The sequence below is a fragment of the Epinephelus moara genome, chromosome 11 (assembly GCF_006386435.1).
Source record: "Epinephelus moara isolate mb chromosome 11, YSFRI_EMoa_1.0, whole genome shotgun sequence".
Lineage (NCBI taxonomy): Eukaryota > Metazoa > Chordata > Actinopteri > Perciformes > Serranidae > Epinephelus > Epinephelus moara.
In genome coordinates this window covers 30,830,102-30,902,190 of record NC_065516.1, presented here as the reverse complement: position 1 = coordinate 30,902,190, position 72,089 = coordinate 30,830,102, and the positions used below count along the sequence as shown (strand labels likewise).

General features: G+C 42.5%; 2 protein-coding genes across 4 annotated transcripts in view; both read left to right on the top strand.

Moving 5' to 3' along the window:
- The window catches only part of odad2 (outer dynein arm docking complex subunit 2), a 56,512-nt gene extending 41,670 nt beyond the window's left edge, over positions 1 to 14,842 (top strand). The window contains exons 18-21 of the mRNA XM_050057009.1: positions 1,879 to 1,993; positions 6,736 to 6,924; positions 7,185 to 7,406; positions 14,604 to 14,842. Of these exons, the coding sequence (XP_049912966.1) occupies positions 1,879 to 1,993; positions 6,736 to 6,924; positions 7,185 to 7,406; positions 14,604 to 14,720 (643 nt within the window). The 3' untranslated portion in view covers positions 14,721 to 14,842. The remainder of the gene's footprint in view (positions 1 to 1,878; positions 1,994 to 6,735; positions 6,925 to 7,184; positions 7,407 to 14,603) is intronic.
- Positions 14,843 to 31,928: 17,086 nt separating this feature from the next.
- Positions 31,929 to 61,824, top strand: mkxa (mohawk homeobox a). Of its 3 annotated transcripts, none has more exons than XM_050057018.1 (7): positions 31,929 to 32,038; positions 33,374 to 33,646; positions 36,098 to 36,257; positions 38,927 to 39,080; positions 44,738 to 45,100; positions 61,447 to 61,480; positions 61,607 to 61,824. In XM_050057018.1, exons 2-7 carry the CDS (start codon positions 33,471 to 33,473, stop codon positions 61,812 to 61,814), a joined length of 1,095 nt encoding a protein of 364 aa, XP_049912975.1. In that variant the 5' UTR covers positions 31,929 to 32,038; positions 33,374 to 33,470; the 3' UTR covers positions 61,815 to 61,824. The 3 variants fall into 3 exon arrangements, with proteins under 3 accessions (XP_049912975.1, XP_049912973.1, XP_049912974.1); XM_050057016.1 differs by having other exon boundaries at positions 38,927 to 39,152; XM_050057017.1 differs by lacking the exon at positions 31,929 to 32,038 and having other exon boundaries at positions 33,129 to 33,646; positions 38,927 to 39,152.
- The last annotated feature ends 10,265 nt before the right edge of the window (positions 61,825 to 72,089 follow it).

Genomic DNA, 72,089 nt, shown 5'->3' with positions numbered 1-72,089 from the left:
AACATTGTGGAGCTTCCATCTGTGTCTCGTTGCTTTTACGAGGCTGTTATGGACTACAAGACCCTTCTTAATTAGCACTGGACACAAACACAACTCTGAGTTTACATTGTTAGCTGTTAATGCTACCATGTGAGCCTGTTACAATTGTTTGGAGGAAAAAACCAAGGGTTCAATAAAAGTGAAGCATGGCAAAATAAAGCCACTAACTGTGGTAAACTTCACACAAGAGGAGAAGTGTTTGACTCAACATGTTCCCCATGTTTTCTCACGTTATGTATATTTAGGCCAGACCTTGTCGTTTTTCAGCCGGCGGACTTCGCTGTAAACAGAGAGTTCTTATTTCAGCGGCCGCTTGTATGTTGTGTATGTTTTGTGGCCATGGCTTATTTTGAGACATGTGTGTACAGTAGTTTGCAGAGCAATTAACATAACTCACATTTGATTGTTTCCTGCTCTGACCCAACACTGTTTTTCAGATCCCTGTGATTAGACGGTGTTTGGCTTGCTAACAAATATGATGATGAATATGTATGCATGATACCACACAGTTAGCTACAACAGTCCTGTCAGTTAACATGACTTCATCCCACCAACAGAAACTTTGTCTCTAATACCACCTCCTGTTGATCAGCGCAATCATTCTCTCATCATCATTTTCATGCAGGTCATCCATAACTACTGAGAGCCCAAAACAAACACCGATCACTTTCAAGTTTTCCATGAAATACTCGTGTGTTTGTTTTCATTCTCAACCAGTAGGCAGTGTGCGGTTAATGACATAGCACTTCCTCCAGTGAATCCTGTGTAGCTACAAGAGTGAACACACGTTGTTTAATGCCTCCAGGGTTTGTGGTCTCCTCCTCTAATACATCACTGTCAGCTGCGACTTCATTGCTAATCTGTTTCATACCTGCTTCATGGGAAGACAGAGCTGTTTTGGCGGATGATATGACGCTTCACTTTTGTTTTTGGTCCGGATTTAGGAGGCCCTGCAGACTGGGATCTGATGTTATGATCCCTGTAGACTGATTTATGTGCAAACGGAAGACAGATGGCGCAGGGGACGTCCCTGATGAGTGTTCGCTCGTTGCCAGTCACGGAGATACTGTGATTAGGGAGTGTTTAAGTAATTATGACAGCATTCAATGTCGGCCTTGTTGGTGGAAGCACACATGGGGAACACGTTACATGTTATTTATACCAGACAACGGGTGCACTGTGGCGTAATTCTTTGGGTTCCCAGAGCCTGACTGCAGTTTTGACTACAGTCATGTGTACGACATGAAATACAGTTCATGCCTAAGTAAACTTCACTCAGACCCTATGAAATATAGAGCGACCTGTCTCTGGCTCTGTTTGATTTGGAAAGAGGTCCTCTTTTTGGCTCTGGTTGAAAAACAAGCCACCAACATAAAGTGTAAGTTTGTCTCACTTTCTATTTATAAATCCATGTATGAAGCACTATACACAGACGTATGTGCATAAACCTCTGGCCCACGCCACACTGAGCTCTTCGAACGGAGAGTGACTTGAGTGAGCAGACAGTTTCAGGTCTGAGGAGGAACTGAGAGGACCGAAGACAAAGTTCTGATGAAGAGCCAGTGCTGAAATCAATCGATGCTTTGATCCCACTTGGCTGTACTTGTGTTGAACTTGCTGCCGGCCAGGCTGATACAGCCAGAGCTCTGAGAAACAAACAAAATCAAATAAGTTACACTGTTAAATCTTTCAAGCAGAAAATGATGTTTAATGCAAGATCTCAGTGAAATCACAATGTAATACTGTCTTTGCTCTTTCTTATTCTTTCCATGTTCATTCCTTTCTCCTTTTTCCCTTCATCTCTACTTCTCACACTACTCTCTGTCTCTCTCCCTACAGAATCATTGACCAGCTTGATGGAGTCCGCCTGGTGTGGTCCTTATTAAAGAACCCCAGTGCAGATGTTCAGTCCAGTGCTGCCTGGGCCCTTTGTCCATGCATTAAGAATGCAAAGGTACGGCACACTGAAGTTCATTCGTCTTCTGCGCGTGTCCTGTGTGTGCAAGCGAAGCACACCAAAGGCACACAGATTGCCTCTAAATCAAAGAGGTCTGCAGAGTTCGTGTCGTTTCAGAATTAAGGGTTATCCCGCTCACAAAACAGAAGCCTGCTTATATCACCATGCTTGTCTGTAAAGCTCTCCCTCCAACCTGCTGCTGCTGGGAGGTTAGCAGGGGCAGAGCTGTGTCAGAGGGGGCTTACATGAACCTCGGGCTAATGTGAAGCAGAGAGGCCTCCTTGGCACACTGGGATTGGTGAATTGGGAAGCAGGCAGAGAGAAAGACTGTGTAATATCCTGTGGCATGGCTTCTGATTTCCCTGCTGAAAATCTTCCCTCAACATGCTACTAGTTACAGAGACAGACAATCCACACGTAGAACATAGGGTACCTGACAGTTTCTGTGAACCCACTCATCTAATGAAAGCACTGCACAAATGCCTTGGAACTCGCAACATGGCCATGAATACTAAGTATACAATTTTAGATAGAAATATGCATCTAATAAATTTTAAAGGTCCATAAACATGGCACGTTTTATTTAAAGTTCACCACCTGTCACATTTTAAAGTATGTGAAAATAATCTATCATTAATATTTTGTTTGACATGGTTCTGCTGCATTAATAGTAAAAAACAAAACAAATCAAAACAAAACAGAAAAGAAACTCTGGATCTGGCCTCAGCCCCGCCCACCAACACTGCTTGCCGTAGGTTTTGCTTCAGCTTCTCGCTTTTTCCAGAGATGGCATGGCGCTACAACAGAGTATGAAGATGGGTCTGGCTGTGCAAGACTAGCTAGGTTGACTGCTGAAAGAACAGTACGCATCAAGATGGCTAGCATTAGAGGAAACATTGGCGAGATCCAGCCACACGCGTTTGAGCCTTAGTCAAACCCAGAGTCTGATGATGAGTCTGTTGTAGTTAGCATCTTTTATATGTTAATGCTGTTTGTTAGCTTGTAGGCTATCTGGCAGTGGCTGATACAGCATTAGTGGTTGCTAGACATACAGTAATATCTGCTGTGATGAGGCTTTTGGTAGATACTGGAAGGAAGCTCCAGGGTCCGGTTTACATCCAAAAACTGCACACTCTTCCATGTCTGCTGTCAAAAATGTCACTACACAAAGGCAAACTCTGTTCTCTCTCAAGTTCACACACTGATGTTGTGTCAAAGTCTGATCCCCTGCTGATGTGTATTTCCTGTATTAGTCAGCGATTGGCTTTTGTTTTAGCGACATACTTAAAAGAGCACTCCAGTGAAGTTGGCATCCAGAAGTTAGCATCTCCCTTGTTCCCTCGTCAAAAAGCCCATGGGATTCTTCCATTGGATTTTGGATTACTGCAGAAAATAAGCTCTGTGACAAACAAACATTTATGATACTTAAAAGTTTTATTCATCAAGATAATCTTCACAAATGAACACGACTTTTATGGTTTTTGAAGCCTAAATGCACCCACCAGAAGTAAAAAGCTAACATTAAGCTAACGCTACCACCACAACAAAGCCATGCATGATGTCCTGGCATGATGATGTTCTCTAGTCTCATTCAGCCACTTGTTAGCAACTGCATTTTTTAAGACACATAAAAGCCTCAAAATTCATGAATGGGTATTTACTGACGTATTTTATGTTGTAGAACAAAACATGAAAGTCTCTTAAGCCTGTGTTACCTACAGACCTTATTTCAGGTGCCTAACCGAATACCCACTGACTTCAAGATGAGGGAACAGGGAGGGAAAAAGTGCTAACTTAATTACGGGTTTTAGGAATTAATCCTGAGGCACTTTATCTAGCTTGACCGGTGTACGTTTGAATTTTTAAAGTGCACAGACTTTGCTCCCTTCAGTAGTGGAAGGTGAAAACACCTCTCAAGGGATAATCTTTGTGCAGATACAAGTCTATATTGTCAGTGTCAGACATTTAAGGGGACATAAACATCAGAAAAACACATCTTTTAGTGGAGGGGGACATAAAGAAAATATTTTACACATCTAAGTCCACCTGTAGGTGTTGGTCAGTACGACTACATATGTGAAAAATAATGTGTTACGTCTCCTGTGGCTCCAGAGGGAGCTGTGTGAAGTCTCATAAATCTCCTCATGTCACTTGAGTCAGTGTTGGCCAGGCCCGAAGCCTAGTTTGAAAATGACAAACAATCTATGGGTGTGGAGTGAGATTACCAGACCTCTGTAGCCTGCTCCTCATCTCTGTTGGAGGCTAGTGGCTCGAGTCTGCATTGGCCACAAGTAGCACAACACAGCTGAATCACAGACCGAGCTGTTTGTGGTCGAGTTTTGACAAAGAAGACGAATGCGTGGAATAAGAAAAAAGATATCTCTGGTTTTGCTGCATCGATTTTGATACATTTTTCAAACAGTCCATCTTGATTCAGACAAAGTTATGCAATACTGAATTAGTGGAGTACTGTTTTAAACGTTCGGAGCCCCTTTGTGCCATCGTCACAGTCCTTTAGCTGCGTCCTAAACAACAGCGTTGTCAGTCAACTCTAATTTCAGTTACACATCAGCAGGTCTTTGATCCTCTGAGCACTTGTATCACTTCCAACTACAAACGTAATGTTGTTCTATTAGATTATCGCTGTGATTAAGGTAAACAGCTTGTCAGTGGGACAATCTGGTTAAGTTTAAACAGATATATTGGGCCCAGACAGGTGTCTTGGGGGTGAAGCCCTTTTCTTTTTTCTGGTTGGAATTTCTCTGGCCCAGAAGTGTAGCGAAAATGATGCATGGCAACCATATGGAGGGAGAGAGGGGGGCCTGTGGACCCACTATTGAGCGCTAACAAAGTTTGACAATGTTTGTCTGGACGTCAGTGTGCCAATTTTGAGGGAAATTCATGAACATGCTTTTTGGGTGATTTTCTTGGGACAGGGGCAATGACAAGAGCTAAATAGTGCTCTCGGCCCATCGGGCTGAGGAACCTGATACAGCTGCTTCGGTGCAGTCGTTATTTAGATAAAAACCCCATGTGGTTTGTGTTAGCAGTTCCATAGTGGATTTATGAGAGAGCCGTGGTATAAATGCATCTGCTGGATGCTCTATACAGTACTGCTGCCCCTCCACAGACACAGACAGACGCTGTGCTCTTAAACTCACTTAGTACCGTACAAGTACTATAAAGACTTAGCAGTGAATCATTCAATTATCTTTTTTCTCCAATCAAGGAAGTAGAACCCTCCCAGTCACACGTAATGGGGTGTATCATTAATTCGCCTGGACGCAGACGCACATTTAGATGCTTGATTTATTTTTCCCTTACATTATAGCCATGTATGTTATAGAAGCCTGATTGCTCCAGAGACGGGGTCAGGGCACGCTTCTGCCAGTCTGAGCTTGGCTTGCTCCCCTCAGCTCGAGATCACGCACAGCAGATAATGTGTTTTCTATTTCATTTCATCCAGGGTAAGAGGAGGGGAGAGAGAGAGAGGATAGCAAGAGAGGCCTTTCCGTGTTCAGCCTCATAATGTTGCGGTTTTCAGATCTGGGGGCCCGTCCAGGCCATGAAAGAGATTCGGGCTAGTCTATCGCAGCTGGTGGCTTGAGAGAGCTTCCTCTGTCGCAGGGACTCCCGGCCAGCCGTCATCAGTATTCCTGAGGAAGGGCTTCCTGTGTGTCGGGGGGTCAGCTCCTGGCCCCGGCACCCCTCCCTCCCTACCCTGCACTGCACACATGGCTCATCCTCTGGCACGGCATCACAGGACCCATACACCGCATTCTGGCCTGATCTCAGCTGTGAGCTCTCTGTTAAAGAGGAGAACACAACAGAGCATCCAGCTCTCCCAAAGTAGCTGTTCACTAAAACTGTAAATCAGCTTCTGCTTTTGTCACTGCCGAATTTGATGAAATCCCTTAATTTATGGAATGAGGAACAACCATACAGTGCCCATAATAAATCCTCTCTGGACATGTAGATTGATGTCGAAACAGACTCAAATTAAGCGTGCTTTGTGATCTGCATCTAGTCGTCCATAATTGTATGCTTATGGGAAAATTTCTGTTCTATTTTCAAAGCACTGAACATTACAGACGCGGCCACCTTGATGTATTCTCCCGCGGCTGGCGATATGGTGCGTTGTGATTTTAAACAGCAGCCTGATGTGCCAAGCCATACTGAAGCAAGCGTCTCTGCCAGCCCTTCCGCTGTGGTTCTCTCAGCACTCCCTACCAGCCTGTTGGTTTGGTAGGCATTGCCCCATAAGTGGCTGGGAGTCCTGTGGTACCAGCTGGTGCCATGAACTGAAACCATGAAGCCTTGAGTCTACGCTGTGTGTCAGTCTGAGGCAGACGTCTTAAATGTCGCCTCTAAGCTCTAAATTCTATGTGTCATCTTCATTATGACAAGTGAGGGTGAGAGGAGGAGAGGCTGACAAAGATGTCAAACTTATTGCTTGTTCGCCCAGAACCACAACAGGGTGTTGTTAGTGTTGAAGGCATCTGTTTTACACAGATAAAGATAGCTGTACTGGTTAGTTTGCACTGATGGGACTTTGATTGTTGCCTGATGAGAATACTTTGTTTGTACTTATTTAGTGCCCTTTGTTTTGTCTGCTTCGCTCACATGCCACTGTCTGCCTCTCCTCTTTCCTTTCCTCCTCATTACCCTACCTCCCTCTTCATCATCCTCCTTGTTCATTTTGACAGAGCACCAGCTAATAACAGACTCTTTGACTATAGGATGCAGGGGAAATGGTGCGCTCCCTTGTCGGTGGATTGGAACTGATTGTTAATTTGCTGAAGTCAACAAACAACGAGGTGCTGGCAAGCATTTGCGCCGCCATCGCCAAAATAGCCAAAGACAAGGAGAACCTGGCAGTGCTTACTGATCACGGGGTAGTCCCACTGCTGGCCAAGTTGACTAACACAGTAAGTACACCTCACTGCTGGAGACAAACAAGGTTTTACTATTCAACAGCACTCCAGTTACTGTCAATATACAAATAACTGTCTTTACAATGGATTTTAGTTGGCCTTTTCTTACTCCGTGCAGCATAAACCCAGCTAATGAGAAGAACATTTTAGATTTTGCCAAGAGTCTCTTGCAGAGCTGCAGCAGAGCTTGTTATTCTCTGCATTGTACAGACAGGCCTCTGGGGATCAATAGCATCCTGTTCTCCTCTCCACAGACTGATGACAGGCTCCGTCGCCACCTGGCTGAGGCCATTGGCCACTGCTGCATGTGGGGCAGCAACAGGGCATCCTTCGGTGATGCTGGAGCCGTGGCCCCCTTGGTGCGTTACCTCAAGTCAAAAGACAAGGCGGTCCACCAGAGCACAGCCATGGCCCTGTACCAGCTGTCCAAGGACCCCAACAATTGCATCACCATGCATGAGAAAGGGGTGGTCAAGGTCAGTTGTCGTGTTGTTGAAGCCGGATTTATAACTCCTTACTGCTGCTTTTTTGTAGTTAATTTACAAAGTAGTCATTTCTCTAGTTTATTTGGTGCTTTTGAGACTAAATCTGGCATAATTACATTGAGGAAAATGTGCTCTGGCCTCCCATCACCCTTGTTTTAGCGATGTGTGAAAAACACTGAGTAATAAACTTTGAAAAGCTGTGACTATTTTCAGAGCCTTTGACCGATGGAGCAGAAACAAAGTGGGTTTTATTCGGCGGCGGAAACATGACTCCACTTTCTAGCCGTCATGGGAATTCAGAAAAGCAAACAGCTCAGTGTGTGCGCAGTGCCATTTCTCCGGTAGACCCTAGATGCCATTACAGCACAAGTCAAAGGGCTGTAGCTGGGGGTAACTGTTGCTAAGGGCTGTTCCTGGACATCAGGGTAGAATGCAGCAGCGATATGGTTCAGGCCAAAGAGTGGGGTCAGAGCTGTTCAAGGCTAAAAAAGAACAATGTTTTTCCCCCCCCCCGACTCTGTAAAGCTACATCCGCCAGCTTTCTTCATCATTGCAGTTGTGTAGCACTGTTCCAAAAAGAAACAAGCATTGTTTTGTCTAACGTTTGAGCCTGTCGGGCTGTTTCCATGCTCAGCTCCAGAGACTGTTTATGTTTGTCTCTGACAGCGATGTAGAGATTTTATGTTGAGATTACACTGTAATTGATGTCTTGTCACAGATGATCATGTACCCATATTTCAGCATTTCGGGAAAACATTGCTATCTTATTCTCTAACTCAATCACAGACAGACTTTCACATGAGAAATCTTTTTGTGGCCACAGTGAGTTTAAATCCTTTTTCCCCCCCTAAATAACAACTGCGATATAAATTATGAAGTGGTTCTGCCATTGCAGCCAGATATTTTTTTCCCATGTTCATTAAATGGTGTACTTTAGCTTGATCTGCTGTTACAGCGCATGTGGTTCAACACGAGCCATAATTGGTAGCTGGACTGAACATTGGGTGTTCCGAAAGAGTTATGTCCAATTTGCAAAAGTCGTTAAGCTGAATGCTTTTTGTAGTTTGAGCCACGACAAAAACTGGACATGCCCTCTTTCTTTGCTCTGTGTGTGTGTGACTATATTTGACATTGCAGTGTGTGTGTATGGGCATGAGCATGTGTGCAAATGCAAGACATACCACCCTTTTTAATCTGTCTCTGTGTTTGCCCTTATTAATGTACCAGTTAAGAGTTGCAACACTACTCCATAATGTATTTTTGGACTTTTAAAGAGCTTAATTACCAAAGGCCACGTAACTGCACCAGCGTTGCATTTGTTCTTAATCTCAGAAGTGGAAACACAACACAGGCAGCCTCATTGTTCAGTCTGGTGAGGTCTCAGCCAGTCTGGGAGGGAGGCTGATACTTACCTGCCTGACCCCTGAGGAAACATTACAGTGTGAGAGCTTGTCAATCTCCTCGATTCAGCGTGCACCGTACTGCTGCGCTTCATGATATACAGGCAGCTGGTAGAGAGAACGTGTTAAAACAATATCCCCAATAGTTCGGGATAGGTTGGAGAAGGTTTATCGAGGATTGATACAGCGCCCTGTGTCTAATTTACGGCCCCGTGTAAAACTCTGGACGGCCTCTCGTATTATTGCAACCGTATTTCAAAGAGCTTTTCTGTGCCACTGAGAAGCTCTCAAAACATGCGCGTGTAGTATATGATTTCGAACAAGCGCAGGTCTCTCTCACTCCAAAGTTGGTTTAGAAAGTAACTTTCCTCTCTAGCACACTTAATGGTGTATGGCCCAGTCCCTTAACATTCACAGGGGAAATCAAGCATTGAAAAGAAAGTACTTTACACTGGAAAACACATTAGTGACCGGTCTTAGTCTTTTTATTCTACCATCCAAAGCCTTCAAATTTGGTCCAGAGTCAATTAAATTATTTAGTGTAAATGCTATGTGTATTAAACCTCTTTAAATAAAACATTTTCATTTGTTTTGGACTCAACCTGCCGTCATTCACAAGTTCTTTTGTTGCCTAAAAAACATATTTTCCTGCCGGCGTCTCAGATCGGACCTTGTTTGAGAAAAGGACTTCAGGTGCTCGCTCTCACAGGAAACACATACCAGGGAAAAGAAAGTTTCAGCCTGAGAGATGAATCACCCTCGCCGTTTGATTTGACATCCACTCTTGGTATCTCGCAGTTTTATACGGATGTGCTTCATTTTGTGTCATGTACAAAATCAACATGCCTGCTCCCCGCGCTTTACATCGCTTCCAAAAGGACTGGGGATTGTTTGCTGAAACCATAAATCCTTGTAGACAGCTTCAGCCAGCTATTTGTATTATAGAGGCTCTTTCATAAGAAAAGCTTTGTGAAGTAAATTGATGAAAATTACAAAATGCGGATGGTAATTATTGGTAATTTTCAACTGAAGGCATTCCAGAGCATAGTTCGCCAGGTCCTGGTATGTATTTTAGGCTTTTACTAATGTAAATGAGAAAAACGTTTGCACTTTTGTTGCCATGAGCACACTCCTGCCCCGGCACGGTTAGTGTTTGTTTTGCTTCTCTGCCTGTCTTACACGGTCAGACTTCTGGAGGGAAAGTGCACGGTAAGGCTGTGGGGAGGCCAAAATTACACCAAATGTGAGGGAAGGAATGAGAACCAAGCCGAGCATCACAGGTTTACTTCTACAGTTTCCTGTTGGTTTGTGTGAAACATGACTTCAGGTTGTGGGTGTGGTGAGCAGATGATACAGGCGCTGTGTGCTGCCTGCTCTGTTATGACTACCATGTTTTTGACATCCATGGTGTGTAATGTTTTAGAGCCTTTGACTTAATTCCCTCTCCCTCACGCCTGCAGCAGAAATGCCAAGCAGTGTTCTTCAGGTTGCAAAGGCTTAAAGTTCAGACTGAAACTTTCCCCTTAAAGTCACTGATTTGAAAGCAGCCCTCCCTCCTTTTCCTCTTCCTCTTTAGAGACACAGAAAAAGCAGCTTAACAGTCTCTGGCTCACTGGAGGCTGCAGGGAATGTTGTTTACCTTGACTTCCCTCACTAACTTCCCCTCAGCCCAGCTGAACACTGCTGTCTGTTTGTGCTGTTTGCCTCCACGGTGGAGTCTAAAACATGGGAATGCTGGGATAGAGGGGGGGTTGATGGAGCCATAATGGCTGTCAGACCTGGCGCAGGGGAATTTAAAGCAGAACTCCTGCGGGCAGACGCGGTCCAACAGAGCGCACTTAACACCGTGACACCTCCATGTGCGATAAGGTGTGTGTGTGAACACGCTCCCCCACTCCTCAGCCAGTGGGGAGCGTGTTCCCCAGCTCCCTTCTTGGAGGTCAGGACTCAGTGGAGCTCTCTGAAGTGCAAAAACCTCAAAAACTCTCGATTCAGTTTTCAAACGAGGGGCAAGTGTTCTTGTTACCGCAGTCAGGCAATATCTAACAAGTGGCGTATTATATTCCTGGAGATCCCAGCTGGGAGGGAAAGAGCAAGCTAGAGCAAAAGGCAGCAAAGAGAGCCACGCTTATCTTAGCCTAGCTGTGCGCTTCGGGAGACCTTATTTGGCGACGTCTGAATAACATGCTATGAGGTTGGCAAAAGCGCTGCCTCTGGCACTTCTCAGGCATCCTCTCTTTTCACAAAAGTGACTTGTTTAGTGAGCTGCATGTTTTCTGGAGCCTGTGGATGTAAGTTTGCTTTCAGAGGTGTTTTGGATGCTATTTAAAAATCATATAAAACCTGCGGGCAAATGTTTTACACATACTCCTCGACACTGGTGCATTGAGAGGAGCTGACATCTTGGACTGCTGTGGGCCTTTTTTTCTCCACAAAATTATGTGATTATAATCAGGAGGAAGGATATTATTTTCTCAGTTTTGCGCTGTAGGTTCACAGCCCTTCGTGCTCATACACACAAGCTGGCTCACCTCATCTTTCATCTGTTTTCTTTTCACTGTTTATCTTTGTGCTGAAAATCCTGGGAATGTCTTCTCCCTGCTTCTTTGGCTGTTTGCTGACTTTAAGTTTGCATGTAACATGGAGAGAGGTCAGGGTCAGCTCTGCTCTGACATGCATTATGAAGACGATGAGAGCAAAACAGTCTCAAGGTTGCCCTCAGCACTGATCAGCTGGACAGAGATTAGGCAAAGTCTGCACACAAAATATTATTCAGGGTTCAACGTGAATGTTGAATGTCACTTGCCCGGTCAGGCATGTGGGTCAAAAAATCTACTTGCACAAAGTCAATATTTATGCACTCCTATACAAAGTGTTTCATTTATTGGCAGTTATCAACAACTAAAGTTAATTGTCATGAAAAATGAGCCAGTTTTATCTGCCTTGCTCTCAAACTTGCAGCAAACTGCTAAATATATTGTCAGGTTATCGCCCACACCCTCTCAGACACGCAACTAAACTCCTGTTTCCAGGATAATTGAAATGCTTGCTTGCACTTCAGCTCACAAGCTTTGTCTTTACCCACTACCGTTTTCTCATGAGTGCCCAATCAGTACTGTGCACATGTGCAACTCTCAACAGAGACGAGAAAAAACTATGTGTTTAATTCAGTTTTACTTGCCAGATTTACAAGCCCGACGTGGCGTTTTACTTGCCCTGGACAATCAGGCAATCCTTATTGTTGAACGTCTTTACTGAAGATGATTTTTCAAGCTGTGAGTGACATTTCATTTGTGTGTATCCGACAAAGGAATCCCATCACTTCCTATGTTGACATGTGGAGCCAGTGCTGAACAGGATAGAGGAGTTTTGAGTAAGAGGGAGAGAAACTGAGAAAGTGGAGTTAAGCCAGAAGCTTTTAGAATCATTCTGCTGCCTTTAACTAAATGTGAATCAGTGGCTGGATGAAGGTTTTAAAGGGGCTTAGCTCTTGGATCATTTCCTTTGACAGTGACAGTCTAGATATTGTCCTCTGTGTTGCGCAGGGATGTGACATTGCCACGCTGAAACCACGGAGACAATCCCGATGTTCTTCAAACACCACTTGTAAGCCTGCTGCAGCGTGATCTTTGTTAAAGAAATCTTTTTCAAAATCCCTTTTCATGCAGTGGCGAACAAGGCCTTGATATATGGGGCTTAAAAGTGCCTCAGACGTCTCAGCAGTTAGCGTATTTATCAAAGCGTCATTATGTTTAGGAGCAGGGAGTCCTTAAGTGCTTAGTTGAGGGATGTAATGTTGCCGTTGGTTCATTATGGATGTAAACAAGACGATCCGAAATAATTGCAAGTGTGGCTTAGAAAACCTCAGTGGCACACCATTGTGATTTTACCAAGGAGCACACATTGAACAAATTTAGATTCGTCCGTTGCACCAGAGTATTTATGCTTACATTTACTTTTATTTTGACTCAACCCCACAGCCGCCCACAAACATAATGTAGTGATTTTGTTGAAGATAAAACAGGAAAAAAAAAGCTCACCCCTCCAAAACACATGCCACTCAGTGGTATTTCATGTATCCAGCGTTTTCCTTTTTGCTTATTTCTGCATAATAAGAGACGAGAAATCTTTTAAACGTTCAGTTTTATGTAACCAAAAAATAAACTTCCAAAGCTAGAGATTTCTGGAGGGCGCAAAACCTTGTTCTGCAATAAGATCTAACGAGATCCATTACACAAGCCACTAATAGTCGGATATAATCTGACCTTTGGAGCGGCGGAAAGGCTGTCAAGTGGTGCGGTTCATGCTCAGGTTTTTAATGTCGAGCCTGCCCCTGCACGACTTTCATCTGAACAAACTTACAGAAGCATGTGTGCTCGCAGCTGTAACCCCTTTGCTGAGGCATGGTTTGGAAGGGTAAAGTGGGACACACACACACACACACACACACCCTGAATACACACACACAGAGGGACACGTGCAGCTTTATCCCCACACAGTCACCATATATCTTTGCAGGCCATGCTGGAGGTAGTGTGCTGTAGGGATGTAAACACTAGTTTCACAATACGATATTCTATCGATTTTATTGGACAATGATACAATATTTATCAATATCACAAAGTCTGCCACAGTATGATTTTGATTCCATTCAAATCAGAGGCCTGTGATCGATATGAGATGATATCATCTGCCCATTTAACATCGATTACAGAAGAACCTTCCACCCTTTTCTTTTTTGCTTTTGGCCATAAAAGATAAAAACAACACATAAATAATTGTAACCGGTTAAGTGTGGTAAAGTCTACTTTAAATTCACCGCACCAAGACACATAAAACAGCACATGGGGTAAGTAAGCCTTCAGGGCTTTCTGTCATAAAGTCCTTTCTGGAAGAAGTTTTTCATTTCAACCCAAACTCTGATCCTTTTCCCAAAACTTCAGGACTGTGTGGCTCAAAACCCTGAAGGCAAAGTTCTCCCAACAGCCATAAAACATGGACTAACAACAAGATCTTTTGACAGAAGTATCAAATTCAGCTAAATAATTACTGTCAAAGATCATAGACAAGTTAATTATTTCTTGATAGTCACCCATTATTAGTTTAATAAGCACTTATACATTGCATAAATTATCCTAGCAGCTAGCAGACTTTTCCTCCACTCATAGCTCAACAAATTCTATGTATAGTTAAGACTTTTTCTTACTCACTGTTGGTTTAAGTCACTGCATCTCCTGACAGAACAGCACGGTTGAATTTAAGCCTGCATGCGCCCTTTTTTCATTTGTCATGCCTAAAATTGTTGCTACAGAGCAGCTAATATTGCTGTAGCCACAAGTTAGCAGAGTGCGATGACCGGCCAGGCAGGTACGTAATGTTTCCTGAGTACTTTATCTCAATACTGTTTTGTTGACACGTGGCATGTGTTTGTCTGTTGACCCGTATTTTCTCAGAAATCCAAAATATTTCCACACTGTTGATTTATTCTGGAGTAAATAACATGTTCATCGTCTTTGTCTTGGCGGCTTGACATTATCTGCCTCTTGCTGTTTGACAGTGATGCAGAATTTCAAAATAAAGGCGTATCCTAAAGATGATGATATGGATCAGTGTTTTCAATTTGCATTGATGATATTAGATTGTTGATCATTGAATCAATATGTCAGTCAAGATTGATGGATCTTTAACTGTTGCTGACATGACAGTATGCAACCTGTTTGAGCACCTGTGGATGTTGAGTGTAAGTTCCTGCTGCCGACTGTAACCTCTGACCTTTGTACTCCCACAGCCCCTCATCCACATCATGGGCTCTGATGATGAGATGCTCCAGGAAGCTGCTGCTGGCTGTGTGCGCAACATCCGACTACTGGCCCTGGCTAACAGGAAGGCCCTGTTATTTTATTGATAGTCAATGATCACAGCATGCAAAAATCTACCTGAGCATCTGTGTTATTGGACACTGGCTTTAAGGTTTGTTTCAATATGTGTTTGAAAACAGCTTCAAATAATATGTATGAGAAAAGTGTTACAAATTTAAACACCACAAGTGTTTTTAATATGTTGTATCAAATGATCTGAGAAAAGGTTTTAAATAAAATGCTTTATCTTGACTGATGAGTGTATTTATTTGCGTTCCTGCTTCCGTTCTTGCGGCGAACTTTTATCCCAAGCTCCGGATTTCCATCAGCTACCTCATCACGAGTTCATACAAACATTTTAGGAAGCCCTCTTCTCACTCTCTGACTGCGATGATAAAAAATAAACGCTCCCTCTTTGCGTTTGATCCCACGCCAAATACCCCATACGTCGTTCAGCGTGAAACACTCCGCGTCCTCTGCAGTAACATTCCTTAAGTAATCCGCACGAGACCACAATATCTAAACAAGACCCACATCTGCCTGGGTTGCTCAACCTCCTCTTATACAGTCTGTACACAGTGAGACGTTTAGACAAACAGAATAAGTTGCTGTTGGAGGAACACGGGGAGTCTGCACAAATGTTCTGTGTAAATACCACATGAGAAAATAAATACATAAATTCAAGCTGTTATCATAAGTGGAAAAGAAATATCTGTAACAATTAGGAGCACAATAGTGTGTCCTGTCTCCAGCACAGATATTATGTAGAAGAGTGAACTTAAATCAAGATTTTCCACATTACTCACAGTTTATTTCAGATTTTGTAGGGGTATTTATTATAAAAATAAAATATATTTTACAAACAAGCTCATTATTTTTGTCTGTGAAAACAAAAAGTGTGGATATTTTGCCAGTTGGGATCATCTCTGTACCGGAGCACTTACATGGCATTTAGTCAGCACCAACTATAAAACAATCTAATGATGGATTTTTGGGAAAATGCAACAAATTGCTCCGCTTTTTCCCCAAAGCAATTTTGTTTTGTTTTTTGCTGTATATCTTTTTTAAAAGGCTTTGTCCCTTATTATGACCCTGTCTTTTTCCATGCCGTACATATTTAGATGATGCAATAGTAATTTGATGTGTGTGTGTCTGTGTTTGTGCACCTCATAGCAGCTGATCCGAGCTCATCTGATTCTTTTGTCTTCTGTTCTTGTTTATTATAAACAGGCCATGTCAGGCTTGACAGCGTCTTGCACAGCAGGTTTCAGTAAAATACTGTTGGCCCCTCGCATGTCTGTCAGCCTCTCTTTCTCTCTGATCCCACTGTCCTGGTCCCAGTTAGCTTAGATGCTCAGCACTCAACCACAGAGGCTGCCACAAAATCTCATGGGACTTTCATCATTAATATCAGCCACGTGCTAAAATAGAAAATTAGCAAAACATTGAAAATATGTGGTTGAAAATCTTCGTCACTCTTTGAAGTTTAAACACTACCAGCTGTTAGCGGGGGTCAGTGGCAGAGCGCGGATAGAGGGGAGTAGAAGAGTGAACTTATTACTCTGAAGAAGCAACTTCCTCCAAAAAAAGCTGAACTCGGAACTGAAGGAAGCCACTGCCTCCAAACCATTCACAGCAAATAAAGTCACAGTGATTAATGGCTCTTTAATTCCCTGCAGCAAGCTTTATAACGTCTGCGACATGCCCAATGTCAAAACTGATAGTGTGTAAAGGAAAAGCATGAAGTCACTTCAACAAACAAAGAGGGGAACATTGTTTTGGTCTTGAAGTTTTCCTTTTCTCATGCAGTCTGATTTCTCTTCATCTGAGCTCTCTTCCCTTTTAGGGCTTATTTTTATAATTTAAAGGAATAGTTCAACATTTTGGATAATAGCTTATCTGCTTTTTTTGTCCCAAAAGTGACATGAGAAGATTGATAACAATCTGACATCTTTGTGTTAAGTACAGAGCTGGAGTGGATAAACAGGAGTTAGGCTAGCTTTGCATGAAGACTGAACACATGGGAAAAACAGCTAGCCTTGCTCTCTAATGCCTCGCTAGCAAGACATCTGAAGCTAGCATTTTTTGTTGTTTTAGGAGGAATAAGGATTGGCAACACAATCCCCAGAATAAATGTTGGCATTGTACACGTCTGCAAAACACAGATGCGTTACAATTGAACATCATGATGTAGCAGATACATTAAAACTTAATGTTTCTTTATGTTTCAACAATGCTGTTGTTAACATGGTCAGGTTAGACACAAAACTTGGTTATTGGTTTGGGCTTAAAATACCTGCTTTTGTAGCACAGTCCCACCTCATATACTGCCACTTTAGAAATGTTGATATGATAGGTAAGAAATGTAACATATTCGTGTCTTGCAGCAATGTTCAATGCCAACATTTTCTTCTGGCGACTGGGCCGGTATTGGAATAGTTTCTTGACAAAAAGCTGTTTCTCCATCCCCCAGTACTTCTGTGCACCTGGCTGTTGTTTGTTGAGACTTCATTTCAGAATGTAATTTGCCCTAAAACCACAACAGTCTTGATTACATTTATTTTTGTACATGGACTAAACAAAGAAGATACAACTTGCCAAGCAAGGTTCAACACATTACCACTCTGACGTCATCACATATCGATGTTTGGTCATGGACTTTACACGTTATGCTTGTTACATGCATTCTTGTCTTTCAAGATACACTTACGTTTTCACAGGAAATGTAACGTTTGCATACAGTCTCCTTCAAAATGAGTGCACTACATTGGTACAACACCCTGAATTGATGCTTTTTTTCCTTCAACAACAAAAGCATGTGGTTGGGTTTAGGGAAAAATAATTTTATGGGACGCGAACACCACTCTCTGAGGTGAAAGCTGGTGTTTGTTAGATGTATCCATTGCCCCTCTTACCTGCCCTTCTCAGATTTTTGCTGCCTTAACTTTAGTCCTTGTCCCTCCACGTTTCCCCCGCTGCATGTGGGTGCTGTTAAACTAAATGCTGTTAAACTATAACAGCAACGGCTGCATATCATGCCGACGTTAAAGGACGGCTTTTTTCGTTGATGTCTGACGCCGCAAGTCACTGTACAACATTTGTACGTTTCATATGTCTCATATCAAGGTTTCTAAATTGACGTAGTTCTGATTACATGTGTAGGAGCTGACTTTGTCATCTGGGAGTGGAGGGGACGGTGAAGGGTGTGACACTTAGGTAGGATGGCTGCCGATATGCAGACCACTGCTCAAGACCAACAAACGACAAAACCAGTTGCTTTAGTGAGACATTGGCGGCATTTCCAGTAGCGATTGCACCCACAAAGCAAGTGTTTAAAGCCCAAACACATAGTTTTAGCATAGGTTTTAACATATCCGCTAAATAATAACGTATGAATGTTACATATTTGTGTTTTACAGAACCATACAATACTGACATTTATTCTGGTGATTGTGCTGACAAGAAACCTTTCTTGCTTATTGGCTGCCATGTCTTCAGAAATGGTGAGGCCTAATTCGCAATATTTACGGCACTTGTAAAAGACACAGTGCTTTAATATCCGCTCTGAACCTGATGCTGAACCTTGCAGAGCACAGGGGAGACGCCGAGGGGAAGTAGCAAGTTGGTTTCAGGAGCCTGGCCCTCAGACCAGTTGGTCATAAAGCCACAGTTGAGTGTATTAGCCGAGCCACAAACCCTCTGAGAACAGAAACTGCCACTTTCTTTGGCTGGCTGTCTGACACAGGGACATTATTCACGAGAAATTAGAGGTTATGCCTCCACGCCTCGGCAGAGGCAGCAATTACGTCCGACTCTGGCCTTTTCTGGTCACCATTCAAGATCCGATGCTTCTCATCAGTTCACGGATGGAAATAGTGGAGGGATATCCCTGATGTTGTTGCTCCTGTTTTGAGGGAAAGTGTGGGCCCTGGCATCTGCCACACCCCTGTATCTCAATTTGTATGTCTCACCATTGGCCTAACCTTCACCCTGTCCAGACTCCAGCAGAGGTTTCCCATAGGTCAGGGTGATGGATGCAACCACATGCGACGACTTTATTACACATTACACAAGACTTATGTGGGGAAATATCCTTTCGACAGTCTTGAAAATTGTCTGTCCGCATTTTGGGTGGACGAGTAATAAATATATATCGCTTATTTTTACAGTCATGCAGTCCTCCAGAGAGTGAGCTTTGTATTGTGATACTAGCTCAATTGTTTTAAAATGGAACAGCTCTTTTGAAGTTTTTAAAAGATCCCACATCTCCTCGGGTGTTCTGCAGCAATATTTCATAAAAGAAACTAATGAACAGTAAAAGTTCTTTCCAAATATTAGAAGTGGCTTTCCGTCCCCTTCAGTGTCTAAGGACCGTTTTTTAATATAAAATCACAAACTGTTGCACAGCAGCAGCGTGGTTTGCCTGCGATGCTGCCATTAAAAACATGCACATACACAACGGCCTCTCAGAGCTCCATCCAAACAGAGAGCAGCGCTCTCTGGTAGCCGAGGACGAGGGGGTGAACACGGCTTCTGTTCTCAATCTGTAAATTAGCTTTTATATCATTACAGCATGCTCACACCACCAGGTCTGTTGGAGCGAGCCTCGCGTGTCCTGCTCACACGCAGCCTGCTGCCTCTCTGCATCTGTTTCCTTCCTTCAGTCGCTCACAAGATCTCCTGATTTCACACTCCTCAGAAGGTGAAAGTGCTGTCGTGTGACTCCTTTGGTTTCTAAGTGATTTTTGGAGACTTTTTAAAAAGGGCTTTCACTGCACTAATGAAACCTGACATTCCCTTTCATAAAGTGTAAATAACAAGCCCGTATGACAATAAACAAACAGAGAAATGTGTGAGCAAATACCACAGTTCCTGCGTCAGATTTCAAGGCTGAGAGAGTAATGTCTCCAAAAAGGTCACAAAAATACTAGTATCGGTCATGACAGCTGCGGCTTTTGGTCATTACAAACATTAGGCTTGTGATTAACGAACATTCTCTGTGTTCAATTCTGAGCATCATGCTCAAAAAGATTTTTTGCACGCACAAATATTATGTTTTGAACAGAAACTGTTATGCAAACAATAATTTAATTTGAGCAAACAAAAATCCCATCTGTTCTAATTTCTGTGTTAAATCTTGCTGCTCATAAGAACATAATAATAACTTCTCTCAGTCACTGTGATCAAATGTCCAAAGGTTGGAGAGTGCTCAATAGGGAATTAGAGAAAGAACACATGAGTACAACTGAGTGAGAGTAGAGTTTATTATTGTGTGTTTTTGTGAGTAATAGCAAACATACACTTAATTTATTGAGCACACAATAGATTTTCGTCTGCTTAAATTATATAATTCTTTGAGTGATATAAATTTCTCTACTAAATTTTGCAGTGAAATTAGTTCACTCCAGTAAAAGTGATCATTTCAGTGTTTGCCAGGAAATAAAATCGCATGATTAACTTTGATTAACACATGAAAACATTCTTAACAATGCTGCTGACAGATGGCTAAGCCTTAGACCAGAGGTGTCAAACATACGGCCCGCGACAGGGTCCAATCTGGCCCACTCAATGAATTTGCTAAGTGTAAAAACTGCAGAGAAATCATTAATTCCACTTTTTCAATTGAATACACTGCAATTCCTGTTTGTCCAAATGAACCAGTTCCTGTTTATTCACAGAGGTAAATGGGAAGCCAGTGGGCTTGGTGTGCTCACAGCATCTTTCAGTGCTCAAGGAAGTTTACATTCAGCAAAACTCAAACTCATCCTGGCAAAAAATGCAACAACTTACAAGGTCAGCTAAGAACAGAGATCAGTTAATTACTGGCAGGTTTACAGAAACATAAGTCTGGTTTCAGTTTTTGCCCAGGGATCAAGGTTGCAGCTGTGAAAGCTAGCTACCTTACTGCTAACGAAATAGCATTGGCATGAAATCCACAATCGGAGAATGAGGTTGCTGAAAAACAGACATATTGATGAAATTGCGCTTATTTTTTATTCAGCCTTCATCTCAGGCTGTTCATCATTTGTTTTTAAACTAGATTGTTCATTGATTGTGAACCTTTTCAGGATGTAAGCTGCTTGTAATGTTACTTCTTTACACTGAAGAGAGGGACAAAGCTGAGGGCTTTTTTTATTTACAGGTTTTCATGCAATGGTTTTACTGGTCCCGTCCACTTGAGATCATATTGCGCTGCATGTGACTCCATGAACTAAAATGAGTTTGACACCCCTGCCATAGACCAAAATAGAAGAAGCTATCATACCTTATTAGCTGTATTGCACCGTCTAGTTTTACTTAATGTCTGTCAGAGCATAAACTTTACTCAGAAGAGGTGTAATTTTAGACAGTAATGAGTCAAATATGGAGCTGAAAGTTACCAGGCCCAGAGAACTTGTTTCCCTCCCTTCATTGAATGAAATGGTGTACAATCCTGGGAACAAAAAGCTTGGGCACTTATGTGACTCAGCATAAACCAGGCTGTAGGGATGAGTGAGTACACCATTATCTGTATCTGTGTCTGTATCTCTTTAACCAACTAAATTATCTGTGTCTGTGTATCTGTACTCAAAATGGATAGAGTTTAGACCAGGAGTGGGTGGAGTTTATATTGAAAGTGGGCGGGGCCTAATTGTAAGTTGATATTTTAAGCCTGTTGAGTTGATCAGAAGTTGCTATATTTATTATTGTTTAGAAAACTATTTACATACAACAATCTCAGTATTGAGCTTTAGGTCATTTTTGATCAAAAGAGTCATGGGTACCCAAATGTCCCCACATCAGGAGTACAGATATACACATTCTAAGCATGTAGTATTCGTTAGGGCTGCAATGATTAGTCGACTAATCGATGACTAATCGACTATTAAAAATAATCGGTGACTATTTTAGTAGTCGACTAATCATTTTGAGTCATTTTTCATAGAAAAGTACTATAAAAGTACCCAAAATACTCTTATTGTTGCTTCTTACGTTCAGATATTGGCAGCTTTACACACTCTCCCATGATGGTGAACTAAAACCCTTTGGCGCAAGTACGAAACAAGACATTAGATGACATAGTTTTTGGGTTTGGGAGAGACAGACAGACACTTTTCAACATTTTAACACAATTTTCGATAAAATGATTAGTCGACTGATCGAAGAAATAATCGACAGATTAGTCGACAATGAAAATAATCGTTAGTTGCAGCCCTAGTATTCGTAGGAAAATGAAGTTAACATAGAAGTGCCAAAAACTGCAGTTCCTCTAATGGCCACTTGAGGCTGGCTCCAAGAGCGAGTCAATACACATAGAGCTCTGTGTTAAATTGCCCAATTTTACACTAGAAATAAAGATGTTTACAGCCTGGTACAAAACAGTTTTTGTCTTTATAACTTCCCTGTTCAATACAGCTTGTATGGGGGTGAATCCTTATGTAACTCACCCACTTGGTATGGCTTATCAACCAACGGGTGACGTTACGGTGGCTATGTCCATTATTTTCCTACAGTCTATGGCTTTGACAATGCCTTAAAAGGAAAATTCGTCACCTTTTTTGTGACTGTCCAATCAGTGTTGATGGTAAATGTAGTCAATTGAAGCAATAAATTCCTGCTTCGAGTCCTCCTGCTCTCTGAGCCGTGCCAGTGGTGCCTACATGTACCAGGATGGATTGAGCGCTATCTCAGATCCCTGCCATAATATCCTCTTGCACTGTTAATGCAGTCGCAGCCTTGGCCTCTCTCTGCTGCATTTCTTAGGCTGTATCCTCCGGCTCGTACATGGCTGACTATCAATGTCAGCCAAAACACTGTAAAATGTATTCTTGTCCATAACTGCACTCTTTTTTTTATTGATGCCATTTTCGCTGTTGGAAACTTGGCTAGTTTTTAATACAAGCGAAGAGACCAAGGAAGTTCTGTTTTTTTAGTAGCATCCAGAGCATGCCCCATGGCAAGCTGAAATAGCCTATAGTTCTTCCTTGCCTCCAACTATATCAGTGTCACATAAAATGTTGGTGCTGGATGCAGGAAGAACAACAGATCTTACACTCAGTTGATAGAGCATGCAGAGGAATTTACTGCTTCACTCAACTACCATCAACACTGATTAGACGTCCACATTGAAGGTGGCAAATTTTCCCTTGTGAGCCTTCAGCTGTAGCACATCAACAGTGCAGCTTTTTGTCTTATTGAAACATTTTTCTCCCGTGATTCCAAGAGGCAGAGCAGATTGGAGGAGACTCTGTGCAGGACTTCTGTTAGATTAGTCATCCTGGCTCTTCCTGAACTGTTACGCCACTCAACATGTTAGCATTTCTAATGAAACAGTCTTTACTCACCGGATCTAATGTCTGTCTGTTGTAGTCAGTGTAAGGTAGAGGGAGGGGGGGGTGTAGGGTTTAGGATATGCCTGTCAACCACATTAACAGATCATAGCTTTTTTTCTGTACCTGACCTTGAAATTGAGGAAATTGTGAAATCTTAGACACCACTGCTGATTTGATGAAACTTGGACGGTATGACTGTAGCTTTAATAAAATCACACTGATTGGGCCTCAAAAGGTAACTGCATCTTTTTTAAGGAACAACATGTTTGCAGTTATTCTCTGTGTGCTGATTTACTGTCTTTCTCACTCTTCACCTTCCTTCATAATGTGACGTGATGATGTTCAGAGTACTTTTCAGCTTTGTGTTCACAGAAGTTTTTGCATGACCTACAGCCTTTCTGGACCTTTCCCTCTCGCAGTTACATCAAACTGGAGAGGAGAGGATACTGATAGCCAACAGGCAGTTATATTCATCTGCAGACGAAGGATAATGTCTAGTAAAGATGCTCAAAAATGCCAAGTTCCTCACACAGCAGACAGTGATGAGTTGGCACACGCTCCCAGCTGCACAGCTGTGAACCATAAGCACGGCCAGGTTTCCCCTGCTGGATCGCGAACCAACCTGAGAGCTCCGTATGGCACCCCACCAAAAATTATATTATCCCAGAGTTTTCATCACAATCTTTTCATCAAGCTATCACAACTCTGGACCTGAGGGGAAGACATGCAACTGAGGGGAATAGCACCAAATCAACAAATCATCAGCAAGGCATTATAGAACATCCTATTTAAATCTGTAACTGATTGCGCGCTTTGAGACATGAGCACAAAGTACAGAACTGTGGTAGACGCCGCCGGCTTGAGTTTCTTCACAGAATTAAGAGTAATATTTTCAAAAGTGGTCAATTAGGCAAATATTCAAAATGCGTTTTTCCGCTTTGGTGTGGTGTTGCATCCTTTTCATGTGGCATTCTCTTCTGTTTGACCCCTCTACTCCAATTTTTTAGTCTTTGCTTTGACTCTGACATTAATAAATGTCCTTTCCCTCTGCGCGATGCATAAATAACACCCTGTTCCAGTCTAGCTCACCGCTGTCTGTCAGTTTGCCCAAGCACTCCCAAATACTTCAGGGCTTTGCAACTGTCTGCTCACATAGAAAAATACCTGGACGCTCAACAACCAAAGATAGCACGACCAGAATTATAGAGGCGATGACACTCGAATAACTGAAACGTTTCACTGAAGTTCTCACATTGGCATAATAAATGACAACGTCAGATATGCCTCTTTGTTATTCTAACATGAGTGAGTGCTTCTGGCGAGGCTCTAGGCACACAAAACGCACGCTTTGTCTGACTTAATTCGACTTGGATCGCCAGTGCAAGAAAATCAGAGGGTCCGGTTCACAATGAAAGCATGTTCTCTGACAGATGTATCCATCACCTCGATGTACACTGGATACTGAGCTGGCATCTCCTCCCTGAGAAGCAGAATGCGTCTGTGTCATAGCCATTTGTGTATTCTTGGAAAGCCATATTTAGAGAGACAACAGAGGACGGGAGGGTTAAAAGAGTATTGGGTGTTCCAAGTTGCAATTATTCCCCACTGTAATTTCAAGGAGCAATTCCAGTGACTTCTAATGGCACTTGGTTTTGACTCTTGATTATTTTCAGTAGACATGGACAGACAGCACACGTTTCAACTCGCTGATTAGTGTCCCAAATGTTTAAAACCCCTCTGAAAACAGTAATTGGGTCATTTTAAACAACCTGCAAATTTTCTCCTCAGTCACATTTTCCACCAAAGCTGGCAAACTATTGAACAAATATGTCTGTGGCTTTACAAGTAGTCCGTGTGCTACAGTATGTAATTCCAACTTGGTTTACACGGCGAAATTAAGTCCAAGTCTGGAGTGAAAACATCATCTTAAATGAGGGGCAGATTATGGGTGCAGAGGCTGGGGTTTTAAAAAATAATTTGGATTGTAATGGCGTAAGGTGTTGACATTGAGCTCACACTGATTTCAAGTAATGGCCACCTTTCATAGCCAGATCCTTTAATACACATTGAATGATGAAGTACCCCGAGGCAAAAACAGGGTGTTCACTGCTGGATCCATGATGTGAGACGAATGTCTGTTTTTAAATTTTACCCTCACAGCCTCAAAAAGGGCACACAAGTCTTCGATTTGGGGCTGCAGCTACAATGTTGATTTCAACTTCTGCTGCCTCTTTACTACAATACTTTATTTATTAAAAAGCAGAAACATTTGATTGCCTCCGTAAGTGATGTGTTTTCTGTAAAGGGATCAGAATTAAATTGGAAGTTTAAGGAGAAAACAAATGTTATGAGTGCAAGGAAATAAAACTTTCACTACAGCCGCCCCTTTGGCAGGCCAGACCAAACCCACATACAAATGAACTCCAGTAGATGCGATATAAAACAATACAAGACTGAGTGGCGTATGTATATAAAACATGTACAGGGATTAGATGCAAGAACAGAGTTACATGTTCCCAAAATTACACTGACGTATAGCATTTAAAATTAAATCGTCTTGGATGGAGGAGGTAGGGTGACGTCAAACTGAGGTTTCTTTTCCGGCATTATATGAAAACGAAGCTCCAGATGTTGGGATGCAGAGCGCAAGATATCTACTGATATAAATCAGTGTATAGATATATTGGGCCTTTATTAAAGAGGTATACCACCAAAAACACTAAAACAAAGATTGGGAATTAGTAAATGACGGATCTTTTTTTTTTTTTTAAATGATCATAATGGGCAGAGGCCAACATATCTTGACTTCCAGTCACATCAGTTTTGGAAATTTCAGAGCAAAATTAGCTCAACTGAATCACAGCAATCAACAGATTTATTTACAAGAGGTAAATATGCACAAATCTTTTCGTTTCATGTTCAACTTGCATTTGAAATTTGTACTGTCGACCAGTAGCAATCCATCTTGACTGTGCTGACGTTTGACGAAACTTGGAGCTGGAGATTCGAAAATAGACAAAGCTATCGTTGCTTATTAGCCGTTGTTCACCGTCCACTTTTACTTAACTTTCCTCTGCCAAAGTACACAAACTGCTCCACACATGAGGATTTTAGGCATTTAGGCAATTAGACAGGAGGTGATGGTACAAACAGCCTAAGTCTCTTGCATAAACTGTGTCTTGCTAGTGACTGAGCTAACTAGCTCTCATAGTTGGCAAGCTAGCTAGCTTAGAGAGCTTTCTTCTCCCTCCTTAGTAACTATTTAGTGAATTTATTGATTTGCAATGGGAATAAAATGCCATGGAGAGTAAACGGCAACTTGTTGTGACTGACTAGTGCTAGCAAGTTCCAGACTTACCGGAGTGTTAGCTGTTAGCTTGCCAGCTTGCCTACAGTAGTTTACTAACTAAGCCAGTACTCCCTACGTCACCAAGCTCCTAGAGCAACATATTCACTGAAGGTGCGTGGATGAGCTCTGTTGTGACAAGCTTTATTTGGCATATTTTCACTGCTACCTTGCCACCAGCCAGCCTTTCGCTATGAGAAACTGTTAGGTTATGCTCTCCTCAAAGCCACCAGACTCCACTGACAGAAACAGTAATTTTATCTCACAGGACAGGAGTCGCTGTTCTTCTGCTGGCCCTCGTTTGGCTAGCTAGTTTGTGTAGTTTGTGACTTTAGGAATCGCTACTCTAAACTAGATCAATACAATTTTTTGAAAGATGCTCAGCCGCGTCCTTCACCCGCACTGCCCCAGGCCCAGCTTGTGCCTGTACAGTGCTGGAGACAGGGGGAGGGATTAGAAAGACTCATGCAGCAGAGCAGCTCTGTACTATGATTACTCTGAGCAGCCCCCATGGTAATGAAATACAGTTTAATATATTTGAATATATTTCTTACTTTTTCTGTGATGGTCTGAATAAGTTGCAAAATCTTTGGCTAGTGGCGTTTCAGAGAAGACGTTGATAAGTGGTTCTGAAAAGTTGCTAAATCTAGTGAGAGAGTCACTCAGGGTGCTTTCACACCTGCCCTGTTTGGTTCGGATCAAGCCTTCGTTTGGGCAGGTGTGAACACAGCAATCACACTCAGGTGCGCACCAAAACAACCGGACTGAAACCTTCTTGAAGAGGTGGTCTCAGTCCGGTTACAAATGAACTCTGGTGCGGTTGGTTTGTGGTGAGAATGCGTTCGACCTGGATCTGAACCAACTGCAGTCACATGACACATTGTTTGGGTTAAACATGAGCATGTTACAGTCCTGGAGGATTATTAATGTGCACCTCCTCCTGTACTGCCTTAATATGCACATTCAGCACATCCAATGCATCAAAACATTGTTTTCTAGTTGGAGCCGCGCCTCGTTTTCAAACTGTATGGTTTGACTAAAATGAACAATGACAGCAATATAGTCCACGATGAGCAGCGCTAAAATCAACCTGCGTAGTTGTCCCTCCATTGTGACATTAGAAAGTGTCACATTTATCTTGCAAGTGTACTCTTCTTCAACGTTTGCTTTACTTCCTGGATTTTTCCCACATGGAAATTCTGACCAATCAAGAGCAGCTTTCTCACACAAGGCATTTGATCTGGTCCTCTTGTAAATGCTGCCGTGAGAACACAAACCACCTCTAGGCAATTATACAACTTTGGAACAAAATTAGTCCCTGATTCAGACCAAAGCAAGTCAACTCTAGGTCTGAAAGCAGCCTAAGTTGGCACCACTGCTTGAGTCCAAGCTGTGATAACCCTGATGTCATCAAGCTATGTCACCATCAGGGTTACTTTACTTTGTTCATTCCTATCAAATTAGCAAAGAATGAAACCAAAACAGTTTGATTTCACAGGTAAAAATGCCACATCATTGGGTCCATAGGGCAGGCACACTGCAGACTTCGGCTGACTGAGACTGCTACTTCCTGTTTAGCGCTCTGCTAACTTGAATGTGGATGAAATGTTTGAATTGTGAGGCTCTTTTAGACTTTTGCAATATTATGAGACCAAATTGATCAAATCCTGATAGTCACAACCCCCACAGTCATTTTGTGGGGGTTGTGACGCTCAAAAAAATATATTCACTAATTTTCATACGTCTTTCTCACAGTGTAGGTCTATGGGTAAAAGTTGTTTTGGGACCAATTGCATCATCTGTTGGACTTAGAAGTTGTATTACACTGTTTGGCCACTACAAAAATTGTCTTCAAAGTCTGGTGCAGTTCCGCGGGCCCTGAGACACAGAGGACACAATACAAATGTTTTCACAGGCTGAATTGTAGCTCCTCTTTATTATAAGTCAACTGACTTTGATGTGTAAAATTTAGGATTCCCTTTAACCAGAAATCAGACAGTAAAATATTTTTGTATCGATATAAAGGAACCTAAACGGGTGCTGTAGCCCATGTGTCCCTATCCTATGTACATGAGAGAGTCAGGTGTCACATGAAAAGAAGCTCTTGAGCTCCTGTATCATCTGCACAGTGTTTCAGCTGTCTGCAACTTCAGACTAAAAATATCAGTGTATTGGTATTGGTGCCAGGCTTCAAAAACCATTACTGGTCAAAGCCAAAGTGACCAGTAGAGCTACAAAGATTAGAGGACAAGGAAAGCAGATGCCAGTGTAGTTCATGAACTCCAGCCTGAGATGAAACAGAGCTGTCCAAGGGACGCCTGCAGAGTCCCTGCCACCAACCCCTACAAAGCACGACATCATGATTGATGTTCCTACCTGTTGGATCGTTTTGTACGCCCACACTGGACAACAGGCAGGAGACTGAAACACAGATATAGTGAGCCAAAGCAGAGGTTTGGGAGAAGGTGGATTAAGTTTAAAGAGATGCCAGCGACAAGTCCATATTTTCCCATCCCTACAGAAGGTCGTTACAGGTTCAGATGACAGTTAAAAGGTCACGGGAGGTAACAGAAGTTCACTTCAGGCGAGAAGGAAAACATACACATTGTGTATAACCTAAGCAAACAAACCCTCCCCAAACTTAATTAAAGTGATTACATGACTGGCTCATTCATAGCATGTTTGCACAAGCTGTTAGTAGAAGTTAACTTCCCCCGTTAAATGAAAATAAGCACAAATAAACAATAATTACATGGATCCCTAACCCTTCATATGGCTCTTGCTGCTTAGTCACGTCCCTTGAATCACTACTTTGGATAAACCCCAAAGGAACACACAGCTGAGGACCTCAGAAGCTATGACTCATAAGCCCATAATGTGACAGCTTTTATAATGGGAGCCAATGAGAGGGTGCATCAGGAGTAATCGGCAGTGGCATGGCTATATACAGTAAGAATCTCTCTTTTTCTCTAAATGTTACCAAAACCAGCTCGGATTGTGTTTGAGTCTGATGAGATAATTATCATTGCAGCAAAAGCGTTGATGCGGACTTCAGCTTCATGCAGCATGAGGAGGAAGATTCTCTACAGAGAGAAGACTTGCAGCTTTACTCGGGTATGTAATACAAAGAAAGTTACTCCTGAGGTGTTCTAAAATCTAATGTGGTAAGGATAAGACTAAAACATTTATAGGACCAAGGTGTAATCATGCAGTGAAGGAACAAGATACAGTCTTTACAAGCATCCAAAACAGGTTTACTGCACTGTAAAGTGTGCCTGCAGCAGACAGTCGGTAATGGGTTTAACTCAGTCTCCATGCACAGTGCAGGGGCTGTAAAAAATGTCACTCTCACCAACTGACTGTGTTTCAGTATTGAAAGACTTTCCTCTGTATGCAAAGGCACAGAAGAAGATTTAAATTGGTTCCAATCTTGTTTTCCTTGTTTGGTGAATTCCTTCAGTCTAAGGCCGATTGCCACGTGGTCAAGGCCTGGGGCCCCAGACTCTAAGTGACCCCGAAGCTAAGGTCACTGCATGTGAGTATGTTTTTATAATTCGATTGATTGCAAATTTGTTCAGGCGAGTGCGCCACTTATGGCCTTTACCCACCGGGGACGAAACGATAAAATAGTGGTTGATGATTTTTCGCTTTCAGGTTTTTTTTACATCAAAACCAACATGAATGTTTGTGCTCCATACATTTAATCGAAAATCAAATGTTTGCATCATCGCACAATCACCAATTGATCGTGTGTATATACAACAAAAATAGACTAACTGATGTAACGCTTTAGCTAATCCTGTGGTCGGGTTTTATAGTATAATGTCAGTAGTATAACGTCATTAGCTTAAACAGTTGGAAATGAATAATTGTTTGTGATATATTACCTCGAAAACCAAGTATTTTTACCCTCAACCTCACGATCAAGTTCAACTGCTAAACTTTTCCAGATGTTCTCTTTTCTTTATAATCTTAACTTTGTTAAAGAGGACACTATGTTGTGAGAACAAATGGATCAATCCATCAGTATCTATTGTTGTGTGACAGTGCGAACAATGGAGTTATGACATTGGCTAGTAATATCCGAGAAAATCCATTCATCGCACAAACAAAGTTGTTATTTTAAGGACTGGCTTGTTTTTATCGCCATCTGAAATTTACAGAAATTGAAAATCCTGCACCATAAAATTGGAAAGTATTTGATTTGGTGTGGATAAGTCATGGACTTTCACGTCCAGGTACAACGTGCAAGGTACCCTGGGTGTGTTGGTTGATGACATTCTGGGGCACCGTGTCAAGTTCTGCCTGTTACATACATTGTCTTCTTTCAAAATACACTTCTGTTTTCACAGGAAATGTAACGTTTACATACAGTCTCTTTCAAAATAAATGCGTCGGTACAACACTTCAACAACAAACGTGGTTAGGTTTAGGTAAAAAAGAACAGGGTTTGGCTTTAGAATCGTACGAGACACAAACACCGCTCTCTCTGGTGAAAGTGGCTATTTGTTGGATCCATCCATCCGCCCTACTCAGACTTTTGCTGCCTTAACTTTTGTCCTAGCCCCACCGCGTTTTCCCCCTGAGGCCTAAACTATAACTGCAGCCAACCTCGTATCATGCTGACATTAAAGCACACCTTTTGTCGTTGGTTTCTGACACCACGTCACTGCCCAAGCATTGGATTTCGACGACTTTGGATTGGGACCGAGCCTTGGATAGGTTTTTAGAGATAGCTGGGTGCCCATTTTTAGAAAGACAAATTATATATAATTACTTGGCCGCAGACTGTCATGTGTATCAGCAAAGGCAGGTTCTGCATTATTACGTATTTGCACAAATTAAGTATAATTCCAGTGCAGAAATACAAGATTCAGTGGACTTGATTGGACAGGGTGTAGGCCTACACATATTGCACAGCTTAGATAGGTGTAGATACATTTTATTACCATTGCAGAGAGTCAGGCTAGCAGTTTCGTCTGTGTGCTAAGCTAAACTAAGCTAAGCTAGGCAAAACTAGCTGGTCACTTGAAGTAGAATTTAGATACCAGTGATATCAATCTTCTCATCTGACCTCCACTAGAAAGAAAGTTTATGCATTTTCTAAAAGCTGTTCCTTCAATGGCTTGTAACTGATCTATAAGACATGAGTTGTTGTTGTTGTATTAACAGTTAATGAAGCCATTAGTGACTGGATACTTTAACTTAATAAATCTTTATGTGGGATGCCTTGTTAGAAAGTTGCACCAAGGCTTGAAACAAGGAAAAACATGATAAATTATTAAGAAACTGTAACTAGCATCAGCTCTGCGAGGAGGAGATGTTTTCCCATGTCAGCTGGGCACATTGGTTTCAAGCAACATTTTCAGACTCCACCATGGATTCAATGATTTAAGGAGCCTACTTTTTACAGCGTGATGCCTCCCTCCCTCTCCTCCCCTCCGCTGGCCTCGGCCCCAGAACCGGCGTAAACCATCCACAGTATGTTCGCAGGCTCAGGCTGTGTACTAGGAAACATGAGCAGGGTGAGATATTCAGAGTCCCGGGCGGCGCGGCTCAGGCCGCTGGATAAAGCGGAGGAGGAGACGGCGGTCCGTGTGGTTTGAGCTCAGGATCTCAGGACGGGAACATGTGAGCAGGGAATGGGCGACTGGAAACAGGATTATTGTTCTACACAGCAGAGAGACGCAGGAGGGGCCCGGGACAGGTAACTGACCGAGACACACTCACTGACACACTGAGGACTGCTTTAGGAAGGGACCGACAGGATCAGCTTGGACATGGTGCTCAGTTTATTGAGATTAGGAACCAGGGATGTAGGGAAGGATAAACACACTTTGCTCAACTTTGAATGGGCAGGTTTGAGTTCACACTGCTCTTTATTCTGGCGTCTTCTAGAGTCTTATTAACACATAATATATAATATAAATATGAATCCTAAACCCACCGCTGGTATGTTTTTTGTTTATTTCATCACTACATGGTCCTGTTGGCTTCATATTTGGCAGCAGGGCACTGATGGCACCACATCACTGTGCGTCTCTCCCCGTGACAGATCCAATATTCAGCCTGTCCAGAGAAATCCTAAACTCAAAGTGAAAAGAAAAACAAAATGTCACTTTTCTGGAGCTTGCAGGGATGTTTGTTTTGCATTAAAAAAAGGGAGAGCACCAACCAAAATAAACCATTCAGGGTTTATAGCGACGCGCGACCGCAGTGCAAAAGAGGCTGGACAGAAATATTCAAGATGCTCTGGAATTTTTAAAACACTTTATTTATAAAAACACACAAATCAAGTTTTTACAACCAAACCGCGGAGTCTGTACTGTAGTTTTACTGTAGCAAATTATATGTTCTCCATAGTTGTTTGTTGAAAATAAAGTGAAACTGTATTAAATAGAATTGAGTGGAATTATGTCACTTGTTCTCAGAAAAATCAGGACTGAAGCTGAGCAAAAGAATAAACAGTTGAGATTATGGTTTTACTGCAGCGCGGCGTTATTACGCGCAGGTAAAATAAAAAGAGTTTACCCATATGATCCATAATGGACCTGTCTGCACTCATAATCATTAAAATCATATTTCCTGATATTTTTTTTGTGTGTTTGCTTCTCTCCAAAAACTGATAGCTCACGGATGTTTGGACTTTTAGGCTTTACATAAATCCTCTGTTATGATTTGGAATCGCAGATGCAAATGTTTACAAAGAGCGACCTTATAATGACGCATCACAACAGCGCAGTTACGCACGGTCCGCCTCAGCTCAAGACAGTCTGCAGGCTGGTTCATCTAGCATATTTGTATGAGCAGGCACACAGTGGAGGGTAACCTAATCACACACACCGGAGTTAAGGTGTCACGTTTAAGTTTAACCTGTAAATGCGCGTTTTATAGCAGAAATATTAAATCCTAATCCAGAGATGATTTTTGCTGATTTAAGGGGATTTTTTTCACCAACCAAAGGTCACATTTTAGACCACACTGCAGTTTGTTGAGTGTATGTGAAGACTTCTTTTGTAAAATATCCTCACTTGTTCCACAGGAGAGACACGGGGACACTGTGACAAACCCGAGGAGACTTTTTTTTTCCCTTTTTAATTTTTGCGCATCAGAGAAATCGGAGGAATATCTGGCCAAAGATGAACACCATTGTGTTTAACAAGCTGAGCAGCCAGGTCCTGTTCGAGGAGAAGGCGAAAGAGGTGGAAATGAGCAGCAGAAATTATCTAGAAGTCATCGACGGGCAACATCCAGACCTCCTCTCCAGCAACCAGACCATCAGAGACAACCAGGCCATCAGACACCGGCGGAGCGGGTATGTGGAGCATTCTGTTGGCGTTTAACGCCGCTGGTCAGCATGTGTGGCTTTTATTAGCATGTGGACTAACTGGAGTCCGGAGTTACTGATGAGGAATTCCTGTTTCACGGTGATTTCACTCAGGATACGTTAGCACAATGATGGTTTTGTTATCAGAGCTGTGTGGTTATCTCTCCACCTTGTGCGCAAACTGAAGACAGGATAAGAAATATCAGCTCAGATCGGGCTGCTTGGGTCAAATTCCTATAGAGTTACATTGGTTATTTATATAAATGTGTGTGTATGAGCCTTCGTGAGTGATAATATTTGACTATTGACTCGATTTCTGTTTGATAAAATAGTTTCTTTAGATGTACAAAATTGCGCATTTACGCCCAGAAATCTGAAATTTACGCACGGATAAAATATTCCCAAGTAAAGCCTTAATAGGTCTAAAACTTTAACTACTTACAGTTAACATCTCAAGACTGCAACCCAGATTTGATTATCCAGTCTGACTTTTTTATGTGGCTCTAATGCAACAGGATCTGATGGATCAGGGAATTAATATTTAACCGTCTCCAAATCTGGTCCTCATTTAGGTGTTGATGTTCACAGCTAATCTTAAAATTAATAAGTAGGTCAGCCGTGTTCAGTAGCATGTGTTATAGAAGTCCCCATCTGTTTCCAATAAATAAATTCGCCCTTCAACTCTCTGTGTGGTCTAGTCAATCACAGAAAGGCCAAGTGTTTTTTTTAAACACTTATTTTATTTTTGTTTTCCTCTTATGCGACTGGGGAGCAGGTGTAAGAAAACATCAAGCAGCTCTGTTATTTGTTATGTGTTATTTGCATGTTTATCGGGTACATATGAGAGACAGAGAACAGATGGGCAGCAGTGACCTTCAGAAGCCTCCACGAGGAGTAACGTTAAATAATAAGAGAGAGTTTAGTGACTGTACGGTGCCACCTCAAGGGAAGCATCAGTACTAATGAAGAACATTAGATTATTAAACAGAGGTGTGTGTGCGTGTGTGCGAGTGTTTAACCCAAAGTTCAGAACACGGAGTAAAATGTCCTTTCGGATGTTCATACTGATCTAGATTACAAGGAAAATATTTGTAGAACATGAACCTCAGGCAGACTTGAGGTTAGACTAAAATATGTTACATCTGCAGTCAGTGGAGTTTTTTGGTGAGATAAAGGGAGAAGTGGAGCACAGCACCATACTGACATCTACAGGTTCATAAAACCTGGAGTAAGGTGAGACTTCACAGAGCAGGAAAATCATCAGGCTGCTTCAGACACACTTGAATGAAAAATGTTAATATTCCTGTAGGAGCTCACAGAGTATCTGTGTTCCTCAATATGACATTTATTGTGATTTCATGATATTTTGTGGTGTTTTATTTTCGATAATATCCCTGCTCGTACAGGAGCTGTCAGCAGCCGTACTCACCACTGAGTTGCTGATTTGGGATTTAAGAATATACATTTCTAATCTCACGTTTTATATCCCTGCTGTGATGTTTTACAGCACCCTCCGGACATGTGTCACGGCCCTTTTTCTGTAAAGCAAAAACCAGAAGTATAATTTCAGTTTTTTTGTCAGTCCCTTGTGTGATGGCTTGGCTGCGACTCTGACCCGGCTACATTGTTCTCCGTCCACTTCTCCTGGGTGTGAAATGTTAATCTGGCAAAAATGTGCGCCTGAGCAAAATGTTTTTGTTTGTTTCGTTGCAACGTGTTGGCGGTTTGTGGGACACGCAGTGAAAAATAAACAGCGAGTGGCTGTGTGTCTCTCTCCCTGCCTCTGTCTGCTTCACTCTCTCTTGCCTATTCCTCTGTCTCCCTCTTTTAATCCAACCTCTCTGAGCTTAATTGCAGAGCTCTGGGTGAGAAAATTGCACACTGTATAGAGTGTTCACTTTATGTGTCATGACTAACGAATACAGACAACATGCCGGTCCACTCAAGACTCCACTTGCAGCTGCACAGCATTGTTTATTTCACTCTAATAGATAACATGTACCTGTTTCTCTTTCATGGCTCTAAAATCTGATTTTACTTTAATTTGAAAAAGGAGAAAAGTTAGACTGTTTACCAACATTTTATCCTGATATAATGAACACATCATGTTACTGATAAATCCAGATTAGGTGCATGCCAAATCATCTGTTTTACACATATTGAGAAAGACTTTATCCTGCTTTTTTTTGTTGCCAAAATTTTAAGTCAAAAAAGTGATTTGTAAAACATATAAATGAATAAATGCGCTGGACAGAAAAGTACAAACAGTCCTGGTTTAAATAACAGAAAAAAGGCCCAGAAATGTGTCACATATATGTCCAAGTCCCCTTATACGTAGTCTAACCTGGTTTTATTTGTGCATTATTATAATATCTTGTAATAGGTTTTATTTTACAGTGTACATATCCTGCTGATATTATTCTACTTGTTGCTCCACAGGGGTCGTCCCAGCGGCGGTAAAGTGCGACACAAGCGTCAGGCTCTGCAGGACATGGCGCGGCCGCTCAAGCAGTGGCTCTACAAGCACCGGGACAACCCCTACCCCACCAAGACGGAGAAGATCCTGCTGGCCCTCGGCTCGCAAATGACTCTGGTCCAGGTGAGTCCACTTTGCGGTCTTTGTCACTTGTTGGCGAGATGATGGAAAAAAAAAATGAAGTGAGAAAAGTGAGGTTTTTCTGAGTATTCATGCAGGGATGATGTGTGATCAGCGAGGGGGGAAAGTGAAATCTGATTTCTGTGGTTGGGTTTCGGTCTAATCAGTTCTGAAGAGATGGATTTTGACTTGCATTGGCAATTAGGAGGCTGTGAGTAGAAAGTGTTTTTACATCTTGAGCTGTTTATTTTACAGCTCTTGTGCAGTGGTGGTTGATGTTATTTCTACTTGCGTCCAAATGCCATTGGCAATTCTTTTTTATTTCACTCAAATGTGAAAAACTAGCTGTAAATATTAAAATCTGGAGTTATATAAGTCGGTGGTTATGACCCTACTACTCGATCACTCTCGTCATATGACCAGAAAGGGATTTATTTTCTTAGATTTTCAAGTACAAGTAAAAATATTCAGAATTTTATGAGAAAAAATATTAAAAAAATCAACTGAATTTTGTGCACTGGAAATGCATTAGCTTCTCTCCTATTCTTTGGCTTGTCTCTCAAATCCTCATATTCACCCTCAGACCCTGTTATGGCCCAGACCCACAGGTTGGGAAGCACAAGGTGTACTGTAGGCATAAATACAGGTTTCGTATATGCTACTGCTCCCTCTACCGATAATTCAAGAGCACAGTGGACAACTTGACTTTAGTGGCTGACAAACTGACCGCTGAGAGGAAAACCCAGTGGTGAATATGAGTGTGTTTTGTGTCTGGCACTTGCAGCTGTGTATGTACAGTATCATCTGGCTGACAAGGTCACTGATACGGCCTCAGAAAGTCTGCGGCGGCTTTTTCGGGCTGCCGGCCACGGTGCTTAATCTGGTTCTCATTTTGGGAGCCTGATGGAGCTGTTTGTTTTGGTGAGGGCGAGCAGAGTGCAGAGGAATGCTTTGTATTGGACACCGGGATGCTGGGCTGCGAACACACACACACACACACACACACTCACAATCTCACAGTCTCACACACGCATACTGTTTAAGCTGACACCCCCAAATACCAGCAGCAGTGTCAGAGGTCAGCGGATGAGGGGGATGACAGGCAGGTGAATTATTTTCACCACATTTTCCAACATAAAGGAGGTCTCTCGTCTTCTTTTTAACTCAAGTTATTTTTATTGTCTTTTGATTTGCGGTCATCTATCCAGTAAAAATTTAAAAACTTGATTCTAGTTTCCTAGAATATGTCGCTTTTTTCAGTGTTTTTTATCTTTGTAAATGACATAAAAATTAAATATGCTCTGGTTTTTGACTAAACAAGCATTTTAGAAATGTCACTTTGAGTTCTGGGAACATGTGTGTGTTTTTCACTATTTTCTGACATTTTAAAGACCAAATTATGAATTTATTCTTCAAAATAAATCAATAGATTATTCAATAACAAAATAATTATTAATCGAAGCCCTAGGTGGCATTCTTTTTATTGCCTATCCATTTATGGAGGCAAAGAACTACCCAGTTCTTCCACTCTTTCATCCAAACACACCAGTGCTGCCAGCAATGTAGAACGCATCACTTCCTGTGCATTTTTCCCTGGAAACACCCACCTGGCACCAGGTGTTTAGAGCAACTAAATCTGTCATGTTTAAGCAAAACAGCCTCCTTCTTTTCCATCTAAACACTGTAAATTATTTCTCTAAAGTTTGTGCTAAAGCGCCGGTGCCATCTCTCCATCACCATGCCTGCATGCCGTCTCCTCTACGGTACACACAGTACAGACAGGCCACGGGTGAAGGAGCTGGTTTGGCTCCCCCTTTTTCAATCTCTCTGGGTGTCATCTGAGCAGGCGTGCCATCCCTTCTCTCTTCTCTCACCCCATTGACAGCCATCTTTCCTCCAGTCCTCATTAGCGAGCCGTCCCACGCCTCGCCTCGTCTCACCTCGCCTCCCCTCCCCTCCCCTCTGGCCAAGCCACATGTACTAGATGCCGCCTTCCCCCCGGAGTGCCACAGCGCTGGGCTCGAGACAAAGGGATGTGGGATGGTCTTAGTTAACGAGAAACACGATACTGGAAGAGGGGATCAGAAAAATAAGTACTCTAGCATAAGGCCCCTGTCCCAGCCCCTTCATAAGCCGCTTGAAGTCTATTGAGCATGAAAAGTTATTCTAGTATAACATCTAATGGTCTCCCTTCCCAGTGAAAGGAAGAGCGCCGGCTCAAGTGTCTTTTTTATTGCATCTTGAAGACAGTGTTGGAAAAAATGTATTATTGGAGGGAGGCTGTGAGTCCAGAATAAGCACGGGGGACGCAGATCTCGGTTGGAACATTAGTTAATGAAACGTTGCGTTCGCTGGCTGTTGGGTGTTTGGAGGGTGTTAAATGTTTCGACATGGCGTTGATACAGAAAAGATGCATGCTGGGGTGTCTCTCTGGAGCGTCTGGGATGTTTCTTCAAGCTGTTTCAGAGCTGCTCTGCAACCTGACTCTGGTTCTGTCTTTTGCCTCAGTCCCTCTTGGTTTTTCTGAATGAGACTGATGGCAGGCAGAGAGCAGACGTTTTCATAGTCCAGTCTTTGTTTTGCTATGGATGTGGAGGTGTTTGCAGTCCAAACAATAACATATGTTTCTATTTGCTGTGTCCTCCCACTTCCTTCTATTTCTCCTCTCTCAGGTCTCCAACTGGTTCGCCAATGCCAGGAGGCGACTGAAGAACACGGTGAGGCAGCCAGACCTGAGCTGGGCGCTCAGGATCAAACTCTACAACAAATATGTCCAGGGCAACGCAGAGAGGCTGAGCGTCAGCAGCGAGGACAGCTGCTCAGACGGTACGGCTCAACTGCAACTTCACAGCAACTCATCTCTCTTCCAAGAGGCAACTAAAAATTGGCAACTGTTCTGTCAGTATTTTCTTTATTTATTTAGCAACTTCTCATTTTATCTAAAACAGCAGTGTTATTTGATTTTTGTCTGTGGCCCTCGGGGCTGGGAATTGTTTCAGAAGTTACGAAAGCAGAAACCTTAAAGTGGAGCCGATACCGAAAGAGCCTTTCAATAGATGCCTTTTATTTCTACTTCATTCGTCACCCAGTATCTGAATAGAATTATCCAGTTACATAAAATGCCACCAGATGCCACAGATGTGTAGTATAGTCATACCTTTGTTTGGAATGTTTTGATGGCATCTCAGCATGCTGAACTGCCAACTCCATCAAATACACTGCACTTGACTCCACCACACCACCGACTGTATGTGTTGTAGCTGCTGCAGTAGTGGGCCAATCACATGTTGTGTTAAATCAACGAACGCTTGTAGTGATCAGCTGTGAGCACAATCATACAAATGCATACTGTTTTTGTCACCGGTTTCACTGGAGACATTTCGATATGACTTGGCACTGGGCTATTTCAGGTGATACCAAGGCCTCTAGTGACCCTTGACCTCTTTAATTATTGTTTATTGTAATAAGGACCTAGGAAGTTTGGAGTTATCAAATCCCAACGTTTTGTCACGCCGCTTGACGTCAGATATCGATGCCAAAGTCGCCTCTAGTGTCATTATTTGACGCACTGAGCTTTCAGCTAATTCCAGTGTAAACTCATCCGTAGCCATACTCGTCGCTGGGAGCAGGTGACGTTGTATAAAGAGTGAGGACCTCCATGTAGGGAGGGAGGGAAGGGTGGTGTATGGGTCAAACAAAACTGTCACCCAGGACACTGCAGTCTGTATCCTGCGTGAAACTGAAAGTCAATGTTTTAACATAATGTTGCGCAATTTGTGTACGGTCTATGTGCACTGACATCACTCACGTAATGTTATGTTATATTACGTAACAGAACCCATTTTAATCTAAATCAAGATCTTTTTTAAAACCTAACCAAGTAGTTTTGTTGCCTAAACCTAATCATGACCGTTTCACAACATTAATCACGTGTTATAATGTGTGTTTAGCTGTGCGTTGCATAGAGACGCTAAAGGGTGTCCTGTGTGTCATTATCAGACGCAGGGTGCGTGACAAAGTGTCGGTATTCAATTTATAAAACAATGCGTAGGATCCATACTAAAAATGTGCGCCAAGAATATTCAACAATTTCTACAATCATGCTTCCACCTCATCGTCTGCGTCGCCAATTTCCCGTCTCCAAAATGTTGGTAAGCATGAGTCAAAGTTTCTCCCATCAAGTCTGTTTTCATAGATCATAACTTTTGCATGGAAAGTGGCGTACGCCTCTTTCAGGCCTTGTTTTGTGCGTACGCAGTGTTTATAAATGAGACTTCTGGGAACAAGAACGGGTTGGTTCTTTAGACGAAAGCAAAAGCTACATTAACATCCTTCAATCTACATCTGAATCTCCATCATCTAATTTGTTTGATAAAGATCTACATCTTATAAGCATGGTGGAAAACTTTTCCATTTGCGTTCCTGCTCCGTCCATCAGTCTGATTAACAATCACTCAAAGATATAACATCCAAATGCACTTCTCTCATAAACTGGTCACATACCCTGGTGTGAACCTGATGCTCTTTGTACAGAGTGACCGGGAGAATCTCCTTACATCATACTTCTTATGCCCCGAAATTGAAATCTAGCATTATGACATGAACTGAAGCCAAAGGCCAGGCCATCTCCCCGTCCGTGCTCGTCCTAAAGCGGGCTGATACTATGCAGAGCCATGTTCTGGGTGTATATAAATGGCGAGTGTGTGACCCAGCCGAGAGACGCCGAGGCCGGCGGGCTGCGACACGCTGTCATTAAGACACCCCGCTGAGCCAACCTCTGTCTCCCAGCCTACAATTGAAAACGAGTAGCCGTGTATTTACAGCAACTGCCGTTCTCTACTCGCTGACAGCACTGAAAACATGGTCAGGAAACAAAAAAATACATAAAACATACATTCTCGCACAGTGAGAGGATGAACAGAAAGGAAGAGCGCTGTGGTGTCAGTGATCTCTAATTAAATTTTTTGAGGAGGAGAGGCTGAGCGTGTGGCTGAAGGAGGAATGTGCGCATGGTGTTTGCATTGTGTCCGCCACAGGCCACTGTACCACCGGAGGCTCTGTATATCTCCCTGACTCTTCTCCCTGTCACATTATGGTTATGAAGCTATCCGCAGCCTGCTCCCACTCCTGACCCATGCACTAAAAAGCCCTCCATTATGTTTGTAAGCCTATGCTTTTGTTCCAGAGGCTATTTATGGGGCCCGACCTGACCCCTCTGACTCGGCGTACATTCCTCTTACTGTCCTGAAATGGTCCTGCTTGTTCTATAGCGTACAGTAAAAAAATCTGAGGGAGAAAATGCTGTTTTTTGCTTGATCTGAAGAGGACATGCTGTCATGTAGGTGTGAGCAAAGGAAGTTTCATTTTAAAAGATGGCAGACCCAGAGGTAAAAGGACACTGCCATGGGATTAGAATGAGTGGTCAGATTTATTATCGCCAAAGCACTCACTAAACTCTACCTCAAACTGCACAGAGGAAGGGGAGCAAGTCCGCTACGTCCATGTGTTTCTGATATGTGGGAGCTGTAATTTTAATTTGGCCCAGACTGAATCAAAAGTCCAACCTGCCCAAATTACAAAATTACAGTCTTGGCAGGGACAGTATCTCGAGTGAACTTCTCACTGATTTCCCTCCTGCCAGAGGATATCTGGTTTTTCAGTACGGTGTTTTATCTTTCCCCCCGTTTCTTTCATCAGGTAGGGACCTTTGCTTTAATTCAATCTCTTCGGGCTGCGGAGCGCCCTGGAAATTATTTATTTCTGCAGGGGAATAGAGGGGCAATGTGGTCTTGATGGAGAGGAAATAGGCTACCATCCGTTATGGTTTGGTAATGCGTCTTAAGTCTCGGCTGGGCTTTCTGCTCTTGAGGCGATGCCAACAGGAGGGCAGGAGCGCCAGGTTGAAATCTCCCTGCCCTGGAATTTAGATTCAAGATTAGCTCAGAATAACCAGACTGTGAGTCAGTGGGGATGAACATGCAACGCACAGAAGTTAGAAAATCATTTAAACCAGAGTGTGTGTGATTGCTGTGCGCACTTAAAGGGGAACGACAACCATTTTCTAAATTCATACTATTCCCACGGTTGAAGACAGTCCCTCTTCTCAAAACTAAAAATTCTAAAAGAAGAAAAAACAAAACATACACACCGTAAAACTCAAAGTGTAGCTTAGAACACTACAGTAGAATAAAACTCATTTGGATGTAAGAAATAAAACAAACATCCTGTGGGTCCACAGAATCATTGTCTATGGAGCAGCTCCAGCTTTATACCTGATGACATCACAAGTTTGAGACTTACATCTCTGGTTTCTGGCTGGTTTATGTAGCTCATGTTCATAAATATTGACTGAACTTTCCAAAGCCTTGGAAATAACACTTTGGAATTTTCAATTTAGGTGGCATCCCTTTTTACTGTATAGACCGAATCACAGTGACGTCATGCTAACAGCAACACTCACCTTCGATTACACATCTTGCGGTTTATTCCAGTTGCAGAGATACATGAACTTGGCAAACTTGTTTTTCTCTGTTGTTCAGCTGTAAATGTAATATTTACAGATATATAGGTTTTTTATTATTATTATTATTATTTATTTATTAGCTTCCAAATAAATTCAAAAATAGCCGCCCACAGACGCCATAAGGGAGATATGATGAACTCACTGTCTTTGGTTTAACTTTACCCCCTGTTTGATGATCCAAGGTGGTTCGGTTGGTTTTAGAGTCGACTGATTTGCAGGATGTATGTTGAGTTGCAAGATGATGCTACGAACTGATTGTCTTAGCCGTCGCGCTCAAAAGAATGAAAACAAAAATCCCCAAATAAGCAGGCTTTTACAAAAAACAACGTTGAAATCAACGGGGTATTAAACGACTTCATCAAACAATAAAAACTAAGATGAACCAAAAACACAGTGGTTAAAGACTGTAACCCTGTAGTGTCTTCCACGCTCCACACTCCCTTCAGCACACCTGACTTTAATTAAAGGTTCCCAATATGCTAGTCAGGGTCAGGTGGTGCATTAGAGTGACTCAAAAATAATAGGAAAATAGGACTTGCTAGAAATGGCTCTAACAGTAGTTACACTGGGTTGTCCCACCTATCTGATGTTTCAGCTGTGTTTATTTTACGTACTAATCTACTGGCACGGAAGCTAAACAATGTTCTGATGTAGATAGGGGCTGTAGCAGAATGTATTTTAGGGACCTAAAAAGACTCACCTAAAAAAAATTACACTACGTCAAATTTATAATATATTTGGAATATTTTTTCCTGCTTTACCAGAAACACTGACTAATTGAGGCAGCGGTAGACCAGCAACTACCATGTTATGTTAAGTAAAATTGAGGGATACACGATAATATCGACACGTTATTGGTATCAGCCGATATCAGCTTTAAAGTGAACTATTACAATCGGTCAACGTGTTTTTTCTTAATTTACACGATGAATAAATATAACGCACATTGAAAAGTATTGTATTTCATGTCTCCATCTGCCGTCACGATGAGAATATGCATGTATAATATGATGTTAATTCACTACAGAAGAGACTTGATGATCACTAAAATTAGGTGGGGAAAAAAGTGGATATATTGATACTGGTATTGGTTATCGGTCAAATGAGATGTGACATATCGGCATATCTGCTGTCAGCAAAAAAATCCAACATCTGCATCCCTATTGAAATGACTGGTTGTTGTCAGTGGAGTCTGGTGGCTTTAAGATAAAAGCTGTCTGACGACAAGGTAAAGCCTTGAAAATATTCTCAAAATAAAATACACTTAAGCTGATATTGATTTTTCAGGCGGGCCTTTTTTGGGGCGGCTAAAACCTAACAAGTTTGGACTATATCTAGGTGCTGTTTTATAAATACAGTGGGGCTAAAAGGGCCTCCACTGGTGTTAATGTATTGCATAATAATAATCAGGGTTTATGAATTTAGCAAAAGAATAGAAAAATAAATAAAAAGAGGGGAACTGCATTATGGATTTTACACATTAAAAACTACAAGATTGTGGCGTAAAGGCGAAACAAAACTAAAAAAAATGTATTATTCAAATTTTGAAAATATGGACTTGTGGTTCTTCGTCGATTTTCTTCAATTAGAAAACCGTACATGTCACTGTTACAAGCTTATGTGAAGTTAATCAGTGTGCAAAAATGAGCATTTTAAAACCTGAGCAGAGTTCTGATATAAATACAATGTGTGTCTGTAGAGGCTAATTTAACTGTTAAAATGAGCATTATTATAACACTTATCAGTAAATAGAAGCATTCACCTGTCTATAAATAATTACACATGATTTGACATATAGATACAAAGGTTTTTTAAGGTAAGCACAAAAAGATGAAAACAGGAAGAAGTATGCCGGACAATATGTGAGCAGTGAAATGAATGAAGATAGTTCTAATGCTTTGAAAAAATGTATTTCTGTAACAAATCCAATTTTTTCTGATTTTGTCCCTTGATGGTGTAGACGGAGACAACCCTCAGAGGACACAGAACGGACCCCAGGAGCTCAACAAGCCCATGTACCAGAGCGTGATCAAGAAGGAGGGCTCCTCTATGGTGGGCATGGCCATGGGTATGGGCATGGGCATGGGCGCGGGGCTGCGCTCGGCCGCCTCACTGGCCGAGGACTACGTGTCTCCGCCCAAGTACAAGAGCAGCCTGCTGCACCGCTACCTGAACGACTCGCTGCGCCACGTCATGGTGGCCAACGCCGTCATGGACGCTCGCAAGAGGAACCACTCCGGCTCCTTCAGCTCCAACGAGTACGACGACGAGCTGCTCTCGCCGTCCTCCTCTGAGGCTGAGGCGAACTTTGTTTATCGGGCTGGTAAGGAGCCACATTTCTTACATTCTTTCCCTTCAAGAGTCTCGCTCACACACGACATCCTTCACTTTTGTTCTTTTTTTGTCCCCTCCATCTGCACATTTTGTTTTAATTCCTGCAGCTGGTCCATTATTTCTGTATTACACTGCGGCTGCTTGCTCTCACTCTGCTCCTCAGTGTGGTGTTACCGAATGTGTTTCTTATGACCCCTGACATGGAGATGCAGCAGAGAGGGCCCTGAGCCTTTTAAAAAAACAAAGTTCTAATAGATTTAATCGAGGTCCAGTGTGTCCAAAACCCTCCAACACACATATATCACACACTGCAGAGGAGCCCATGTACTGTCACTTCACACTCTAACACAAGAAGACTGGCTGTCTCTCACCCACTGCAGCCGAGCACAGAAGGAATTCCCCCCAGCCAGCTCCTCTGACCAGGCTTTAGCAGGCCAGACACAACAAGGCCATGTGGAACATGCTCACTTTCAGACTACTGTTTGGCATGCCTTTGATCCTGCCATGAGGTCCCGCTGAGAGAGCAGGGACAAGGCAAATGGGCTGTGTGTTTGTGTGTCGGCAGACTGCGTGTGTGTCTCTGTGTGTGAGCGTACATTTCTTATTATAGGCAGAGAATAATACCTTCAAAAAGTCTTAGGTCATGTGATACAAAGTTTAATCTCTTGATTCAGGACGCTGGTAGTTTACATTATTGCTGCTGATGTTCTCGTCTTCAGCCGCACATTGCTTCTATCACAAAAGGTCATTTTCTGTCATTAATTTTTCTGCAGGATGAAAAACACATTCCAGAGTGAGATAAAACCAGATGAAGTGGGGTTTTTTTTGGTTTTGTAAACGCCACAGCTTTATTGTGCCTTTTTCCTTGGATGTGTCTTTGCACAGTGTGTTCTGTTTCTGGGTTCTGACACCTACTGGAAGGAAATAATCCCTTAAAAAAATGTCGACTTACGGACTTTATTACAAGCACGTGTTTTTATTTAGGGCATCTTTGTTGTGCTGCAGAGCACGTCGAGCTCGACTCAACATTGTGAGCTTTTTCAGAATTAATGACAACCAACTAAAGATAAAAAATATATGCCACAACTTGAAAAAGTAGATGTAGACTGAAATAAATGAGATGTAATCACTGCGAAATGTACAAGAATTTAGTGGAATCAACAAATAGTTTATCTTTATTTTAAATTTATTTTCTAATAAAATGGCTGTGGATGAGCAGAATGAAATGTTGAGAAGCATCATAATTAAATGGTAGAATTCCCAGCATGCACTGTCTTTCCAGGGACACTTTTTGTAACTGAAGAAACAAACCCTGACGCGTCCTGTTTGTTAGCAAAGTAACTGATAGCTTCACATGTTGTCTTTGTGTCAGGCAGCAGGGAAACTTGTGTTTTTTAACTTGAACCAGATTAAAATGTTTTACAGTGATGTAATTGACGCTGATCTCCGCCTAATTGTGAATGTAGTGTCACGACCTTGCAAATCACAAAACTCTTTCTTCAGCTCACAACTCGTCTAAGCTGCGAACAATCATGGTCAGATCTGTCCAAGTCCTCCTTCAGCTGAGAACACTGGGTCTTTGTTCACAACCAATAGTGATGTTTTCACTTTCTGTTGAGCATGGATAGGGCCGGGAGGGGGGCGGATTTGAAGGTGTAGGTGATGGAGTGACGGAGGAGGAGGATGGGGGCTTTGTGCGGGGAAGAGCAGATTTTATTGTGTTTCATTCGGAGCTCCTCTTCAGGACAAATGTGTTTCATATTATCTGAGCGTGAAGGAGGGTGGGGGCGGGTGTGGGGTTTGTATGAAATGCATCAGCGGCGGCGACGGTTACAGTCCTCCTGATCGAAGAACTTGAAACCCTGTGACCTGAACGAGCATCGGGCTTTTTCACATTGAGGCACCTGCTGGGACTCACAGATGGAGAAAGAGCGAAAGAGATGGATAGACCAAGTGAGACTTATAACTCCCTCTCTACCAGATTTTAATAAGAGAAATCCCCAAAAAAGGATTAATTCACCTGGCTGGCCTGCTGTTTTTAATAGAGAGTAACTATTTTATCTCTATGGTTAATATAATTTCTTGGCGCTGACGTCTCCCTCTTGGATTTCTCGGGCTCTGGCACTTTTACAGAAGTGTTACTCTGTTACATGCAAGAGAAGCTTTTGAGTCCACACATGGAAAGTTCTCTGAGGCGGTGTTGACTCATGGGACCGAACACCTGCTGGGGCCCTCTGCGATGCGATCGCCCAGTTGAACAAACGAAACAAAAGAGAGGTCGAGAAAATGAAATTTTAATTCCACATCTGATCTCGCCGACGCAGACAGAGCAAATGAAAGAGGGAGGCAGAGAGGAATGATTTTAAGCTCGGGTTTGCATCATTTCCTCGGTAGTTTTCTCTCCTGTGGCTGCACATTCCAGATATTTTTGTAGTGAATGCATTCCTCTTTTACAAATACTTTTGTGTTTTTATAATAAGAGAAAAATGTTTCCCTGAGTAGCATATTTCACATGAATCGCAACTTATATAGTAAAACAGAGGAAAAAAAGAGAGAATAAATCAGATTTAAGCTCTGAATGTTCCCCCCTCTGTGGACAATGACAAAATGTCTGACATTTTCAGTAAGTAGGGAGGAAAAGAATTTCAAGTTGAGAGAAAGAGCACAAACGGTGTCTCTTGGCACATTCTTTTGACAAATCCATTCCTGCAAAGCCGTTTGGATTGGTCAAAGCAGAAGTGGTGTGCCTGGCAACCATCATCCCATTGGCTAAAAGTCCATTAATGGGCTGTTTGGCTGTTGTGGCCGCAGCCTGAGCCCACAGTGTTATCTGTGACTACAGAGGGCAGTCAGACGTGGCAGGAGATGGAGAGTGTAGATTTACCCCAGTGGAAAACTACACTTCTGCTGGCTTGAAAGGGCTAACACACTTGCACACACACACACACACACAGTCATGTACCACTCACAGGCCTCATACAAGCACACACACACATCCAGTACAAACACCCACATGCACACACACCTACAGGCCAAAGCCTGTGGGGAATTTCATTGAACACAAGGAGCAGTAGAATTCCATCACACATGCCAGGGGTTTCATGCCAAATTACCCTTTAATGGGATATTAAATGGCAGGAATCTGGCTCAATGTTTTTCTTCTCCCCACGTACCAGATTTCGCCCCGTCCGATATCATATAGATCATTATACGCCAAATAGCTCCCAACGTTTCTGCGGACGGAGACGGAGAGATCTCGGTCAGACATTTTACACGAGGTTGACACTGGTACATTTTCTCAGGTTCTCTCCTTTATGGACTCTGGTTACAGCTGAGTACAGGAGCCTGATGGTGAACGTAGAGCGCTTGCCAACGCTTCTATTGATGTGGAAAAGTACCGATAGCTGAGAGCGAGTCAGTGGCCACCAGCAAGTTTCCAATAATTTGATTTTCATGTGCCTCTTTCGAGAGTGCATTTATTGAATTAAGATAATGGACATTTTTCTGAGTCCGCAGCAGAGTGGCTCTGTGAGCTAAATGCTGATGTTGGCATGCTGGAGTGCTCCGAATGAAAATGCTAACATGCTGATGTTTAACAGATAATATTTACCCTCTTAGTTTGGGATGCTAACATTTGCTAATTAGCACTAAACACAATGTGCACATGAGAATTGTGTCATTTTATTGGACACATTCTGATCTTATGATGGCGCCACATGAAAAATCAGAGGATCATCAAAGTTATTAAAGATGATTTGATGGGGCACATGAATGTAAGTAAGTCAGTAAAATTTATTTATAAAGTGCTTTTCGCAGACAAAGGTCACAAAGTGCTTCACAAGGGCAAACTATGTGTACCAAATTTAATTGCAATCCATCTGATAGTTGTCAAAACACTTCACTCAGAACCACAAATGTAAACTCATGGTGGCGCTACATTAAAAAATCATGCTTCTAGTGCAGCTAAAAAGTATTTTAAGAGGGCCCTGTACAGCAGTAATAGCTAAATGCTAATGCATGCTAATGTACTTTGAATGTTAATGCCCAAATACTTATATTTAGGGACTGTTTGTTATTTATGAGAGGGGACGGGGTGGTGCATCACAGGGGAGGCATTTTCCCAAAAATTTTAAGCACTGGGGAGGGATTTATGTTTTTTATTTTGGCTCAGGGGAGGGACATAAAACTTTTATATATATTTTAAATACCCTCTGAACCCCTAAATTCACTGGCAGGTTTTAAAGGCATGTTTTCTTTTAATAGAAACCACCAAAATTCCACCATTCATCATAGCCAGAAATTGTGAGCAGAAGTTGTCGTCAGATTTTTTAATTTTCCGACAGTCCTTGAACAAATCATGTGCGACGAGCGCCTTCCTTCAAGAAACACAATCAAATGTAAAATTTAAGATACTGATATTTTATCGAATCATTTTATTTGAGCTGTCTCATTCAAAATTTCGCCAAAAACACAATTTGCACAAACCAGATCCTGTAAAATAAATAAATAAATTCTGCGCTCTGCATGCATGACAACAGTGAAAAACTGAGGCTTTTGTTTTCAACCTAAAACTTGATTAAGCATGCTAGCGGTTTGATAGCCTCTTTGCTAATTAGAACTACACACAAAATACAGCTAAGGGAATCATTTTTGCACTGACCTGATGATGCGGCTGAATGAAAAGATAAGGGATTCCCAAACTTACTAAAATAATTCCAAAGGGAGCACAAATCTGTCTGCTATGGCTAAAAAATAAAATTTGTCTTTCTGTCTTTTACTGCTGTTTATTACGTACTGCATCAATCAGAGATTCTTGGTCGTAAAAATCACCTCGCCTTTATTTTAAAGCACTAGCGTGACTTACTTCTCGGTCACGTGCCGTTCAACATGTAGTTTTCTTAGAAATACGTTCAACGAAAACACCAGTGTTTGACGGCAGCCGCTGAGATCCTAAGGGCCTTTTTAGAATTAGGTCACAGTGAGCGCCAGACAGTTATTGAATCCTGGAGAGTTTAGTGGCACTTAAGGAGCTCTGGAGTCGTCCAGGTGAATGGAAGAAAAGTAATCTTAATGTGGAAAAAAAAAAGACTGTTTGGATTTCTTGTCTTGAGGTAGAAAGATGTGATGGTTGTTCCTGATAAAAAGAGATTTCTATCACGGTTTTTCTGACTAATAAGATACACTTAACTGGATTTCCTATACCATTAATGTCTCTCGTGTTTCCTCTCCGAAGAGAAACCCCACTGTGATGATTTATACAGCAGCGTTGTTGAGGGATGGTGGCTGTTGTGTCTGATTAAAGACTCCGATGTCAAGTTTGCTGACTGATGAACGGTGGTGTAATTTACTGTCGGCCGCAGAGCAACAGGAAAGACAATGCTCGACGCGGGGCGGCTCTGTGACAATGAGCCACTCCCAGACAGTGATGGATGAGGACTCCTCATCTTAGGAATCCAGAGATGTGGATAGACTGGCTACGATTTGCTCTTTCCACAGTTTCATAGGAAAGGAGAAAGGGAAGACAGAGAGAGGAGGGGGTTGGGGATGTTGTTCCAAGACAGCGGCTTTCGCCAAGACTCACTGGGTTCAGGTTGGGCTTTAGGAATCAGTGTGGAAGGGATGAGAGGAGGGAGAGGGAGGCACTTGTTCCATCCAGATCTAGAGTTGAGTTTCTCCAGCAGCGGCCTGTTGGGAGAAGAAAGACAGCGCGGTGGCAGTGACTAAGAGACACAGAGACCGTGGTTGGAAGAAATGAGAGTGTGTGTGTGTGTGTGTGTGTGTGGTTGTATTCCTTCTCACAAAGATATGGAGAAGAGGGAAATCTGTCGGAGTGAGGACAGCTGACCAGGCCTCGCTTTATTAAGGGGCTGTTTTCGGAATAGGACTTGGATTTAAGGGTTGGACTGAAATGACATTTAAACTGAGGCCAGGGTAAAGCTCACGTTCATATTTCTCATAGTTTGTTCATATTTTTGCACTTACACCAAGTGGTGTCTGGCCATGTAGATTTTCTAGTTTTACTTTTAATATCCGCCTCTGAAACGTCTGCCACTGACTGAGGTGATTTGAATTTTATTTGTGCTCCTCGGAGTATTTAAAATTTTCATATTAAAACTCTACAGCAAGATGTCTTTCCAAAACCCCATGTCCCCGTTATGCTGGATTATCCAGAGACCTTACTGCCAGCTGTTTTCTCTGGTAGAAGACTAGTTGAAATTGGGAACATTTTAAAACTTAATTTTGAATGGTGTATTCTCATGTTTTGAAAGAAATTAAATCATCAGTTTTGAGGTTACTGTGCAGATTTGCAGTAACCTATTGAACTTTTAATATAGAGTATGCTAAATGGTTTCTTCCATATGTACGTTGGCCTGAATTATTTTTGTAGGAACAAACACACATGACATCATGCTGTGTTTTTTTTATCTCTTGCAGTTCCCTGAAGTATTGCATGTGATAACCTTTCCGTGCAGACGAGTCATTACGGCGGATTTATTGTAGATATTTCCTGTTTTTTCTCCTGTTTTGGCACATTTCAGAATGTGATATGAAAATCGAATTTTGCAGTGAAATGCTATTTAAAATGATGCACTGTGGAAAAATGAAAATTAAATCTTGTGGCAGGCTTTGTAACAGAGCAAAGGGACATTGTTTCTAGAAAGCAAGTTAATTTTTTTTTGGCAGATGCCATGCTTTCAATGCCGTGAGCACCACAATCCCAGTCATCTCAGTGGTAAAGGTGGAGGACAGGGAGGTAACTAAACTATCTGAGTGGCTACATATTACTAGGGGTATGGTAGAAATTTGAGTGAACTGACCCTTAAACTCAGGCTAGAAACAAATATGCACAGATGCTCCCACCAATGTTTTACAGTTAAGACATGCTCATGCATCAAAATAAGAGCCTCACATAACATCACATGACATAGGCTTCTCTTAACCCTCTAAAACCTAGAGTGATGTCACTTTTCTTGTGCTGCTTTCATCCGCCTTTAGCAAGTGTTTAAACCTTTGGAGTATCAGAAAATGCTGCTGCCTGGTGCGTCTTGCACCGCCGCTAAAGGTCACTGAGGGTCACTGCCCAAGCTTCAGTATTTGATGGGTTGGGAGTGATTCCACATAAACCCAAAAAGTTAATTGTCTTATTTTGCCTGTGACTCTCACAACCCTGCGCCGTATTTTGCACTACAGATGTAGCCAGTAGAAAGATTCGGCAGCACATTGTCTTTAATGCTGCCAAAATATAATAAAAATACCGGGGCTGTCAAAGGAACGCGTTAATAACAAGTTAACACAAATTCCTTTTAACAGCACTAGTTTTTTTGATGCGCGATTAGTGCACGTACCTTCTGTAATTTTGACCCTCGGCCCACCCATGTCAGAAATCAGGAAGCGATGCAGCAGCAACACTATGGATAGTAGGCAGAAACAAACCTGTGTGAGCAGAGATGGATAAAGAAAGGCGCCTTTTGAACGGCAAGCTCAGCTTCAAAGCTCGGCCACATGATTCTCTCGGCAAGACCAAAGTTATTTGCATTTACTGTCGATGTAAATTGAGTTAGAGACCGAGTAAATTGAGCTGCTTAAAAAAAACAGGAGATGTTTAGTTAACGTTTCCAAGTGTAAAGTTGGACATCACATTGTGTCAAAGCTAAAATATCCCTTTAAGGTTCATTTAAAACAGATAAAAATGTGCAATTAGTTTGCGTTTAATAACGAGTTAACTGTGGACAATCATGCGATTAACCGACAGCCCTAAAAAATCCGTACCCAAGCTAGCTCACAGTGACAGCTTTGCCACTCAGGCGCAACGAGGCGTGACAGTGCACCTGCACAAACTAGGATGACGTACGACCCACAGCTTCTACTTTAGTCATACACCATCTTCCAGCAGCCTTCTCTTTCTAACTTTGAGCACAGAATTGTATTGAAAAAAAGTTATTTGTCAAAAAATATTTGGCTAACAGTGTGGCTCATCAACACTGCCAGGAAATGACTAAATTATGAAATATAAAAATGCCAAAACACCCTGGACTGGAGCTTTAAGTCTTTTTGCACTCGGTCTGGATGATGTGGAGTCCTCAGTGATGTATATGAAAGGCTGTGAAGTGTCCTGCAGGGTGTGGCTGGTCCAACGGTGGGAACGACTGGGAGTTGGCAGAGGTGAGGTATAATCCTGGCATTAAGCTGCGGTTCAGCTTCATGTGAATGGAAAGGTGGATAAAAACACAGAGAGGCAGCGAGAGGAAGAAAAAAAATACCCTGATGGTGAACCTCTGTCACTGGAAGATGGGATATTGGCTTCCGACCACTAAACAGAAGGTTGGGTGCGAGACAAACAGAGAAGACAGCACCAGACTGAGACAGTGTTCATTCTAGCCGTCATCCTGCGGAGAAGTGTTAACAGACAAACATCGGAACAGACACTGTTTATACGCAACTCCCTAACATAGAACTGGGAGAGCACGGAATAACGAGCCCTCTAAACCTGATCGTTTTTAAATCATCAGCACGCCAAGGCTTTTACACACACACACACACACACACACACACACACACACACACACACACACACAATCGGGTCATCAGATTCAGAAAACACAGCTGCCTGCCTAGTCAGGGAAACCGAGCCACACTGCCCCGGTCTGTATAAAACACAAATTGTTTCCATTTTAAAGGCCGAGCCGCGTCTAGAACAATAGGCTGCCATTGTGTTCCCACGGGATAGAGGAGAGCAGAGAGAGGTTTAATGAGAGAGCAGAGGTGTGACATGGAGAGGACACGGGACGCACGCACACACAGAAATCCCCCAAGAGTGTGAGACGGCAATTCAACCTACCACTGTGAAGAATTGCAACATAATGATGCAGTGAGTGCAGCTCAAACATATCATTTGGCCTCCAGCTCCCGAAAAAAAGGATATTTTTGGGCACATGAAAACACTTAAAAATCTGAATAATGTTTACTCGTGGTTTCTTCTTTTTTCCCTAATGTGTGTGTTTTGTGCACCGCAAACAACAACCGTTCCTCCCCAGAGGATGTTACTGGGAAACCTGTGATGGGACGGCCCGACTGGGAAGAGTCAGCCCCGTTCTGTCTCTCTTGTACCTGTTGTGTCGAAGCAGCGACGACAGGCTCATCTGTTCATCATCAGCGGAGTCGTTACTCCTCCGTTGTCATGAGGTCGGCATTTGAAGCATGAGCTCGGAGATCCTCGGATGCTATCGCTGTCTTCTCTTCAATCGTTTGTGATGATCGTTTTCAGGCGATCATCTGTTGTCACGCCAAATCCCAATCCCTGATTCCTCATGATGAGCCAGTTGGTTCCTTTTTTTGTTTGTCCATGACACCCTGGCAGTCCACGCGCACACCCCCGCACACACACGCAGGAGAAGACACTCGCTATGACAATGTATTTACTTCTTCGTCGAGACGCTCTCCTCATTTTGGCTGATTTACGGGGGCCCTGATTACACTCTGTTTACTGGCACTCGTAAACACAATGACAACCTGGCAGTGCTTTAACATCTGAAACACTGTTATTATTTCTCCATCTAGCAAGAAGACACAAAGCGTAATCCTCATTGCTGGATCTTGGTTATCTGCCCCGACCGCAGCCACACACACACACACACACACACACACACACGCATACACACACAGCAGTGTGTCATCTGCCGGGCAGACATGGAAAAAAAGCAACACAGAAAAAGAAAGGCAGCGGATGGGAGAGTCACTTTTGGGCAGCAGCTCAGTATCTGTCTGGCTCTGTCACCGTGTGTATGTTCTATTTAATAGCGTAAGAGCTAATTATTCAATATTTTTTAAGTGATGAAAGTGTTGTCAGGGCAAAAGGAGAAGGCATTAAATTCACGCCGTGTATGATGTCTTTGGCTCAGTGAGTGGAATTGACAGTTTGGTTCTTTGCAGTCTCAGACTCAGACTCCTTCGCCACCCGTAGAGACAGAAACAGGGAGGGGGGAGAATGGCTCGAGGGCTAATATAAAAGTACCGTTGGCAGAGTGTGAGGCAGCAGTGCCAAGGCATCTCTAACTTCATTTACAGACTCTTCTTGACATTATAAAAAAGCACAGATCATTAAAGAAATAGATCTGAGAGCTCTGTGTCGCACCTCATGCTCAAGGCTCTGTGGCTTGGGCTGGTGTCAAATCAAAGATAGCATCAGTGGACGTCGCCATAAGTCGCCTGAAGCGTTCGTCATTTCCTTTTTGGTTGGAACCAAAAACACTCGGCAAAAAGAAAGCGGTCCAAGAACTCGCATGTCTGCACATTCAGTGACTTGAATGTAACTTTATATCCGGTAAGCTTCATGACGCAGGCGTTGCTGGAGGTAAAGTGCGGCTGCAGGATGAAACATTTTCTGTCCAGTGCAGAGTTATGACTCTCCTGTGGTGACAGTAAGCCCTGACTCATCCTCAGACCTCTTAGACATCGACTAGCCCAACTGAGAAATCAAAGGAGCCGCATGAGGACATGATGATCTGTTCTCATGCTGACCTGTTCTGTGGTTACACAGGTCAGCAGCGAGCAGATTGTCGAGTCTGCAACGCCACTCTGGTTCTCATCAGGTGCTTTAGAGGAAATCGGCTTAGCTCATTTCCTTACTTCAACAATTGAGTTTGGGTGTGTGTGTGTGTGTGTGTGTGTGTGTGTGTGTGTGTTTCCAGCTATCTGTCTTTCTCCAGTGGTGGAATAATCTTCTCATTCTGGTCAAAGTAAACGCATTTCACCTCCTGCACGCTGACACACAACTGCTTGATTCCACTTTTTAAGTCCAGGCTTCCTTTACAGAGAGTTTATTAGGTAAAATGAATTGCTTTTATAATTGTTAATACATATTTTCTAGATCAGTTATTTTGGCTATTTTTGAGAACAACTATTGAGTTGCCAGCTGTTTAAAAAGACTCCAGCCTGGGATTTATCCAGTGTAGTATTTCTGATAACATTTATAACTGCAGTCTTGGTGGATTTTATCAATAGAATATAGTAATATTTATACTTGTTGACAACTTTATTCATGACTTTATTAACATGAGTAAGTATAGACTTGATAGTTTATCAGCAATAATAACTTACTCATCATCAATTAGATATTTCACAGCCTGGCAACACTGAAGTTATTATTGCTAATAGATCTAAAAGGTTTAAATTAGGTAATCATTAATAAAACAAATTACAACTCATTAACACTTTAAACAGGGTAACCTGTAAAAAAGTGGTTCAGACTTTTCTTTTTTACTTTTTTTTTTAACGTTGACAAAATAACCTAAAAGAATAAGTTTGGTATTTTCCTACGTCTTGTGTCTAAGTTACTATTGGAACAACAGTTTTTGACACTTGTCCAGCTTTGAGCAAGAAACCAACACAGTCTCACTTGGAAGTTGTCGAAAACTGCGGCTTGGTCAGTGACTTCAGGTGTCAGACACAGACGAAAAAAGGCATTCTTTCACATGGGCATGATACGTGGCCGGTTCCAGTTATTGTTTTATGGCACCTGGTGGCATCAGGAGGATACGCAGCGGGATAACAACGAAAGTTAACGTGAAAGGTGGGCAGAAGGGGTAGCAGATGGGTCCAACAACAACCTAACTTTACACGGGAGGCTGGTGTTCGCTTCCCGTATGATTGTTAAACCAAACCCTGTTCTTTTTTTCTAAACCCAACCGCGTGCCTTTGTTGCCTAATCCCGACCATGAGCATGTGTTGGCAAAACATAACCATGTGCATTTGTTGCTGAAGGAAGTGTTGTACCGACGTAGTGCGTTTATTTCAACATGCGAGACAGAAGTGTATTTTGAAAACAGACAATGCATGTAACAGGCTGAAGTTGACATGGCGTCCCAGAACGTCAACAACCAACACACCCAGGGTACCTCGCACGTCATATGTGGACGTGGAAAGTCTGTGACCAAACATCAATATGTGTGACGAGGTCGGAGTGAGGATGTGTTGGAGAAACAGAATGCAATGTAACCACTCTGGGCATGTTTGGTCCTTCAATTTACTTCCACTTAATGTGTTTATTTTTGCACTGACAGGCTCAGATTGCTATTCCAAGTGTCTGACAACATTAAGATTATTTTTGTTCAACCAGAAACAGCTTTACAATCAGTATTGCCACACACACCAGGCTCCATTTAAATAAATAGTACGATTTAACTTGTTGGAAGTTGTGAATTTAAAGCTCACAGCAACTTAATATGATATGATATGATATGATATGGCTTTTGTTTTGTTCGACTGGCATAACTCAGAGTCAGCTCCAGTCCTCATACGCAGATGGTGCGAACACGGCCCTGAGTGGTTACATCGCAGCCTGTTTCGCCGTGGTCTCGCTTCATACTGGACCAGTTTAAAAACTGTTGTCTCCATTAGTCACTTAGACACAAAAACATGGGAAACTAGGGGCCAAATCAAACTTACACTTTAACTTACTCATTCTAGATTTTTCTTTAACTTTGAACGACGTCACGGTCTGCATCAGCAGATGGAGTTGGCTCAGTCGTCTTCACGTGATCTAAGTATGGAACTTTGGTTTTTGTAATAACAGGCAGTAGTAGCTCGTCAGGGCTCCATAAAAAGCTAGTTAGTGGACTTCGAGTTGAGACAGTCTTCTCAAAGTCTGTTATATTTACTTTACATTTCTTTAGCTGATGCTTTTATCCAAAGCGACAACACACACTGCAAGAATCATGCATCAATCATTCAAACTACCACCAAGAATAACAGTTGTTTGTCGCTGACGGTTAGATGAGTCTCACATATGACAGTGGTAACAATCATCTCATTTAACCCTCAGAATCAAATAAGCACATTTCCCTTAAATGTCAAACTACCCCTTTAAAACCCTGTCCTTCCTCTTATCTGCTCTGCTCTTTAAAACACTTTATTTGGTTGTTTTATGGTCATGGGAACATTGTAAAGCCACTGAAGGCTTATTTTAGGCAACGTGTGATTTCTGGTGACCTAAGACTTGACGCTTATTCTAAGTCGCTTTGGATAAGACCACCAACTGAAAGCCTGAAACGTAAATGTCATATAAAATGTGTGTGTGTGTTTATTTGTCTGGCTAATTCAGCCCAGCCCTTGGTTTGTGCAACAGGGCCTGCCTTGTTTATTGTTGTATGTTGCTAACAACAGCACCAGATGGTAATGATGATAGTCAACCACTCTCCTCCGCAGTCGTCTTAACAGGTGTAACCTCATTCCCTTTCTAATTTGTCAGCCCCCGCTTGTTTTCTCTCATTTTCACCCAGTTTTCTTAAAACTCGTCCGTTGTTTTTTTTCTCATCTTTTTTTGCCCTCTTATTGCTCTCCCTCCATTGCCCCGCGGTGATGTTAAGTGAGCTAGTATTTTTGGACTTCCAGCATGACGCCAGAAACCATCAAACTTCTTAGCTTTCCCCTTTGGCGGTCCGTGAAACACCACTGTCAGTGGAGCCCAAAGGCAACAGCAAAGTGGACGGAGTGTTCAGTAGCAAAGTAGTAAAGAAAAAAATAGGAAAAACAAGGAAAAAAGGATGATAAAATAATAAAAGGTTTCTCCGTGATTTATTGCCGATTTATTGAGTCTTTGGCTCTGCCCTTGTTTTTAAAAATCTGAGTTTTAAATGTTTTAGGCACAGAGCTTTGGAAATAGAGTTTTTCTATGCAGTGGTGCATTTCCAGATCCTGGGGTCCGGGGTTCCCAAGGGCCGGGACTGGAGCCTAATCCAAGGGGGGGTCCTTGGGGTCTGGGTGGCCTCAAAAACCCAGTTTTGTGGAGCATCTGGACAGTGGCTGCCTCGCACACACTGGAAACACTTAAAGCTGTGGATGGAAAGACTCGCACACTACATATGTCAGCCCACAGTGACTTCACAACACACAAAGAGACATTTTATTCTGCATGTTGTTTGTCTTTGATGTCCCTGCTGTCGACCCTCCTGCTGCTGTCACCAACCAATCTATACACGGAGCGCCGTGGCAGTAAACGCTGAGCTAATATATTTTTGGGGGAACGTAAACAACACATGAAAACAGTGTAATTGGCCTGTAATTACAGAGCTGTGATTATGGAGAATGGTGCATATTTTTACTCAGGACCAATCTGCCTCCGAGCACTGGGAACAATCATGGAGATAGAGTGCAGCGAGGACGCCGTCGGTGTCCTCAAGTGTCTCCCTGACAATCACGATTTAGGCCAAAACACACCTGCTAAATATATATACAAGTATGTAAGTTTGAAAAATGGCTAAAAACTAGAGAATAAGAAAACAAAGATGATGAAGAGGAGATGGATGACAGTGAGGGCTTTCAAAAACAGCTTTTGAAAGAGTGGAAGAAGTGCTTTTATTCTTGACATAGCACAGAGTCACCTCTTATTAAAACATAGTCGGGAAACATCACATTTGTTTTGGCTGCGCTGCATGAAAATGGTCAGTCTCCGAGTACCTGGATCAGGGGGGTATTACAGCAAATCGCTGCAGCAAGTGGAGGACAGAGGACGAGGGACCTGAGGAATATCAATAAAGGGAAAAGGGACTTGCTGATGAAGCAAGATAAAGGCCGAGGCAAAGATAGGACAGCAGGGAGTTGCGGCCAGACGAGAATGTGAGGATTTTGTTGGAACGCTTTGACGCACTGAAACCTCAAATCTCATTCTGTGGTTTGTACTTCTGGGTTATCATGTCCTCATCTCCCTCGCACACGTGCACACACATTCCTCTCGTCTTCTGTCTAAGAATCATCAACAGGAGAAAAATGCGAAGACTGAAGTCCATCTCTCTCAGTGGAATACACCTATTACAGAGCGAACAGGAAAACTACAGGAAATTTCATAATCAGGTCCATATTAGCCCGAGGCCTCGCAAACCCGGCACTGTCAGCGTGGGTCACGCTACACAGGAACATTTTTGGAAAACAAGGGAGGGCGTTGGGAATAATTAGGCACTTATGGCAGCTTGCACAAGCCTGAACACTGGATCCAGATCTTTGGAAAGTCCATGAAGGGCTTTGGCGAGGTTAGAGGTGACAAAGCAGAACGGTAAAATCTTGTTTGTGTGTGCTTTCTCCGAATTTGGAGTTTTGGCTCTTCGTCTCTGCGGCTGTCTGCGACCACGATAAACCCCAAAACACAGTGTCCTCGTGCAACCTTTTCCAGTCTAACAATCATGGGAATGAAATTCCAGTGAAAATGAAGGGTGCAGATTTTCATTAGCAGGAGGGAACGATCAGGAACGCCCGTCGACTATTGTGTTGCGGTGACGGTGGCGCAAGGAATGGCTTGTTAAAGCAGCAGCTCAGGTTTACGCATTTGCTTTACTGGGAAATGTGGCGTGGATGGTGCAAGGCACTGGTTATCCCTGCTGGGAGAAAAACCTAGTTAAGATGAACTCTTTTGTCCCTTTGGGCTAAATGGAAATTTAAGATAACTGCTTTCTTTTGAGCGTTCTCAAGTTGACCAGTCATCTATACCTGGTCACGACTGAACTTCTTAAAAGCTCACAGGGCCTGAGCTGTTTGTTTAGTTTACTTAAAGAGAGCGCCTGGAGGCTGCACGGCTAGGAAATCCAGATGCTCTGCTCTCTTTTAATGCCTCATGAAACGCCAAGCCTGTGTCATCATATTCACTGCTGGGCAAAACCTACCTAGAGCTGGACCCAAGACAGAAGACAGGTTCAGCGCAAACACACGCGCGAATTAACCCACACACACGCGCCGACGTGCACATGGCCTTTCTCTCGGAGTGAGCAGCATGCTGAAGTAAACACACTGGTTGCCCTGAAGAGAAGTTTGGTTTCATTGTTTAATGACTCTGCTATTCCCCGCTAATGTTTTACATATGAGATAGAGATTGCTCCCATTTGAAGAGAAAAAAAAAGCGAGCAGACATCCATCTTTCTCTCACTGACTCACTTGCTGCCTTTTCATTCCCACTCAAATCTTTTACGCTCAGTCATTTTCAATCTGATTTCCTCAGACAACTCAATTACGTTGGCCGGGGCCCATTTGTTTTCGAACAAAATATTAGGGAATGGAGTTTATGAGTCATAAGAAACATCTTTCAACTCGATCCTATTAGTCACCTTGTTTCTTGACGGCTTCTTGCAAAACGTCCTTTTTGTCCAGCATCTGAGTAAAGAGAGAAAACAGAGCAACACATGTTTGCACAGGACAGGGTGTACGCTTACAGTGCAGACCTCACACAGAACCACGCACACACACACACACACACATCCTGAGCCTGTATGTTCAGCTAGATTTCAATAAATCCTCATTGACCCCAGAGAACTCTGCAAAACTAACCTTTTTTTCCCCTTCTTGTACTTTCAGAAACCACAGACCATGGATCAAGTAAATGTGACAAGTGAGTGGACTCTTGTACCTTGCTGACCTTCTATTTTCATTCATTACAAGCTGAACTTGACCTCTAACTCTCTGCTCTCTGTTTTGTCCTTTCCTGTACGTGTTTGCGTGTTCCTCTGATCATCAGCAGCAGCGGTGGCGTCGTAGCTGCGCAGAAAGAGCGGGTGAAGGGCAAAGACGAGACGTACTGGAGGGAGATCAACGCTGCCATGGCCTTGACCAACTTGGCGCAGGGGAAGGACAGCGCCTCCGGGACCACCAGCTGCATCATCCAGAAGTCCTCTCATATAGCAGAGATCAAGACTGTTAAAGTGCCACTGATGCAGAAATATTAGCCCTGACGTCATCCTCCCATCTCTCTATGCAAACCAGCAAACATTCCTGTTTCAGCAAACTCGCCGGAGTCCAAATAAACTCCCTCAGCAGTGAGAAGAGAAACTGTCGTTTAGGGAGGGGGTTGGTGTTTGAGGCGAGGAAGTGTGGAACAAAAACTTTTTTTATTGGTGTCTAAAAAAAGTGCAAAAGAGGCCTTGACCATCATTTTCTTTGCTGACAGACAAATGTTGATGAGTTTCACTGCAGTATTTCCTAAAGCAAGACACTTTTGTAATGTTAACTTATTTTTGATGAGTCTGATTTTTTTATTTCTTCTTCTTTTTTTTATGCTACAAAATTTGTATTTTGCCTCAAGTGCCTTTTTGTTATTTAGAAAAATAACTCGCCGACTGTGGTCAGTGCAAAGTACAGAAACAGAGGTGCCTCTTTTTACTAAGTTTAGTGTCGCAGTCGTGATTCAGGATTCGCTTTGTGAATGAAAACTCCCATAACATAACAGCCTGTGCCTTAAGGACTGAATGAGCACACCATCCGAGGCACTGATGAACTCAAATAGCATACACGCTCTTTTAGAATATATCCAGCAGTAACTCCCTGAAGGCATCGTGCTTGTTTCGACTGGAGTCTTCATTTTGACTGTAAACCGAACGCTGTTTTGTCTCAGTCAGCCCCTCGCTGCTGGCAGGCCGTCGGATACGTAGATAAGTTGCCCTAACGTGAGCAGCAGATCGATAAGCAGCCAACGCGCTGCGCCGTGTCCACACGTCAGCCTTGGATTTCAGCACCCAGCGAAGGATTCCTTTGTTATCGTGGCTTATAGCTGCTGAAACGTGCCCAAACGTCAGCTGGACCCAGATGAAGTCACATTCACCCTCGCAGTGACACAGATGTACGGGCACGCTTTAATACAGTATCTGTTCTGACAGAAGAATGCCATGACCTAAAAGGGATGTTTTTGCTTAGCATTATCAGTGTTTTTATGTGGACAGTGTTGCCTTTTCACATGTTTGTGCTCAGAACAAGATAGTCCGGAGTGAATGAAAGAAAAAAAAAATCCACCACCAGCTCCCCCAGCCTTTTGATCCTCAGCCCTCTCAGCTGTTTAGCATTACATTCAAATTGCTGTTTACAAGAAGCCAGAGGATAGACTTAAAAGTTTGACTTTCTCCCCCCTCGCTTTTTTTTTCTTTGTTTGTTTGTCTTCAAAAATACATTTCAGTATTATCTATTTGTCGGCCAAGCAAGTGTTCAAAGTATTTGTTATTGTCAGTCTGTATATGTGTGGTCGTTTTGTTTTTGATCAGAACTTGGTTTCACTTAGCCGCACCGCATTAAGAGCTTCTTTCGTCATCCAATGGAAAGGGTCTCTTTTCTAGAAAGTACTAATGTACGGTGCATATGTTAGAAACGTTTGCGGCGAACGATGCCAAGTTCACAAACTGGGGGAAATCGAGTTGGACTTATGGAAGAAACTGAAGTTGGCTCTCTGTGCTGACTTTGTAATTTTATGTATATCTTAAAGGTACTGTTTATGTGTGTCAAAATGTACACTCCTTCATAAATTGTGCCGTTTTTTTTTTTTTTTTTTTTGGACAGCCCATACTGTGCTTATGGTCAAGGACTTTGAGGGAGTGAAGCTGCACAAAGTGACTTTTTGACCTTTTTTATGTCTTGAATGTGCAAANTACACTCCTTCATAAATTGTGCCGTTTTTTTTTTTTTTTTTTTGGACAGCCCATACTGTGCTTATGGTCAAGCAAGGACTTTGAGGGAGTGAAGCTGCACAAAGTGACTTTTTGACCTTTTTTATGTCTTGAATGTGCAAACTGTTAACAAAAAAAAAAAAGCTGCACTTACAGTTTTCAATCAGAAAACACACAGACTCCATTGAGAACTTCTGGTGTTTTTATATTAAGATGAAGAGACGTAAAAGAAATGAAGGACAACCCTATATTATTCCTGTTAGCGTGCCTATGGAGGTATAATGAAATCAATCGCACTAGCCAATCCCCAGGCACTATTTGCTTATGCAGTGGGGGTGGTGGGCTCCCACATGTGTTTTTTATACACCTGATCCAGGCTGGGTAGCTGCGGGGTAGTGCCTGGCCCGCTCCTTGTGTTTCCAATCGCACCTCTGAACCTCTGGATCACTCGCGACCCTCACACCTCACACGATACCCGCCTCGCTGGGAAGAGAAGGAGCGAGGGAAGGAGGCTTCAGAGACAACAGAGCAGCCTTTGTTGTTCCTACCGGCGGTCACTCCTCAACAACGACACCAGTTCTAACAAAGGGGTTTCCACAGCCGAGACTTTGGTACTGTACACGCCTCTCTCCAGCACAAGGCCTGCTCTCACAACCATGCTGACAAATGGGAAGCTATGGTATGTATTAAAGCCTATAAATTATTATTGCGGACTTTGTAAAAACAAAGTGGTGACCATAGTTTGTTTTTTTTATTGTTAAGTTATATAAATTGAGATTTTTTTTTTGTTTGTTTTGATAGAGACTGGATTTTCAATCCAATGACCAAATGCATATCTCCTTGTATTGTCCGAGTTGCTCTCATGTAAAATTTCTTTTATAAAAACAGTTGTTACTTGGTCAAAGCAAATAATGAATGAATAAACCTCTGAATGAAATGAAAAGCATCTTGTGTTTTAATGTTCTTTTTTTTTTGTTTATTTACTTTAGCATCAACAGATTTTTTTGGCCACATGGGGGCAGCAAAAGCAAATGTATACACAAAAATATATGACGTATATTGACTTAGTATCACCATATATCAGGCTAACATGTTTTATACATTTTATACATTGCCTCACTTCCCGTTCTTGTTCCCAGGTCATCAACTTTGGCGTCTCATTGTAATGTACAGTGCGCCCATTAGCGTCTCTATGTTAGGACAGCTGTTCACGTTGTAATACATGGTTATTGTTGTGAAATTGTTGTGGTTATGTTTAGAAAAAAGATCATGTTTTGGTTTTAAGTCAGTACGTTTGTTACCTAACAATAAGGTCATGTGACATAATACCTCACACGAGTGACATCATTGCACAACAACTGTACAAAAATTACATAACTTTCTATCAAAATGTTGACTTTTGGTTTAACGCTGGACGTGGGTACATAAGTTATGTAATGTTACATCAAAACAACATTGACTTTTGGTTTCACACGGTACACTAAGAGTCTCCTGATGAAAGTCCGGTTTTGTTTGACCACCCACCTCCCCAACCTCCCACCTTACAAAGACTTTATTGCTCTTTATACAATGTCAGTTGCTCTCAGTGTCAAGTATTGCCACAGATGGATTTACATTGGAGTGAGTGTGAAGCCCAGTGCGTCTCATAAAGATGCTATAGCGTGCCTTCAACATCATAATCACATTCAAAGGGGCGTAGCAGTAGCATTAGCATTTAGGAAGAGTCACATCGTTGGGTGTTGTCAAGTTACCCTTTAACGCAAGTTTTGTACTTTAAGTGAAGTTACTTAGGTTAGCATTTGTCTGGAGTGGTGTTTGTGCTCACCTGAGATATGTGAGTGCATCATTCACTCTCCTTTTAGCTCTGTTTTGGTCTCCACCAGCTACTTAACAAAGTTATCTAGCTCTTTAGCTGCTGAATGCTCCACTATGTTCCCTACTGGTTGTTGCTGTCTTCTGTTTGGTGGCAGCCAGCTGGTTTACAACTTATGTTTTTGTGAGACTGAACCCAAAACAGTAAATTTTCATAATGTACATCAAAGCAATTAGCTAAAAGAGGCTAAAAGACTCTGTGCTGAGAGGAACTGCAGAGTTGGGAGATAATTCTCTGGGGTTCGTCACTATGAGCAACACATTTTACAATAGTTTTAGTTATTTGATTTATTTTTAATATAAAAAATATCAAGTAGTGCAACTCTAAAGGTGCAGTGTGAAGGATTCAGGAGGATATATTGGCAGAAATGGAATATAATAGTCATAACTATGTTTCCATGCCTGAAAGTAAGAATCTTTGTGTTTTATTCCTTATGTTGTGTTCACACCGGGCGCAAAGAAAACAATTTGCACGAGTGAATGATATGTAAAGTCGACGTAAAGACGCGATTAGACATAAAGACGCACTGGGTGGCTCGATGGATGTGACGTGAATAATGCAAAATATGCAAATTAAGCGGCACAAATGAAGCAAGTAGTGCAATTTCGCATCATACGTCTATTCACAAGAGTTAAAAAAAAAACAGAACTTCAGGGACAAATTCACACCACAATAGCCAATCACAATTGAGGTCATCTGGGGACGTATGACGCCAAGGACACACTGGCAGACTTCAGAAATTTCACATCAACGCAAAATATTCTAGTGTTGTAACTGGCACGAGTAACTCTGTGAAAATCTGCATTGCGTTTATTGTGAACACAACATTAGAATAGGCTGTTAATATCTACATACAATGCGGGTCCTCGTCCACAGAGTCCGCCATGTTGTTTCTACAGTAGCCCAGAACGGACAAATCAAACACTGGCTCCAGATAGGGTCTTAGTTCTCTTACACACAGGAGTTTCAGTTCTGTAACCTTACTGCTAGACGCCACTGAATCGACACATTAAACCTTTAAAGACAAATATTATACATTTGACTTGATCATTCATTTTGTCAGTAGCCTCACATTCTGTGCTGAAGTGTCAGAGTGTTTATCGTTTGAAAGGAGAGGGAAAGAATAAATTCTGGTCTGCTGAGGCAATTTCAGTTTTCCTTTGTTATTGTCACCAGGCTAAAGTCTTAATTCTAACCATGGGCCACCGCTCGACACTGATCGCAATATGGGAGATGTTTGTTTATGACACACAAGGCGGGGTGGTTTTTAAGAGCTAAACAAACTAATCATGACAAACCATTGGAAGAGCTGAATGTATACAGCAGTGATCTGCGTCAACCACACACCGCACATTAGTGGTTTGGGCCCCAGCGTTTGCTATCTCCTGTGTATTTTTGCTACCTTTAGAAGGATGTTGGGCGTTTCACTTTATTTGTTTGACCCAGGATCAGATCGAAATCTGTCTCTCAGGAGTTCACGAGGGCAGCAGCAGCAAGAGATAAATGGCCTTAAATAAAGATTTCATAAAGTTTGGGTTTGGCTATATCCGCTGTCGTGATGTAGATACCTAGAGAGGTCTGTACATATAATTTGAACTCTTGTGGTATTGTGGATCCAGTATGATAGCGTCAATAGACAACCAGGCCTTTGTGTAGCGTCTGAGTCTGGAGGCATCTCAGGGAGGCCAGGGGAAGACTGAATTTATGTCTCATACTTCCTAGGTGTGTCCCTTTCCTCAGGGCTCAGTTCTCTTTCCTGTATATTAATGGCTTCACCATGCCACCGCTGAGCTCTGCCACAGAGCTGAGACCCATCTCACGTTGGGAACGAGAAAGATACTGAAGGAGAAAACAAGATTGCAAGAAGCCATTTGAGAGACGGGAATAAAGATGTTGACAGCAGCTGTTCAAAGGCTGGTAGCAGCGAACGCCACAAACTGTAAATGCTGCCCAGTGCTGGACGGCCCTGCGTCCTGTGGTTTCATTGTCAGTCAGAACCAATCAGGACACAGCCTGTAGAGCGGCCAAACACCCAACAAGATGCCCCACTGGTTTTCCTGTGGATCAGCTGCCTCCGGACCTCAGCGTGGCCCCGTGAGACGGTTCACCCCGACACTTCCTGAAATAATCCTATCAGGTTTGTTGACCCCTCGTCCCTCGCTGCACTGAGCCGGCCAAACCCCACCTTCTCTGAGCCACACTTTCCATTGAAAAACTAAGTGATATTCCATGCTGCCTATAGCTTCTCCCTTCATATTTTTCACCCATGCCTCCTCTCTGTGCTGCTGACAGATTTGAAAGGAGTCGTGGAACTACACGGTTATCTCGGCGCACGAGACGGACAAGTGGAGATTCTCGCTTGGCGCGCCCCGCAACTTGACAGACTCCAGACTTCACCTTGGCCATTTAGTCCGCCAGAAACTCAGCTTCACCGACAGCGGGCAAAACCACACGGAATGAAATCCAAGAACGCAGACGTCCTGAAAATCATTTCCCATTTGATGAGGAAATATGACTCCCGTGGCATGCTGAAGTAATTAGTTACCTTGCTGTGAAGGATGCTCCAAGGAGCCCCTGTTCATTAGAGCCAGGACTTTGTCTTTTGCTTACTCCTGCCCTTGGACACAAATATGAGAAAAATTGCCGGGCCTATAATTGTTAGATTCCTGAAAGAATGAGCTGATTAAAACTTGGTCCGGCCTTGCAATCATTTTGAGACCGGGGCTGTTTTGGATCAGCTGTTACTTCATGGATGTTTGAGGAGGTGATGCATGCAGGGCCACTGCTCAGATCACGGACACTGTGTGAACCAAAACTAATCACACGGGAGACAAAGGGTCAGAGACGCGTTATTACTTTGCAGACAAATTACACCCCTGAAATTAGCATATTTTCCCAAAGGGCACGTCTGTAGATGAGCGCACTTTGAGTTTGCATGATACTGGGAACCTGAACTGGATGATATGAGGAAACATTAGCTAACACTGAGGCGGAAAAACTGCACAGCGCTTACACCGATTACTGACTAAATGAATTATCTTAATGAAGGAGGTATGCACTGGGAACAATGTGTTATTTCAGTGTTAGTTCTGATTTCTGGATTTCCTGCAAACATTTAATATTCTTTGAAATACTTGCTCATACATATGTTCAAAATGGAGACAACCTGTGGATCCAGGCTGTTCTCACCCAAGTAAGAATCAGATCCCTGTGCTTTTCTTCTAGATTACAGACTTCTTATTCTACTCCTTGATGTCTCATTTCCACAAATCACTCATTTTAAAGTAAGCACCATGTTCCCTGTTTGTATTCTTGATTGTATTAAACACATATTTCAGCTCTTCCTCTGGATCTAGCTCGGCTGTGAGGCGGTTTGTGAGTCTCCTCTGTGTTGAGCTAACCTAAGGCAGTTGAAAAATATTTCCTGTCTTCATTTCTCATAATAAACTTCTTCAGAAACCACGAGGAACAAGAGGGAGAGAGCTATGCTTACACGGAACCGCAAGTAAACGCTGCGTTTGGCCAAATGGGGACATGCCGGCTGTTATTCCAGGTGGACATCATCTCTGTTTTGTTCTGTGAGAATCTGGGTCTGAAACCGAGGGGGAAAAATGTGACACATGCCAGTTTTAAACAAAAAGGGTCAATTGCTCTTGTAAGAACAGACTGTGGAGGCATGCACATTGTTCTGACCTGAGAGCATTGGGAAATGGATAAACGTAGATGGTTTAGAAACACTCTGCTCGGCTGCCAGAGTAAACTGCTCTCACAGAGGGAGAGACACACTTTTCGTGAAATGGAACAGGAATGGGTCTTTGGGGGCGAGGGAATGCAGGAAGTCTCTGCTTTGATACCTGGTGTCAAGTTTTCATTCACATGATTTCATCGACTGCGGTTGCTCGTACATGCACTGCGCTGTGTTGTCGGCGAGACGTCGCTTACACAAACTCCAACCACGCAAAACATTTCTTCCTCCTTGCTGTAAACTGACATAATCCCAGTCACAGTCTCGCCGCAGAGCCCTGCAACACAACGGGTCTCATGTTCGGTGCTATTGTTCAGAGGTTAGTCTGATCCTTTTTCATTTGCCTCCAACATCCAAACAGGCCCACCATGCTCAGCCACATGCAGCCGATCTCTCTGTTTGTTTATTGGAGGATAATGCTTGTGAATTTCCTCCCTGGATCCCTCGTCTCAGTCCATCCAAGAGTCACTCGCACACACAGCTAACAGCAACAGGGCTGGACATGCAGGCGGTTTAGCTGCCTGCACCTCAGCTGTTTCCTAACAACCTAAATCCTGGTAATTGGCCGCTCTCTGAGCTCCTGAGACAGACCGACTAAACAGCTGCTACAAACAATGAGACCCCTTCCAGAGGTGCAGTGGGTCCAAGTCAGCGCACGCTGCCAATACGGGATCAAGACGAAGCAGAAGAACCTGCGGAGAGCAGAATGATGTGCAAACTGAGGGGTCAGAACTGGTACTTTCTCTTCTGTTGGTGCAAACAAAAGTATAGATGACATATCTATTTTCATATACACATGAAATCCCCCGATGATAGTCCATATTTCAGTGCTCAAAATTACTCTGAGAAAGTTTTTAACGAGTCCTCTTTGATTTCAGTCAGACATAAGCTCATTCACAGTCATTGTTTGGAACTCACAGAACACATTGCTGGCTCTAAGGGATGCAACCCCACCAGAGTGCACGCATCTCATTTTAGGTCCAAAGATGGGCCAAGGAAAGTCAACGCCTCAGATTTGAAATGCTACCTCAGATCTGGCCGTGCTTGGCTCCTTCTCCCCCTAATTGTTTTTTTACTAACATTGGCCAATTACTAGGAAACAATGTTCTTCTATTTACTCTAGCCCACTATGGCTGGCCACAGTTTTTAATTAGCCACACCCCGACACGTTAGTCTGAGTCAGGTGTAAGGTTTAGGGCTGTGGTTCTCAACCTGGGGGTCAGGACTCCACAAAGGGTCAAACCTGTGAGGTCACAAAATGATTAAATATTTTATTTCTGTTACAAATAAATATGCTTTGAGCATGAAAGTATGTTTTTGACTTTGAGCACAGTAACAAAAAAAATCAGGCTGTTCCCATGCACTGCTCGTATGTATACCTATGAAAAGTAATGCACCAGGATTCGCACATAACCCACAAAATAATGCGCTATTTATTCGTAATCGGAGAGGCTGCAGTCACATGACCAATGAACTAACGGCCATTAAGAAGGATGTAGTTTAAAGAGCAAATGTCCACATAATGAGAGAGGCTGGGCTGGTGGATTGGTCAAATAAACACAGGACTTTCCCCCAGGAGACTAGTATTCATGTCTCAAGTGAAACCAAGTGAACTTTGAGTTATTTTAAAGTATGTCGTCACCATGTTTCTTTTCCTTAACCTAACCTACATAGCTTTACTTTGAGTATGTAATTAACATTAAGGGGAACATAACAACGCCCTTTTTCCAAACCTAACCTACGTAACTTTAAGTACGTAACTTATGTTAGGGGTAACGTGGCCGTGCTAAACCATGCTTCTTTTCCTAAACCTAACCTACATAACTTTACTTTGAGTATGTAACTAACATTAAGAGGAACGTAACGACACCCTTTTTCCAAACCTAACCTACGTAAATTTAAGTATGTAACTTACGTTAGGGGTAACGTGACCGTGCTAAACCATGCTTCTTTTCCTAAACCGAACTCATAGAACTTCATTTTAAGTAACGTGACAATGCCTACCCATGTTCCTTTTCTTAAACCAAACTTACGGACCTTTACTTTAAGTATGTAACCTACGTTAAGGGGTAACATGACAACACCCAACTGTGTTTCTTTTCCTAAACCTAACCTACGTAACTTTACTATAAGAATGTAACTTATGTTAAAAGGTAACGTGACAATGCCAAATCATGTTTCTTTTTCTAAACCTAACTTACGTAACTTTACTTCATGTCTGTAACCTACATTAAGTAGCCTCAGTGACATGACAACACCCAACCATGCTTTTTTTCTCTAAACCTAATCTACGTAACTTTACTTTCCTAAACCTAGCCTATGTGGCTTTACGTTACATAACATAACAACACTATCTGTGTGGTGATAATTAATTAGATATAAAATGAACCATTGTATGAGCATTTTTGTAAGATACCATACAAACAGCTGTGTGGGGATATTTTAAAGACTTACAAATCAAGGTACACTTCTTTTTTTTTCCAACTACCTCTCATGGTTTGCTCAGTTTTCATTGCACAACAGAACTTTGGTTAAAAACAGAACAAAAACAAATGAATGGCTTAAAGTAATTGGACGTTGAGTTATGAATATTTACTCACCAATATTTACACCCACGAGCCAAATTGACATGCAAAAGGAGGCGTGCATCTACTCATGGATGAGAGGCTTGGGCTCTTGACACCGAGAGATGTAAATTAATGATTAATGGCGTCCTCTGTAACGTTAGCTAGCTCAGTAGTGCTAGGTGAGCTAGCAGTAGATGAACGCTTCCTTCTGTGCGGTCGGTGATACGGTTGGTGGTTGTAGGTTAGAACTAAAATAATTTCTACCTTAAACTGCCCACAGCAAGGTCTGTGGATTATCTTGAGTAACCAGGTCATGATTTCTGGGAAGAGACATTGCTGTTGAGTTTTTCAAATGTCCTTTTTTGGTGCTTTGAGCACCACAAGCC

What these genes read in the sequence shown, in the direction of transcription:
- mkxa (XM_050057016.1), top strand. Translation starts at nt 33,471, where the DNA reads ATGAACACCATTGTGTTTAACAAGCTGAGCAGCCAGGTCCTGTTCGAG. An exon ending in ATCAGACACCGGCGGAGCGG is followed by an intron (nt 33,647 to 36,097) that starts GTATGTGGAGCA and finishes GTTGCTCCACAG; the next exon opens with GGGTCGTCCCAGCGGCGGTA. An exon ending in GAACTTTGTTTATCGGGCTG is followed by an intron (nt 45,101 to 61,446) that starts GTAAGGAGCCAC and finishes TTGTACTTTCAG; the next exon opens with AAACCACAGACCATGGATCA.